Raw genomic sequence first — 71300 nt, forward strand, 5'->3', positions numbered from 1 at the left:
CTCTGCAAAGCTGTGAAACTTCCCACCCTCCATCTTGAAGCCTGGCAGGACTTGACTCGTCTTTTAGGATCTCTGGTTCCTAGGACTGGCTTTGCTGCTGCACTGAAGTTCTTTCTTTGAATTTTTGGCCCCAGTCTCATCTGGAAGGCAGGCATAGACCCTGCCTGCCTTTCATTCAAGGCAGAGTCCATTCCAGGCAGGTAGAATCCATTCTTGTCTGCCAGTGAGAAAAACCTCACAAGAGGCAGAGGTGTGCACTGCCTCCCCAGCCCTCAGTACACCCTCCAGAGGTGAGGATTACAGGGCCCTGAAACTGGTGAATTTGATAAGGGGTCCAGGAACGGAGGATTACAGGGCCCAGACAGCAAGGCTGGGAGCCTTTGGAGTGCCAGAGGCTAGCTATGGGTCCATGATTGCAATGGGCAGAGCAGAGTTCCTTTCACCTCTGAAGGGTCAACGGACAGGGCCTGCAAGAGCGAGCTGCAGGAAGAGAGGCTGCATGTAAGAAGGTCTTTGCTTTCCTCTTTCCTCATTTGCAATGTGCTCTGGGCTAGTTATTCAAAAGATTTTCCCTCCCCCCCCCTTTGTTTGCTTCCCCCATCCTCAGTTGTTTACGCCTCTGGTGAACTGCTTTCTGAGAGACATCAAAAACAAAAGTTTTTGACAGCATAAGTTGATCTCGCAGATAAGCTGAGAGCAAGTTTATAGACAAAATCATGGAGTTTTCTATGACGCTAAATACGTTGGGGGTTAAACGTAGGAGTGTGTCTGACTATATTTTGTTTTTTACCAGACAAAATTCAGATTCTGAAAAATAACCTACTGGTAATTGTTATCTAAGAACTGTACAGTAATTTATTAAAAACATAGTAAAAGGTCATAAGATACATTTTTATTCATTTAATTTGTAAATTTTGTTCTTCACAACCTTTTTGTAAACACTATCAGCATAAGCACACTGTAAACATACCAGGAGAACCATTAATCAAATCCTTTAAGAGGCTCAACATAATGTACAACTTACATCCCATAATTAGGAGTAGGTAATTCAATTCACAGCAGAGAGCCAAGCAATAAGGAATGACTGAGCAAGTGTAGCTACACAGAGTTGCAACTGTATTTACTCTAGTTTTGGAGACATAGCCTCATTAGTGAATGGTTCAAGCAGCTTCTTCATGAGGAAACCATGGTGTAGGCTTCCTCATGAGAAAGCTGCTTGAACCATTCACTAAAGAGGCTATGTGTAATGTTTAAGGAAGCAAAATGTGTGTTGGCCTGTGTGATTAGTGCACTGAATTGTACACTTGGAATTTGTTTCAGATGGAAATGAGGATTATAGCATAGTGTTTAAAAAAACAGATCTCTGCCAAACTTTTGCAAAATGGAATAAGGGTGCAGTCCGGTCTGCTTAAAAAAATGAAGCTTGCTTGATTTAACTGGAAGCCTTGAGCCCTAGATTGCTTTCGTCTCAGGAGCAGTGAAAAGGTTAACTTGGGCTGCTGCTTGCCTTGAAGCCTAGTCACCATGGAGATTGACTGCCCTGTCATTATCTCTGCTGCCACAACAGCCCTGCCATCAGACAAGGTGAGGTGATAATGTACACTTGATTTATTGGCAGAAATTTCTTGCCTTATAGGTGAGTATCTATGGTATTTCTTTGCAGTTAAGTAAGCTGCTTGGGGGTTGGGAACGGGGGTCCATTTAAATGTGTTCTTTATTTGTGTGGTGGGTGTTGGAGCTTGGCAAAATCCTGGAGCTTTGTCCATTCATTCATCCAATTTCCATCTCTAATGTATACACTTGAATTTATTTTTCTGGCCCTCAACCCTGTGCCAGACATATGATGCAACCCTCCAGCCAAAAAGTTTGGAAACCTCAATTTAAGAATAAAATTAACCACTTTGTTTACCTTTTGTAAACATCTTTTACAAGAATAAAACTTTTGGGTGGAGATTTTCTCTTTGGCAACAACAAGGTTTTTGTTTTGAGCAGGTATGGAATAGAGGTTCCAAATCCTTTTACTGTGATATCTGTTCTAGGAGTCAAGTTTTATTATAACTGACAGGATCTGTGCATGAAGTGTGTGGATGTACCTACAACTGTTCCAGAATATGGCTATCAGAATACTGATGGAGGACCGGTATGGTTGTCGGTATACTTCTGGGTCCAATTCAAAGTGCTAGTGGCAGTATAGTAGAATTACTATATCCTACAGCTAAAGCATCCATAACACTACTTGAAACTGTTGATTTATCTTTCATCAACCAAAAATATTTCACCAACCAGATTCAGTTGAGCTCTTGCATTTATAATTTCTAGTTCCAATGTGCAGACCACTCTAGTTGTTATATTGTTCATAGGAAGAGACTAATGATCACTGCCACTTCCCTTTTAACATGGGAAACAAGCTTAAACCAGCTAAGCATGAAAGATCATCCTCCAAAAGGATGACACATTTAAAAAATTTTTTAAAGTAAAAAGACTTTTTTAAAGTAAGAATGGAATTTCAAATTCACAGCCAGTTTTTATAAAACAGAATATAACACTGAAGAGGTCAAACTATGTTTGAAAAGGAGAAAACAAGGAAAAATTAACATTCAAGTTGAAGGTAGCCTAGTAATTTCAAGTCTGGTCATCCTAGTAATCATCTGGTCATTTGTAGTTGGGTAGCAATTACCTATAAATATCAGGTACATTCTTATTTTTTTCCATAATCTCTTGGCTGCAAGCAAACATAAAAATGTATGTGCAGCCATTATATTACTGTTTACACTGAACCATGTTCAAGCTATGGCCTCACACATTCAAATATCAAGACATTGCACTTATCAGGGTGATCAGAACTCCATAGCAGCTAGTGGAGGATGGGAAATTGGCTACAAGGAGGTTGATCTTTGCATCTCCTTTTTTGAGATGCAATAATTGGTGGTATGTCTGTACACTCCAACTGTATCAAACAACCAACTGCCTTCATAATAGGCTGCAGCCTGTACATGATTCCCTAGAAATGAGAATTGACAGCTATGCTTTCTAAATTGTTTTTTTAAGCAACAATTTAGAGACTCATTTGTCTATTTTCTAACCCAGACACAACATTTGTTTAGATGCTCCTTTGACCTGATTGTCCATCATTAGTGGTTAAGACCATGATTCTTAAGTAGTGGGTCATTAACATACTTATGGATGCCAACTGTGCTTTGAAGCTCTCAGGTGGCTTTTTAATCACACCATATGTGAAGCTGATAGCCAGTGACAGATTTTAAATCTTATCAAAAGCCATTGCCTTTCTTCCTCAAAGCAAAGCAACAAAATTAGCATCTTGCTAAAATTCCTTTGTATTTGTAGAACTGCAAGTATTTACAACAGCTCCAAGGCACTAAAAAAGTAAATAGAAAAAACTACAGACCAAGCTTTAGGTTTGAACTGGGCAATGGGATTTCCTCATATGCTATTCTGATGTAAGGATATTTCATGGGCAAAAACCAATATTCCACATTGTAGAAGAGGTAAAACTGCCTGTTCAAAATCACTTTATCAATTATGTGCAGGAAGTTTATAAAGAATTCTTTGATTGAATGAGAAGGTTTGAAGGGAGAGTAGAAGTCTCTAATAGCTGCAGCTAGCGTCTTGTTTCCACGGGCTCCAAATATAGACGTTTCATTCCCACAAAAAATAGGTTCGCCACTGAAGAGAGTAATGGTGGTGTAATTTGTCTGTACCTTCTTGAAGAGGGCCCCCAATTCAGCCAACTTCTGATAGGTTCTCAGTACAAACTTACAGCACTCATAAGACTCAAACCACACCTTGGCAGTCTCATCAGGCCTGTCTTTTACTGACCATGTCTCATAGTAAATGCCAGTATCATTGTCATATGCTACCCATTTTGCCAATTGATTAAATACAGCTCCTGTAAATGAGAAAAGTCATATTTATTATTTTTATTTAAGAGATTTATATCCCACCTTTCCCATGCCAAAGCGATTGCCCAAGGCAGCTAACAAAGCTTTATAATCAAGCACAAAGTATCGCAACAGGTAAAACATCAAAAAAGACATTAAAAACATTAATTTTTAACAGTTTTTGCTCTATTTTGGTTACGTTCCACTAACACTTATCATTGGGTCATGGGTAGTAAGACCAGGGAGGCAGTTATGTCACAGTATTTCAGAGACCTATAGGGTAAATATCCACTCAGCAGCCAAATACCAGACAAAACAGATGTGCTTTGAGCCCTTGCCAAAAAACCATAAAGAGAATTCCACAGTTGTGGCACCACAATGGAAAAGGTTTGTCCCGAAAATGTAACCCCTCTCACTTGGGACAAAGGCGGCACTTTGAAGTAGTGCAGAAAAGTGCCCTCAGATGATCTAAGGTTCTTAGATCATTGGAATATATGGTTGGAATATATGGAAGCAGGCAGGTCTTTCAGGTAGCCTGGACCCAGATCATAGAGGGCCTTAAAGGTTAGAACTAGTATCAGAAGCTGATGGGTAGCTAGTGTAGCTGCTGAAAAAGTGGTCCAACAGAGTCACATCATCTGGCCCCCATAACCACTTGAGCCACTGCATTCTGCAGTAATTGCAGTTTCCTAATTGTTTTAGAGCAGGGGTGTCAAACGTACGGCCTGGGGGCTGGATGCGGCCCACAGAAGCTTTTTATCAGGCCCTTGGACTCTCAGCTGCTGAGCAATGCTGAAGTGGCACTGCTGAAAAAGCAGCCCACATAAAAACTGGGTTCTTCCATGTCTTGAAATATGACAAAGATTTGTGTGTTTTCTCTTCTGTGATTTGCAGCTAATGAGTTCTTAAGTGAGAAAAGGTGCTTACTTTTGGTTATGACCCGTTTAATGACATAACTTCCTGCTTAATGACATCACTTTCAGCCCTCAGCAGGCATCATGAATGCTATTCAGCCCTCTGAATGAAACAAGTTTGACACCCCTGTTTTAGAGGGTAGCCCCACACAGAATGCATTGTAGTAGTCCAGTCTTGAAGTTACTAAAGCATGGGTCACCATACCCAGGTCCAAACAGCTCAAGCATGGTTTCAGTTGGCACACCAGCCTGAGCAGCGTCCTGGAGGTGCGGGGAGCCCTGCGTGAGCCTCTGCGGGGCTCCCCAGGTCAGCAGCAGTGAAAGTGAGCGATCGCGCTCTGCCTCCGCAAAACCGGAACTGGAGCGCAATCGCTCACTTTCACTGCTGCTGACCTAGGGAGCCCTTCAGAGGCTCACGCAGGGCTCCCCACACCCAGGGACGGCTGCTGGAGGGACTGGTGAGTGCACCCCAGTCCCTGTAGCCCCATCAGAAGTGAAAGTGGAGCGATCCCGTTCCGCTTCCAGTTTAGTGGAGACAGGACGCCATTGCCCCACTTTCACTTGGGGAGCCTTGGGGAGCCTTGTGGACAACTGTGCAGGGCTCCCCGCATCACCAGGAGGCTGTGGTAAGTGCAGCCAAGCCCCTGCAGCCCCCTGAGCAGCACAATCCCTGCCCCTTAAGGGCAAAGAGGCCAGGGCTCTCAGGCTGGGGCATTGTGACACCCCAGTCTGAAAACCTCTGGCTTTAGGGGGATGCTCCAGGCTGCAATAGGAAAGTGTATTTCCCTGGATCCAACCCACTGTGTCCCAACCAGAAAAGATGACTGAAGCCACTGCCATTGCTAAATTGGTATTCACATGTACCATGTTCTGTAGTCCAAACTCCCACAGCTCCTATTCCCAACCCTATATAAACACCACATATATTTCACAATCTGACATCTAGGTAAACACTGTTAAGTCATGCTGAATGCCATTGTTTACTAGAACAGATATTCAGGATTGCAACCTTTGATACACACAATGGATACTGTTGCCAAGTCCTGCCAAACAGGAAATGCTGCATGTTGTTTTACAGGGTTGAATAAGGAAAGTAAGGTAAGGAATGCAGACAGCTTCACCCCACCAATTTCTGCACCAGTGCTCTTTCCCATCCTCCACCTGCTTCATCAACAGCACTTCAGTGTTGATCCACAGTAAAGGGGGGGGAAGAGAGAGAGAGAGAGAGAGAGAACAGGGCAAGGGGAACCACAGGTTTAATGCTTCCCATTCTCTTTGCATTTTAAGTACATTAATTTCTCCAATTCTATCCCCTTTCTCATTAATTTCAAGGTATATGCCGCATCTCTGGGTTGAGATTCAGAAACTCTGAAACTCGAACAGTCCCTAATTAAACTTTGACTCATTTACCATGGTTCCTGTTCTTCAGTTAGAGAGAGCTCAAGTTTGTTAGCCAGCTGTGCAAATGCCAAACTTGCTAAAAGCACCAAGTTGCCCACACTCAGTAGATAGCATCACACATCTCAGAAAGATCATCATCATTCCTTCCCACCCCATCCCTTAATATGCACTTTCCACATTCTTTCCTAACCATTGTCTTCCAGTCACTTCACACACTTGTCATGAAAGGCCTTCTATATGTGCTTGCACACAAATGCTAGCATACCCCCCATGCCTACAATTTAACATGCAATGCAGGGTGTATGTGTACCCCTCAATTTCCCTCAAAAATAGGAAAAGATACACAATTCATGCACATGTATGTAAAGACAGCAGGAGCTTCACACCATGGAGTTTTAGATGTGGTGGGTGTGTCCACACTCCTAGGCAAGACATTAAGTGTGGCATTAAGTGTGGCAACTGCCCTAAATCTCTTAATATCCTCCACACCTCAAGTTTTGTATAAGCAAAGCCCTTGATGCTGTCATGGCCTTTCCAGCAAGCCACTTTCTTATTTACATTTGTATCACAACCCCTCCTCCAAAGAGGCCAAGCAGCCTACACACCATGCTCTCCTACGTAACTACCTCCTGACCTGCAGGATGAACCTTTTGACTGCATGGCTCTTCCTCTTGCATTCACTTCTCAAGACAAGCTGGCAGCATGTCTGGCCGAAGCCCACAGGGAGATGGGTTCATGCACATATGTATAGAGGTTGTTCTGGGGATTCATTTCTGAAAGCCCATAAAGTTGCCACATTTAGAAGATTTTACTCTGGGACTACAGGCATGGGGCACAATCTATTCATGCATTTTTTAAATTCCCACTGATTTTAATGAGTTAAGCATGTGTTTAAGTCTCTCACTGAAACCTAAATTCTCAATTTCATTTGCAATTATTACAATGAGCACAATCTGGATGCACAGATAAAGCAAAACAAAAATGTTCTGTGCACACCTGCTGTAAACTCAGGTGCCAGAGTCTGTGCCCATGAAGAACTCAAATCCTAGTATCTTGCAGGGAGAAATTAATGCCAATTCAGTTTTTGTATTTCTCACTATTGTATCTACTTCTTGGTGTGGCTTGTGCAATCAGGCATCACAGGGTTAACACATTACAAACTTAAATCCTCCTCTAAAGGAAAACACTGAAAGGTAACTAGAAGCAGAGACTGTAGGAAGATAATAATTACATTGTGCTCTTCCTGTGCACACCACAGGATTATTTACCCAGAATATACAATATAAATATTGCCCTAGTTTAGCAATTTTGGGCTTTCTGGCAACATTCCAGACAGTTTCCTAAGTGAGGAATCAAGAAACAAAATCTTTTGTTCTTATTGGATGACCTCATGTCCCAGGTCACACAAATTATTCAGTAATAATCTTCTTTAACCTCTGAGACATTCAAGTGGTAAATTAGGCAAGAGGAAAGAGTCAACAGCCCCAGGCAATTTCATAGGCTCAACCAACCTTCCTTTCATCCTGTATAAGTGATCATGTAAACAACAGGTGTATCAGCACCACTAGTTCATAGGATTCATAATTGAGCAGCAGAAGTTCTGTGTTAAATTAGTTTGCTTTTGTTTCTTCAGACATGTTTTGAAAGACAGCTCTAACACTTCAAGAGAGTACACTATAAATATTTCTTCTCCCCTAGGTAGAAATAGTTGGGTGAAGTTCCATTTTAAAATGCAGAATTATTCACTCACCTTCCCTTAGTGCAAGACTATGAGACAGTCACTACTTTCTTAGGGACAAAGTTGTATTTTTACTAAGGGCCCAATCCTATCCAAATTTCCAGCATCGGTGCAACTTCAATGCATCCCTGAGGTGAGGGAACAAATGTTCCCATACCTTGAAGAAGCCTCTGTGACTGCCTCCCCACCACAAGATGCACTTCCATGCCCCATTGGTACAGCTACATTGGCAATGGAAAATTGGATAGGATTGGGCCCTGAGCTGGGAGAGTAACTTTAAAAAAAAATTATATATAATTTATTTTTAGATTTGTGCCCTGCCTTTCAATCAAAGTGATCCACAACAACCAATCAACCAACCAGGAGCCCCATAGTTAGAGGTGGGAGAACACATTTTATTTCAGTGTTTTCCAAAAGTTACAAGTGCAGAAAGCAGTTACCTGTTTTTATTCAAAATTTACATAATTACAAATTATAATTGCTGTAAAAGCGTACTAGATAGTTGATAGAGGTGGTACAGCAAATGCAGCCACAGTCATTACCCATGCAGCCCCCCCATTAAATAATAAAAGTTTTATTTTTTTGTAGATTGAGGGTGTGTTTTTTTTTGTTTTACAAAAATGAGATGTGCAGAAAGTGGTGCTGTGTTTTTATTTTATTATCACCATTTTCTCCCACCTCTACCCATAGTCCATTGGCCAATATGGACTCTGCTTACTTCTCTGATTCCCAGGCAATTAGCAATCAGAGCAGAGTTCTTTATCAGGTAGGAAGGGGCAGGCACATTCCCTGCAGCTGCTCCATTCTCTGGCCAATGGAGAGGGTCAGGTTGAGCAAGCACCAGTTGTCCCCACTGCTCTAAGCACCTAGTCAACATAATTTTCCTCCTTTTCAATATGTCACTTCATTCACTAAGCATTTCAAGTGTCCACTTGGCTCATCTCTCCAACACCTTGTTTGTAGTTATTCTTGGTCCTTAGCTGAGAATTCTAAGGGACTGGACTGGTTGGGTCTTCGAGAAACTGACTCGAGAGAGAGTAATCCAATCACCCTTCTCCCCATCTTTTTAGATTTTTGCATGCACAGTGCAACTCAACAGAACTTTCTTCTTGCTATCCTCTTGACAGGCAGTCACTTGCCTTTGTGTTCTTGATTATTTGCAAGTCCACCTGTAGCTGCATCTCTGTGTCTCAGATAGTATGTATCTCTGTGTCTGTGATAACCTTTCTCCCTCTATAATTAGTTGTGAGGATTCCTCTATTTTCCTCCTACTCCCCCTCCCCTGCAGCCTCTTCCTCTGTCTATAGGAAAAACACTATCTTTGTTTCCAGGTTTAATTACTTTATATTAACATCTTTCCTTCTGTAGAGCTCAGCTTCTTCACTCTCTCAAAACATGTGTTTGCCAGTCATGAGACTAACAATCACATAGATATATATATCTGCCAATTAAATTTCCTCTTGTATTAGGATGACCACATTATACTTGCCTGCAGCTTCTCAGTTCCACTTCCTATTACTGTAATGAATAAACAACTTTTTGGTTATTTCTGACTCCTGATTCCTTAGTTACTAGAATGTCAACCTTCCTTTGTGGTGTGTCACAAGCCAACGTTCAAAGGTCTCAAAAACATGCATTTTCCTATACACACATAAGTGCATCTTCACATGTCACTGAGCAAACATAATGCATCCAAACGACTTCTGGAGGTGAAATGCCCAGTTTCACAAAAAAACATGGTAAGTGTTCCAAAACAGCCTTGAATTTCTAGTTTGTATAAATAGGAAAACAATCTTATGATCATGCACATTTTCTAACTCTGAATGCATAAATGCGACTCATGATAAATCTGAAATATTACCTGAGATTGTGGTCACCAGAACCAATGTCCCATTCTCCTTCCAGTGGGGATCATCTATTCCTTCATAAAAGCAGGCAGCCCCCTGGTTGCACCAGAAAGGTTCAGACATGTTGGGTCGAAGATGTGGAAATGTGCAGTTTCCTAGCTGGAAGAGTTCATACCATTCCATTGTGTAATTATTCCCTGTAAAGGAGCTCTTGAAACCAACAGCATCATGCATGATTTTCTGAAAGAAAGAGACAACTATCATAACTGAGACAACATAAGAATACAGGATTAGTCCAGAGGGCTATCTAGCTCAGTATCTTGTTTCCACACAGTGGCCAGTGGATTCATCTGGGAAGCTCACAACCAGGGACTCAGACATGTTGACTTAAATGAATCCTGGACAAAAACTTCAAAAAATAGACTGCTACAGCAAAAAGGAACAAAATATCCATATAGTTACCTGTTTTTAAAGCTGCCCTGTCTTGATTGCATGCCAAATGTCATTATTACCAGTTTATCACACAATGTGAGCTTGCTTTTGTTTTAAAAGATTGTCTCATTTCCACAGGAAAAAATCTGAAAACAGAGGAGTATCCACCGCAGATACTTGCCTATAAGTCAACCCCACAGATAAGTCGAGGGCATATTTTGAGCCAGCAATCATGGAATTTTCTATGACCCTCGGATAAGTCGGGGGTTAAACTAAGGGGGGCGACTGACTATAGTTTTGTCTGACTTTACCCAAGGCCAGATCCTGAAAAATAACCTACCAGTAATTGTTACCTAAGAACTGTACAGTCTAATTTATTAAAAACATAGTAAAAGATCATAAGATACATTTTTATTCTTTTTTAAATTCTGGTCTTCACCACCTTTTTGTAAACACTATCAGAGCAAGTGCACTGTAAACTACATACTAGTAAAACAGTGGTTCCCAACCTGGTATTCACGTACTCCCAGGGACACTCAACAGGACTTTTAGGGGTACTTGAAAAAGAATGGAATAATGGTAGAAAAAGGCAGGTCATGCTCCAGAATGCCTTGCAAGACAGGAATTCCTTGCAAGGACCAGCAAGGCAGGAAGGGAGGTAGCTAGTTGGCTGTGAAAGCCCCACCAATAGCTAGTTTTTGGTCATCAATTCATGTATGAGCCAGTGATTGAAAACCAGCACAGTAAAAAAGCTGAAACATAACATGGAAAGTGATCAATCACCCAGAATTTCTCAGCACACTTCTGGTCAAAACAGTGCAAAGGCAGAGTCTTCTGTTCCTCACACAGATAAAAAGAGAAAACACTGTGATGAATACATGAAGTCTGGGCTTTCATATAGAGGAGATGAGGGCTTGTATTATCAATTACAAACATTTTGCTAATATGAAGGGTACAATTTATGGAAATGGGCTGCCAAGAGATATGCAAGTGAAAAAGGTTGGGAACCACTGCAGGAGATCCATGAATCAAATCCACCTTTAAGGTGTCCGGCGTGTCAAGCCAGAAGGTCTACATACAACATACAACCCATAACACATAACTGAGAGTGTGCAGTTCAATTCACAGCAGAGAGATGCAGCTGCATATATTTGCAACCCTTTTTACTCAGAAGTAGACCCACTGCTTTCCATGGGAGTTATTCTTAAGTAATGGTGCATTGAATTGTAGCCTTGGGCGTTGCTTCAGATGGAAAGGAGATCCCATCCTGGTGTTGAAAAAAAAGACCTCTGCCAAATGCAAAGCCTTTGCAAAAGGGAACCAGGTTGCAGCAGCGAAAGGGAACCGAGGAGAATAAAAGGTTAAGGTTGGCTGGAATTTTTCATGAAAGTTACTATAGAAATAAATGAGCCTGCTTGAGCAAGCAGTCTTTCTAATGAGCGTGCTTTAGCAAGAACAGAAACTTTTCAGAGTCCTTCAGACACTCTGGTGCCTGCCTGAGCTTAGCGGAGAAATGAAGAAAGGCTCTGCCCTCTGATTAACCCGGAGAAGATCCCAAATCTCCTCTTGAATATTTGTACACTGATATACTTTAACAATGGTGTTAGTCTTCTTGAGTGCCATTTAAAGAAAGACAATATAATTTTTAAAAATAAATGTGGAGGATCCATTTTTTCAAAACCAAGTTTTGCATGAACAGTACTAAAGGACACACCACTGAAGGCAACAGGAGCTGATTGGTCCTACCCTACCAGAATGCACTTTTCCCAAAAGCTATCAATCCAGGATGAAGAGCAAATCAGTGCTAAGGAAGACAGCATTATGGAAGGTATTGCTACTGGTGTTTTCTGTATGGAGAGCAGGAAAGGTGGGATATAAGTGTTTTAAATTAACAAACAAGCCAATCTGGAAAACAGTATAGTTTCAGAAAAATGGCACCATGTGATTGGGTCCAAGTCAAAGTAACTTTGTAATGTTTACTATTTAAAAAGGAGGAATGAATTAATGCTGTCACTATATTATGTGATTGACACTGGTCAGGGTAATTTTTAAATTCATCTTATAGACTGATCCTAACCTGGACTGCACTGCACTGCACTGCAGGACAGGGTTGGGGCTGGCTGTGGTGCAAATAAGGGCAATGGGAAGTAATTCCCCTCAACCCAAGTAACACAGCAGCGGGCCAAATAGGACTACTCAGATCTGTGCCACCTCAATAGGTGGTGTGGATCTGAGCAGCCTGGCTTTAGGCCAGGCTGCCTGGGAGACAAGTCTGGCCTAAGTGCCGGACCCTGGAACCACCCCCTCCCAAGTCCGCCCTGCCCACTGCCCCCCCAAACCCCACACTGGCCTGACTTGGCCAGCGCAGGCTTACCTGCCACTGGTGCAGCAGAGGCACTTTTGAAACAACCTGGGCCAGGCGCAAGAGACTTGCGCTGGCCGAGAGCACCTTTGAATTGCACTCTTAAACATTTAATCTTAAAAATTCTAAATATACGTCCCAAAGGATGAAGACATTTTCCTACGGAAGTGCCAACTGTTTTCTAAATGCATTAACTAGGGTTAAAATTAATTAATTTTTGTTAACCCATTTTGTATTGGTTTTTTTCTTTAAACTTAAGCCTAATTGGGATTAAAAGAAATTGGCTTACCATATGACCAAGGAGACCTCCATATTTGAATTCCCAGACAGGAGCCTGTAATCGATATACCTCAATGACATCATTGTCACTCATCACTGGAATGTGAGTGCCAGTGGGGCAGAAAGTGTAACGAGCTTGACAGTAAGGATCTGTTTTAGGACGGTAACCAAAACGCCTGCATTAAAATGAATTTAATTTGAATTTTTTCCCAAATAACATCTTATACATATAGTATATAATAGGCTAAACCAATGGTTCCCAAACTGCAAGCCGTGGCTTCCCAAGGAGCCATGGAATCCTAGAAAAAGTTCTGCTGCCCTATACAACATATAGGATTGTAGCCCTAATGGGGAGGTGCAGCCAGTGGCCCAATAGGCCAAGGGAGCCACCAGTTGAAAAAGTTTGGGAACCACTGGAGATTGCATCTTGCTTGCATACCTTTGAGTTTTCTTTCTCATGGGAAGTTTTCACATATGCATGTACATAATGTGGGTTCTAATCTGATCCACATCCTTGGGACCAACTCTATGGGGCTTATTTCTGAGTAGACATGAATAAGGATTGCACTGCTCTCTCAATACTTAACAACAGGCAAACACACAAAACCATTTCTGCTGAGGAACTCTGCGTTTGAAACAGTGGGTTTATTCACACATTAAAACACTTGAAACTACAGCCAGTGAGATTTGAACACATTTGTATGATGTGGCCTTAAGGATGCCAGATACTGCCTGTATGCATTTCAAGCCAGTCAGTCTAGCTAGAGCAGTGGTTCCCAACCTTTTAGAGCCTGTGGGCCAGAGCAAAAACTGGAATCATCATGGATCATATGCAACTCCACCCCCACCCCCACCGCCTGCAGCATAAAAATACAACTAAACCTGATAGCTCATGGAAAAGCACACAGAGACAGACTGGAAGTGCCAGCTGTGGTTATGGGTGGTCCATTCTCCACCCCCTCTGGTGGTCCGTGGGGAAGCATCTCCTGAGCAAGCACTCCCCATAGACTACCAGAGAGGGCAGAGGACCCCCCACAGCCACAGCTGACATTTCAATGGTCTAAATGGGGAAGCACTTAGTGCAGTGATTTTCAATCTTTTTCGTCTCATGGTACACTGGCAAGGCACTAAAATGGGCAAAGCACACCATCAGTTTTTTGACAATTGATAAGGCACACTGTGCTGTCAGTGGGAGGCTCACATCCCCCAATGGTCCTATTGATAAATGACCCTCTCCCAAATTCCCACAGCACACCTGGGGACCATTCACGGCACACCAGTGTGCCACGGCACAGTGGTTGAAAACGGTTGACTTAGTAAGACGCTGGAAGTGACATACAGTGAGCATCTCCCCCCCCCCACCCCGAGACCTCACGGACCACTTCTCAGAGTCTCACAGACCACAGTTTGGGAGCCACTGATGGAAAGCAACTGAGGACTAACATGTGGGGCAGACTGTACTGCTACCAAACATGCCTGCAGCCTTTCTGGGGAAGACCAAAGGCCCATCTAGAGCAGCGATTTTCAACTGGCATGCCATGCCACACTGGTGTGCCGTGAACGGTCCACAGGTGTGCCCCAGGAGTTCATACATTAGTAGGGCCACTCACTGGGAGATGCGAGCCCCCTCCAGCAGCGCAACATGTCTGGGTAGGTCTAAGCCTCAGTGTGATGGGATGGGAAGCCCTTTGGGGGCCTGTCACTCGCTGGCTCCCCGGGGAGACCGCTTCACCCAGGGGAGAAAGGAGAGCGCCCTCAGCGCCGCCTCCAGGCGCTCACCTGTAGGGCACAGGCCACTGCCGGGGAAGGCCCCCCGCCGCGCAGGCAGGCCCCACCAGCTGCAACAGCAGCAGCAGCACAAGAGGCAGCAGCGCCCCGCCCGCAGCCATCTCGCGCCCCCGCGCAAGGCAGACCCTACTCCCTTCGCCCAGAGAAACTTGTCCGGCTTGCGTAGTCCTCGCCGCGCCTCCGAAGCGGAAGGAGCGCGGCCGCGCCAAAGTTCCGGGTCCTCCACGTGGGCGGAGAAGAACCCAGCAGGCCGCGCCTCCGCCGCTTTAAAGGGGGGGGAGGAGAGGGCCGGCTGCAGACGCTGAGCAGCAGCCAGCAAGGGCCAGCCCAATTCTAGCCACACCTTCCTGGGAGGAAGCCCCGTTGACTGCACTGGGACTTACCTCTGAGCAGACATGCACAGGATCGGGCTCCGCAGGCAGCCTGGTTTTGGGACACCAGCTCTCAGCGGCTGGGGGCCTCCTCCTTGGATGACTTAGGGCACAAGCCTATGCATGTCTACTCAGAAGTAAGTCCCATTATAGTCAATGGGGCTTACTCCCAGGAAAGTGTGGCGAGGATTGTAGCCTTAATGTGAAAGCCTTTTCTGGCCAACGTTGCAGATACGCAACAGGGATCACGTGTGCACAGCTGTGCAGGGCCTCTGAGAGGAATTCCATCTGGGGGCACAAAGTTTCTTTGGGCAAAGGGGGGGGTGAAACAGAGAGGGGTGGTGTTGGGCGAGCAGAATAGGGGCAGGGAGGGGCAAAGCAGGGTAGAGACAGCTGGAAAAGTCTTTGGAGCCCAGGTCTACCAACCATGTGGCATCAGTAGTGTCCCCAGGATCCCGGTCGTGGCAGTGTCCTCTGCATCCTGTGCGGGCAACAAGTCTGAGTAGATAGGAAAATGTCAGACCCCAGGAAATTTCTGGGCCCCCTCCTTTGGCTCCTGGGCCCCCCTTTTGACCCTGGGCCCAGGTACAAATTACACCCTTTACCCCCCCCCCCTCCTAGGCCCTGTACCTGTGGGCAGAAGTGGGTTCAAAGCATCTAATAAACTGTGCATCTGATAAAGGACTCTGAAATATGGATGTTTGTGCCACCAAAGGAAAAAGAAAAGGTTTTCCAGCTGCAATCCTGGACGTCCTTACCTAGAAACACCTCTTGCACTTAACTTCTGAGTAGACCTGTATACACCAGGTGACCAGATGTCATAACTGCAAAGGGGGACAAGGCACCCCAAAATGTAGGACATCCAAGAAAATTATAGGGCATGACAAAATAAAAAGCAAAAACACTCATATGTTGACTTCATGTGGTTCATTTAAACACTGTGACTTATTATTGAACTATATTACATTTATTACATACATTTTATTAATTGCAAGAAGGCTCTGCGCTGCCTGCTCACAGGGAAAAGGAGGATATTTAAGTTCTTTTTCAGGATATGAGGCTGAAAAAGAGCACAGCTGGTCACCCAGGTTCTGTGACACCAGTTTTCAGCGGCTAGAGGCCACCTCCTCTGATGAGTTAAGCAGGGGTGGGCAAACGTTCAACTTTAGGGATCCTGGACCTTTAACCATTGTGTAGGAGTGGGAATTTCAGCAGGTGCACTTGTCTTCTGTGAGACAAAAAGCTGCAGCTGCTGAAATTCCCTCTTCTATACAGTTAAAGGTCCAGGATCCCTAAAGTTGAACGTTTGCCCACCCCTGAGTTAATGCATTTAATAATTTTGCTTGCTTCAAAACACATAGACGAACAGGCCTTGCTGAGGGAGAGTCAGCATGGCTTCTGTAAGGGTAAGTCTTGCCTCACAAACCTTATAGAATTCTTTGAAAAGGTCAACAGGCATGTGGATGCGGGAGAACCCGTGGACATTATATATCTGGACTTTCAGAAGGCGTTCGACGCGGTCCCTCACCAAAGGCTACTGAAAAAACTCCACAGTCAGGGAATTAGAGGACAGGTCCTCTCATGGATTGAGAACTGGTTGGAGGCCAGGAAGCAGAGAGTGGGTGTCAATGGGCAATTTTCACAATGGAGAGAGGTGAAAAGCGGTGTGCCCCAAGGATCTGTCCTGGGACCGGTGCTTTTCAACCTCTTCATAAATGACCTGGAGACAGGGTTGAGCAGTGAGGTGGCTAAGTTTGCAGACGACACCAAACTTTTCAGAGTGGTGAAGACCAGAAGTGATTGTGAGGAGCTCCAGAAGGATCTCTCCAGACTGGCAGAATGGGCAGCAAAATGGCAGATGTGCTTCAATGTCAGTAAGTGTAAAGTCATGCACATTGGGGCAAAAAATCAAAACTTTAGATATAGGCTGATGGGTTCTGAGCTGTCTGTGACAGATCAGGAGAGAGATCTTGGGGTAGTGGTGGACAGGTCAATGAAAGTGTCGACCCAATGTGCGGTGGCAGTGAAGAAGACCAATTCTATGCTTGGGATCATTAGGAAGGGTATTGAGAACAAAACGGCTAATATTATAATGCCGTTGTACAAATCTATGGTAAGGCCACACCTGGAGTATTGTGTCCAGTTCTGGTCACCACATCTCAAAAAAGACATAGTGGAAATGGAAAAGGTGCAAAAGAGAGCGACTAAGATGATTACGGGGCTGGGGCACCTTCCTTATGAGGAAAGGCTACGGCGTTTGGGCCTCTTCAGCCTAGAAAAGAGACGCCTGAGGGGGACATGATTGAGACATACAAAATTATGCAGGGGATGGACAGAGTGGATAGGGAGATGCTCTTTACACTCTCACATAATACCAGAACCAGGGGACATCCACTAAAATTGAGTGTTGGGCGGGTTAGGACAGACAAAAGAAAATATTTCTTTACTCAGCGTGTGGTCGGTCTATGGAACTCCTTGCCACAGGATGTGGTGCTGGCATCTAGCCTAGACGCCTTTAAAAGGGAATTGGACAAGTTTCTGGAGGAAAAATCCATTACGGGGTACAAGCCACGATGTGTATGCGCAACCTCCTGATTTTAGAAATGGGTTATGTCAGAATGCCAGATGCAAGGGAGGGCACCAGGATGAGGTCTCTTGTTATCTGGTGTGCTCCCTGGGGCATTTGGTGGGCCGCTGTGAGATACAGGAAGCTGGACTAGATGGCCCTATGGCCTGATCCAGTGGGGCTGTTCTTATGTTCTTAATTTTGTGCATGTGATAAACTGGACTCTGGAATATGGAAGTTTGTGCCACCAAAAAAAAGGGTTCTCCGGCTGCAGTCTTGGACACCCTTACCTGGAAGCAGCTCCCGTTGCACTTTCTTCTGAGCAGACATGTATATGATTCTGTGGTAAGCCTGTGCACAATGACCTGGAAGTGAGTCTTCCCACAGTGCCTGGAAAGTGTGCGTGCCTGTACCAGCTATCATCCTTCGGCAGTCTGAGAGCTCAATCATATCCACACTCACCTGGGAATAAACCCCATAGACTATAATGAGATTTACTTCTGAGTAGACGGGCATAGGATTGGGCTCTGAGATGGTTCATGCACTGAACTCACGCATGCAAAGGGAACATACTACCATCGCGCATTGATTTCACTGTGACTCATCCCAATCCTATGCCCGTCTACTCAGAAGTAAGCCCCATTAAAGTCAATGGAGCTTACTCCCAGGAAAGTGTGGATGGGATTGCAGCCTCACTCCCAGGTCGGTGTGTATGAGATTGGCCCCTAAACCCATGACCACTGGCACTCCCCCCCCTTCTCCTTCCACAGACGCGATTCACGGGTGCAGCTCGCAGTAAGTAAGGAGTCTATGCACGTTTACTCGGAAGGAAACCCCACTATGCTTTCTCCCACGTCGGTGCGCATGTACACGCAAACATAGGTGGGTGCAAGCGCACATTTTCTTGGGAAGGAGCCCCTTATGAATAGTGGGAGCTTCAGAGCCCAAGCCTATGCCTGTCTACTCAGAAGTAAGTCCCATTATAGTCAGTGTGGCTTACTCCCAGGTCAGTGTGGCTAGGATGGCGGGCTCAGCCCCGCCTAAACACACCTCGCCTCCTCGGGCTGCCAATCTGGGCTGAGCGACACGCTTCCCGCTTGGTCAAGGCGGAGAAGGCGGCGTCACTTTCCTTCTTCGGAGCAGCTGCAAGGGGCGTGCCAGGCGCGGCCTGGGCCAGCTCGAGAGCAGCCGCGGCGGAAGAGCAGCATGGGGAAGCGGGTGGCCCTGATCCTTGCTGGCTGCGGCGTCTTCGACGGCAGCGAGATCCACGAGGCCTCGGCGGTCTTGGTTCATCTCAGCCGGGCTGGGGCAGAGGTGAGCTGGCCGGGAACTCAGAGCCCTATCCTAGGCCTGCCTACTTAGAAGTAAGTCCCATTATAGTCAGTGGGGCTTACTCCTAGGTAAGTGTGGCAAGCACTGCAGCCTCAGAGCCCTAGCCTATGCATGTCTACTCAGAAGTAAGTCCCATTATAGTCAGTGGTGCTTACTCCCAAGAAAGTGTGGATAGCACTGCAGCCTCTGAGCCCCATCCTCTTCTCCAGGCGATCGCGGGACAAAGCCAGCCCTTTTCTTCCCCTCCCCGTTAAATGATTTGGTGCTCCGAAGCCAAAATCCGCTTGCTCTTCTCCCAGGGCATTTTCAAGGTCAAGCAAAGAGCCTCTCGTTGAGATCCTGAGCTACCACAAGGGGCTTAAGAGGAATCCCCCCCTCCTTCCATTCTGCATTGAGATTGTGGCTTATTGTAGTTTGTGTCATAACTCTGGTGAGGATCACTATAAGCTGGAAATTCTCTGAAGTACTTTTCAGAAAGCTGCTGTAGTGTCACTGCAGTATGTTATTTCCAAACAGGCAGCAGGGTTAATGTAAGGCTGTAGTAGGGAGAAAAAGTAGTAACAAAAGTTAAGAAGGCCTATTATGCTTTATAGAGGAACTGGTGGCCATTGTATGAACATTAGACTTCTTCTTTAGTCTGAGTTAGGTTGCAATTCCACCCTTACCAGGGCCTAAGGGCCATCCCATCCAACTTTCCAGTGCCAAAGCAGCTGCAATGCAACCCTGAGGTAAGGGAACAAATGTTTCTTTATCTTGAGGCGATCTCCATGACTGCCCCCCCTTGCACTACAGGATGCAGTGCATGCCCATGGCTGCATCAATACTGGAAGATTGGATAGGATTGAACCCTCAGTTCCAATGAATTTACTTAGGCTGCAATCCTATGCACCCTTTCCTAGGAGTAAGCCCTACTGAAGACAATGGGACTTCTGAGTAGACACACATAAGGTTGTGATCTTAATTGCTTAAATAACAGTGACCTTATGCCATTCAGTTGAAATATACTTTAGGGTGTGGGAGGTTTAAAACAGACACCACCTGGCTATAGATGAACCTTAATAAAATAATTGCAATATTGTTAACTTATTTGTAAAAGCTTGCAAGTATAACACAAAAGGAAAACATGTTTTTGTTCAGTTCATTCATTTGATTTAGTGTGAAGTATATCAGAATAACAGACTCAGTAGCCTGGCAGCATCTTCTATAAATATTCTCCTGATATGAAAAGCTATGTATGTTCCTAATTCCAGTTATTTGAACTTAGAAATATAAGCTAGGCTTAAATTAAAGAATACAAATATAGAGCCACTGGTTCTTTGAAGTAATATTTAACAAAACATTTGTTTTGTTAAAGAGCCACTGGTTCTTTGAAGTAATATTTAACAAAACAAAACAGTAATATTTAACAAAAAAGTTACAACCTAAAGCGTTGTAAAATAGGTAATCCTATTCATATTTATTCAGAATTAAATCTCACTGATAGTATTGGGACTTGCTTCAAGCAAGTTTCTAGGACTACAACCATATATACACTTTCCTGAGATTAAACCCCATTAAACACAGTGGGACTTACTTCTAAGTAAACTTTCATAGGATTGCTGGTTTGGATTGAAACATTAGAATTAAACACACAATAAAGGTATTTATTCTACAAGGCAATCAAAATATTTTTTGGGGAAATTATTTGTGCCTAGGCTTTAATTCAGTTTAAAAGACTTCTAAAAATGTGTGAGTCTGCTATGTAAAATACTCTAAATCAGAGGTCTCCAAACTTTTTGGCCAGAGAGCCACATCAAATGTCTGGCATGGTTTTGAGGGCCGAAAAAAATGTAAATATAAAATTTATATAAATAAATTAGAGATGGAACTTAGATGTGTGAATAAATGAATGAATGGGCTGATTCATTCAACCTCTCTGGCCCTTAGAACACCCTCCAGATGCAACCAGAGCACAGTTCCAATCATGTTCGGCAAAGTGGGCCAGGGGCTTTCAAGGGACAAGAGGCTGGCTGTGGGCCAGATAGAGGCTCACCACAGGCCACATCTGGCCCCCAGGCTGGGGTTTGGAGACCCCTGCTCTAAACAAATGCTGAAAATTCTCTTGGAATTCTACAAACCTAAACTTGATATTTACAACTGGTAAATGTGCTGCTTTGTATCTGTTCCTTGTGTGCATTTACAGTGATTGTTTATGTGCATTTGTTTTCAGGTAAAGATATTTGCACCAAATATTGAGCAAATGCATGTTATAGATCACTTAAAAGGCAATCCAAGTGATGAAAAGAGAAATGTTTTAGTTGAAAGTGCCAGGCTTGCAAGAGGAAACATCCAGGATTTGGCAGAGTTGAAAGACTGTGAATTTGATGCAGTCATTTTCCCTGGTGAGTGGTGGGGAGTTTTTGTCTGTGGATTTTAATTTAGTGTTTTTAATTGCTATAATTGTCATTGGGTTTTTTCTTTGTTTTTTATTGGTCATGAAACTTTGTCATCACTTGAATCCTTCTCTTTGTCCTTGCGAAAAGGTGTTTTCTCTGAATACATACTTAATGTACTGGATTCCTTTTTCTGTTTATAGCAATGGGGGGCAGTTCTCAGGATATTTGAGCCTTTCCACATTTCATTAAAAAAATTAAAAAGCCACCCTGTAACCCCATTATTTACAGAGAAAGAGGACTGGAAGGTGGGCTATGCAGCCAGCGTTTTACCTAAATCACTTAGAGCCCAATCCTGTGGTCGGCAGCACGGAGCCATGCCGCCGACCACAGTCGCAAACTTGCCATAAGGGCTCACTGCCGGGCTCCCGCTGGTGCTAAGTCAGCACCAGCTGGTGCATGGCTAGCGTGGGGCAGTCAGCCAGCTCCTGTGGCTTGGCGGTTTCCCAGATGGCAGAGCAGCAGAACGGGAGGCGGGGGGCAGGGAGGAGGCAATCCGAGGAGGGGGGAGGCTGGCGGGGGCGGAGAGAGGGCGGGTGGAGGCATGCTGGGGGATGGCCGGGAGGAGGATCTGCGGAGCTGTGCTCCGCAGGATCGGCCCAGGCAGCTCATGGAAGGCTGCGCACCCTTTGCGAGCGCCTTTTCCTTACCACCAACCTTTTGGTGAGTAGCTTCATTGCAGGGCTGCTTACCTTACTCAGGTAAATTTTTTAAAATCCTAGGCTGCAATCCTATCCAAACTTACCCAGTAGTAAGTCCCATTTACTATCATTGTTAAAATAATATTTCCATTGACTCAAGATTCCCCCATTCCAGTGTAACTTTAGACCAGGGGTGTCAAAATTCATTTCGTATTGTGGGCCGAATAGCATTCATGGCACCTGCTGAGTGCTGGAAGTGACCTCATTAAGCAGAAAGTGATGTCCTTAAGCAGATGACAGTCAGAAATAAACACTTGTTTCTCGCATAGATACTGCAGAAGACTGAAGAGAAAATGTGCAAATATTGATCCTTTTCAAGATATGAAAGCCCAATTATCATGTTGGGAGAGCCCAATTATCACATGGGTCACCCTTTCAGCAGCATGGCTTCTGCCACAGTGTCACCTAGCAGTTCAGCAGCTGAGATGTGGTCTGTGAAGTGAGGCGTCAGCAGAAGTGGTGCTGCTGCTGAAAGGGTGGTCTTTGTGATGATTGGGCTCTCCCAGCACCTTGGCAGTGTCTCCCTCTCTCATGGCTCTTGGTCTCTTCCTTCTTCCATAACACTCCTTGCCTTCTGAGGACTTTTTCCATCTCGCCCTACCACTGCCTCAGCCGAAGTGGCACTGCTGAAAGGGATGACTTTGGGAGGGTCCAATTATTATGGGAACCAGATAAAGAGCTTCTGGGGTCTACATCTGGCCTGCAGGCCTTATATTTGACATTCCTAACTTAGATGCAACATTTCTGGTTGTGAGCCTCACTGTGCTTATTTCAAGGAACGTTCGCAATCTCAAATTCCTTGAAGCCAAACAATTACAGCAGCTGGGAGAGTTTCTTTCCCTTGTTCAACACTGTGGATGAGAGAATTATCCAGGCCCTGATCCCTGCCTTTCTTTTGCAGAAACCCCAGAACACCATCTGGCTATTCACATGTTAAACTGTATCGAGATAAGTCTGTTTACCTGAGTGCAATCCATTGTTAGTTTGTGCCTGGACACAGTTATTCTGTATCTGGATACAGTTATTCTGTATATAGTTATTCACATGCATTGCGAGTCCACTCTGCATATAGTGTTCATGGAGTGTTGATCTGTAAAAAATGAACCCAGGTTTCCTGGGCACAGCATAATTTGTGAATAGCCCTATTGTTTCCATAAACTCTGAATCTTTGCTATCATCCTAGAGGAGAGGCAGATTGCGTAGACATGACCCTTCAAGCTTCAGGATCTTCATTTAGATATATTTGAAAATTGCCCTTCTGTGAGTACCTTTTGGGGACAAGGCAATGCCAGAGGAAGCAGAACTCAACACTTTAAAACAGAGGTCTCCGAACTTTTTGGCCAGAGGGCTATATCAAAGATCTGGGATGGTGTTGAGGGCTGGAAAAAATGTTTATATATAACATTTAAAGAAATACAATATAGATACAATTTTGATGAACGAATAAATGAATGGGCTCAAATTTTCAGGATTTCTCCAAGCACCAACACACACCGCAGAAATAAAGCACACACTCAAATGGACCCCCATTCCCCAACCTCCCAAGCAGCTTACTTAAATATATAGGAGTAAATATCTCAGAACCAGCACATCACAAGAAACACCCAGAGCATGTTCTGAGGGCTGGGGAGGCCTTCTTGACCCTCAGAAAGCCTTCTAAGACCTTCAGAGGCACAAAAAGTTACTTCTGTTTTTTGGGGGGAAACCAGGAAGGGATGTTTTAGGCCTTTAAAAGGCATTCTGAGGGCCAGGGAGGCTCGTGCAACATCCCTGGTCCTCAGAACACCCTCCAGGTGCAACCAGAACATAGCTCTGGTCATGTTCAGTTGAGTGGGTCAGAGCTCTCCGGGCCAGAGGCTGGCTACCTGCCAGCTAAAGGCTCACCGTGGACTGTACCTGGCCCCCAGGTTAGGGTTTGGAGACTCCTGCTCTGACAGAGTGACATTGGCAATACAAATTCAAATGCTGTCTTCTCATTTGGACAAAGCAAATATTTATATTGCATCTTAGGGCAATAAACATCTGAATTTAAACTGGTTTCAACAGCCTCTCCTCTTCCTAGGAGACATTGGGAACTGTAGTTTCCTGACAAGAGCAAAGGTTCTCCAACTGAAAATTGTTGGCAATCTCACGAAACTCCAAATCATACAATTCGTGGGAAACTGCAATAATTAACTGGGCATAAAACTACCAGAAGCTTGTAGTGTAGGTAGAATCACTTAGATTGCACTTGGCTGCAATCCAATGCACACTCGCTTGGCTGTTAACTCTAATGAACACAATAGGACTGACTTCTGAGTAAACCTGTATAGGAATGTACTGTTAGACTTAAAAAGGTGTCCATCAGCAAGTCCACTTGATAAGGTGCATTTAATACTCTAGCTTACTAAAGCTTGTGCTGCAGTAGCTCTGCTAGTCTCTAAGGCAGTGGTTCTCAAACTTTTATTACCGGGACCCACTTTTTAGAACAAATATCTGTCAGGACCCACTGGAAGTGATGTCATGGCCAGAAATGACATCAAGCAGGAAATTTTTTTACAATCCTAGGCTGCAATCCTACCCACATTTACCCAGGAGTAAGCCCCATTTACTATCATTGTTAAAAAAGCATATACATAGAGGCCTGTTCAAAGTACAGATCTGTCATATTTCCCCAAATGCAGTCACATACCATAGTAGCATCAAGTCTAATATATTAAAAATAAAATATTGAAATGAATGGGAACCCACCTGAAATTGGCTTGTGATCCACCTAGTGGGTGGGTCTTGACCCACAGTTTGAGAAACACTGTTCTAAGGTGCTATAAGACTCTTATATTATGTGTAAATTAGTTAGCCAGCCTGGATGTGTTGTCTGTCCTGGTCACTGACTTAGAGGGATTTTATTCAAAACCTTTTTGCATGTATGCTGCTTCTCCACCCCCATCCCTTCTGAGATACTGAAGGGGTTGCAAATATACATGAGATGTACACATATTGAGTATCGAACATGTTGATGCAGAGCAGTGGATTGTGGTGGCTTTTAGTCCTTAGGATCCCACTGATGTGGGCAATTTGTGCCATCTGTTCTAGTGGAAGGCAGTCTTACTTAAGGGGAGACTTCTTCAACTTTAAGTAAATCTGTATTTTGTTTTGTTTTTCTCTTCCAAGGTGGCTTTGGTGTAGCTAAGAACCTGTGTTCCTGGGCAGTGGAGGGAAAGGACTGCACTGTCAATGAACTTGTGAAGTCCACCCTTAAGGCTTTCCATACTGCAAAGAAACCCATCGGCTTGTGCTGCATCTCCCCTGTGCTAGCAGCTAAAGTCTTCCCAGGTTGTGAAGTCACAGTTGGCCACAATAAAAATGTAGATGGAAGGTAAGAGAAGCAGTTAATGATTTGGTATGTCCTCCTCATCTTTGTCCCCTGTTTTATTGTGCTTCAAAAGTTATTGTCTAGAACTTTATAAAAACTAACCACAAAATGCATTCCACAATGCAAAGTGTGGTTAACTCTAAGTGTACTATTGACAAGGAGCTGCAGCCAACTCTGGCTGTTTGTTGAAAGTCTGTGTCTTTTTGTCCCTATATGGTATTTGTCACATTCATCTTTAAGGTGTAGGTGTAAACATAATAATGTGTATTGGTAATGGTGCTCCCAATGTTTCCCCAGTACTGTCCGTCCCCCCCCCCCAAGTAAAGGAATTGAAGACATTAGAGTAGAGTCCTTCAAGAGGAAGGAAGACTGAACAGAGGTAGTGTCTTCTGGGGAGAGACTTGGAGAAATTAATGCTGAAAAATCAGCCAGAGAGGCAAAAATGTGCTACAGCCTCACTTCTTGCTTTGGTTTAAAGCTACAAAATGTACTGTTTCATAGGCTCATCAGACATCTCTACATAATCCAGCAGGATCTTTAAAAGCTATCGTGGTCTAATGACTCCCTTGAAGGCTTTCATCTCTTATATTTTCTTGGGGTCCAATCCTCCATGTAGGGTGGTAGAAATAACACTTGAATAGAGATCTATCTCTGTTTGCAATCATATAACACCCTTATCTGGGAGTAAGTCCCAATGAGTTTGCTTCTGGGTAGACTAGGATTGTTCTATAAGTACCCGACTAGAACTGTCTTTTCCCCACATGGAGATGAAATTTCAGTTCTCCTTATGTTTTTTCCAACCCACAGGTTTCCTGATGCTGAAACAGCATCTGCTATAGAAGAACTTGGGTGCAAGCATATATGCAAAGATGTGAATGAAGCCCATGTGGATACTACCAACAGAATAGTCACTACTTGTGCTTTCATGTGCAAGGCTCCTTTGCATGAAATTTTTGATGGAATTGGAACAATGGTCAGTGAAGTCCTCAAACTTGCATAAGGATGGATTATGTTAATTTTGCACTTGGAGGCTGCTAGTAAATGTATAACGAGTGTAGTGGAGTGTGATTGATTAGAATGAATAAAATTGGTCTGCTACTCCAGATTTCCCACTGCTACAATTTTCTTCTGCAAACTGGGCAAGGGTGCTTGCAAAGTTTTTTTGTTTTTTTTACTATTTCAGAAACTTTTCACAGCCCACCAACAATCAGCTTGCAACCCACTGGTGGGTCCTGACCCACAGTCTGGGAAACACTGTTCTAGTACAGTCAGAGGGATGCAATATATAAGCAGTCTCCAAGCTTTTTATTTCTAGCATCTTTGCAAAAAGACAAATGATTTAAAACTACAATGTTGTACAAAAGCTAATTTTCAAAATCACTTAGACATAATAATTATATTGTATTATACATACCTGTTACAGGAAAATATAGTTTGAGAAGAAATACAAAGAGAGAATATATTATTGTGCCTGCTATACAGGCAGGGGGCCATATTTCCCCACCTTTGGTGCACAAGTAGATTTTAATTTGAAATTAGAGATCTACCTGTTTTCTTTTCTCCATTATTGGTATGTAACAGATGTTGGGCCACAATCCAGCAGAAAGGTAGACACTGTTAAGTTCCATTTTTCCTTTTGAAACAGAAGGGATATTCAGAAGTGGCTTACTGTATAGCGGGGTGGGGGGCAACGTGGAAAATACAATCCTAAAGTCCCTTTGAGCACACAGAAGAACATGTTGGTTTTGGGGGATCCTTTGGTTTACTTTGTAGAACTGCAGCTTGTCGATCCTAGGAGAATCTTGAAAAATATTACTACTAACAAAATGCCTCTTGAAAAGTACTTCAAGTTATTGGAACGATGCACATTTAAGGAGTTTTTTTTCTTCTTCAAAATGAGCTACTTCTGCTCTTTAACTGATCTTTTGTTGATTCGCCTCCTTGAAGAAGTGAGGTCAATACGCTGCAGTCTTCTAGTTTTTCTAAATTGTCCACTATTTCCACAATGTTTTCAGTGGCTTTCTTTGAGAGAACAGCATAAGCATTGGACTGGAATTTTTTCACCAAATCCACCTTCTTTAGTGGCTTTCTCCAGTGTCCATAGAATGTGTCACAACGCTCTGACAACACAGCTCCATCTTGGAGGGTGATGATCATCTCACAGTATAGGTCGTTGAAGCTGGGCTTGTTGTCGGGAGAGTGTTCCAGGTGTGTCTTTCTGAGCAGTTCACTTAACTCTGGCCTGGAGATGTTCTGCTGTTTGAATGACTCCATGGAGATGTAGCCGTCAAGCAGGGCAGTGCATGCAACAAACTGAAAAGAGTGCCTGGCTTCGTGTTCTGAGGTAGGGAATGGCCTGTTCACATATCTAACATCTGGAACATTAAGCACAATTGTCTTTAGACTGCCAATGGGCAGGGACTCACCAGCCTGTGCAAGGTGCTTCCTTACGGCCAGGGCTGCCTCTGCCATCCAGTGTGTCCCCAGGTGTGCTGGAAAGCTCTTGATAGCTACATCTTGTTGATGCAGAAGCCATGAGTACGACTGTAAACTTGGCAGAGTCTGAGGTGAGTAGTCCGTGTAAAAGGCCCCAAAGCCCGACTCCAGGTCCAGTATGAGCTTGCTTGCTTGAAGGCCCAAGGATGCCAAGATGGCCGCCTCCAAGCCATGTCTGCTTGCATTGCCCATGTGAAGAGGTTTCGTTTGTGTGGCTGCATTGGCCAGTGGAGCACCAGCATAAGATGCAGCAATAGCCAGCGCTTCCTTACACTTGAACTGATTGAGACCCATGAGTTTGGCAGCGGCTGCAGCACTTCCCATGGTGCCAAGTATGGATGGTGGGTGAAACCTGAGGAAAGTCCACAACAACATCAGTCTTTTAGCAGAGTTAAAGAAGCAACCACAAGAGTTGGTTGCCACTGCTGAGATCAGCAGGAGCTTGGTTTACCCATAAGGCAGTTGCCATTTCATCCTTGTAAGGCAAACTGTTGCAGCTCTTTGCTCTTGAAAGTTTAGGTACAGTGCTAAAAAGTTTAGGTACAGTGCTTTTTGTTGTAAAAAACACAAAAAGTAATTGATTTTGGACATGTACAGGAAAGAATATTTTAATTATGGAGTTACAGTATGTTGCACTTTGTCTCTTCCAGGGAGATCTTTTTTGAGCAGCTAGAATATTTTAACTGTGGGACATTTGTTCTGTTTTCTGCAATATTTTGGATTTCTTGCAATAGAAATTTCTATAAAATTTCAGTTGCAAATATTTAAAAAGTAGCAGAAGGCAACCATAGAGAAGATGGTGTGCTACAGTAAAACAATAACATTGAAAAGGTGCTAAACATACATTTAGTTCTGTCTCATGGAAATACCCAAGAGTTGGGAGTATTTTGATTTTGGCTGGAATCATGCCCTTTCCTTCATTCATATTGGTTTTTGTGCAAAATGCTTATCCTAATATGTTTGGGCACACACTTACATGGAGGAAGTCCCACTAAACTTAACCCATTTTTGGCCAGCCCACAGATGTATACATTTAGACGCTGTAGTGTATATGCAACGTTGGGCAGAAATGGCTTATTCAGACTTGCTGCTGAGCAGGCATGCATGGGATTGTGCTGTCAGTTACTTTTGTTTCTATGCTGCAGATAGGTTGGTATGTCTGAGAGTGACTTGCTAAAGACGATATGTTTGCGTTCAGATCCCTCCTTCATCTGACAACAAAGTTAGCTGTGTGCTGTTTTTTAAAACGTACCTTTTAGGAACATTGCTGGCTTCCTTGGAAAAATGCATCAGTCGACCTTGTACTTCAATTCCTACATTGAAAGCCAAAAGCAGATCAAGGCCAGACACCTTTTGCTTCTTAGGGAGAGTTTCTGAGATAGCCAGAAGAGCAGGCAACACTGCCCCAGATGGGTGTGTTGTTGGATGCCATGTATCATCAAAGTCCATGGAGTGAATCTTTTCAAGGGAGAAAAAAAATACCCTGGTTTTAAATCAAAACCCAATGTGATATTTAACTCTTCCTCTGTTCCCTCCTCAGGCTTTATTTTCTCCATTATTGAAATCCAGGTTATAAATGTTTCAGGACAGAGACCTCCCTATTTCCGCCCCTCCCATTTTATTTTATGTTATATCCACTGGATAACTGTTACATTGATTAATAACATTGAGAAAGTCTGATTTCAAGAGTTTCCTTTTAACAACATGAACATATCCCAAGACAGTTGAATAGCATATAAGTAATAATTTGTGTGCATGTTTACTTAAAATATAATTCACATATAACCCTGTCAAGGCCAATGCTAATAATAAAGAGGCAACCTGGACAGTTTCCTAGGGGACCTCTAGATTCTGAAGACCAAACTAGACTGATAGGGAGAACTGTGGGTGGCAGATGTCTGTATGCTTTTCCACAGACTGCAGCTGGGGGAGGGATTTAATTGCAAAAACAACATGGGAAAAAAAGAAAACGCCAGATGGCGTTTGGGCCTCTTCAGCCTAGAAAAGAGACGCCTGGGGGGGGACGACATGATTGAGACATACAAAATTATGCAGGGGATGGACAGAGTGGATCGGGAGATGCTCTTTACACTCTCACATAACACCAGAACCAGGGGACATCCAGTAAAATTGGGTGTTGGGAGAGTTAGAACAGACAAAAGAAAATATTTCTTTACTCAGAGTGTGGTTGGTCTGTGGAACTCCTTGCCACAGGATGTGGTGATGCTGACTGGCCTGGACGTCTTTAAAACGGGATTGGACACGTTTCTGGAGGAAAAATCCATTATGGGGTAGAAGCCATGATGTGTACGCGCTTGTTTTAGAAATTTTAGATTTCTAAATTTTAGAAATCTCCTGATTTTAGAAATGGGCTATGTCAGAATGCCAGATGCAGGGGAGGGCACCAGGATGAGGTCTCTTGTTATCTGGTGTGCTCTCTGGGGCATTTGGTGGGCCGCTGTGAGATACAGGAAGCTGGACTAGATGGGCCTATGGCCTGATCCAGTGGGGCTGTTCTTATAAGATTAAGCTGCCCTGCCTCCCCACCTCTCCTAGTGCTGAGGTCCTGATCCGTTTCCTGTCTTTCCCTCTGTCTGTAACTTTTTGTTTGTTTTCAATGTGAAATATCATAATCATGGATCTTTCAAGTCTCATTACAGGGCATCTCATTGTTTCTGGTATTGAGGGTAAAAAGACACATAATGTTAAATTTGTCATTTTTGCTTCTGGTCTTGACCAAATTAAAGAGTCATGGGGGAATGTCAGGATTGGGGCCCTGGCATGCAGGGAGATGGTAGTTAGAACCCGTTCTATCTCTGCACTTCATTTCTGCTGAAAATTTATCCTTTTTCCTGTTTCGATCAGCTTCTCCCTCCGATGGCACCACTTAACAGCTTCATTCCCAGGGTAGTGTGCGTGGGGGAACTTTTGTTGGGACTGCAGTGTGTATAGAGGGGGGAGGTTAAAATACCTCTCACCCCTACTACAACCCCAATCCTCATCAATCCTTCAAGTATTTTAATTTAAAAATGCAGAGAAGCACAAAGGCACTTCAGTACTGTGTGTAGTATGACTCTGAGAATACTGGTAACAGATCTCAGTTTGATTGCCAGTTCTGGCCACCATCAAAGGAAGCCTCATGTTGAATAGCAAATTTACCACTACCACTCCCTTCCAATGCTTTTTGATGTTTTGCCAATTACATACATGTTTAAAATGGAAGATATGCAACTAGTATTTCATATTGTCATGATAATACAACAAACATGGAACTATTACTGTGTTTCCCTGAAAATAAGACCTACCCCGAAAATAAGACCTAGTGTGTTTTTTGAGAATTGCTGAAATATAAGACCTACCGTGAAATAAGACCTAGTTGTGATCAGGGCAGGGGGGTGGGTGGGAGGGGTCCTCAGGTGCAGCGGGTGGACAACATGACTGGGAATGCTGCACTCCCGTGTGCCACCTAGAAAGCTTCTGCTGTGCTGCCTTGGGCAGAGGGCGCTGAGGAGGAAAGCAGCAAGCGAAGCAACTCTGCCTACCAGGCTCTGAGGCTCTCCACACCTTCCAGGGAGTAAGTACCATTAACTATAAAGGGACTGACTTCTGAGTAGATAGGCAGGCAGGCAGGCAGGCATCCTCCTGGGTGCTGAGGGGATATTTTTGTACATGAATGACTATGGATTGTTGTACATTAAAAAAAAAAAAAAGACCTAGTGTGTTTTTTTGAGCCAAAAGAAATATAAGACAGTGTCTTATTTTCAGGGAAACATGGTACATATTATTTCTACATATGAGAGCCATGTGCATCCTCCATGGCCAGGCTCCAAAGAAGCACTTAGCTCTATCTACCCAGAAGGGCTTGGGCTTGGCTCTCCATGCCACATGGTGAGTCACTTCTGAAAGTGAGGGGGCTTTCAAGAGCAGTTTGGGGTATGGCACAGGGATGTACTATCCAAAGGTAAAAATGCAAAAATAACCCCCATGTTCATGCCCAAACCCTTGGGCATGCCTAGAGTACCTCTTTAGATCCTGCCTTTGTTTTTCATTCATACTCTTTTTGCTTTCATTTGCTGTGTACACTGCAACAGAAATCTAGTCCTTAACGTGTCCACAATGCATTTCATTTCAATAAATGGATCTAGTATTCAGTAGAGCTCCTTACCGCTACACCATTCACAAAAGCTGCATAGAGGGCAGGCAGCCTGAGGTCTGGATGAGCCCAAACAGAACTGGATGTATCAGAGCTGTAGATCTGGAATAATTTGACATTGTTTTAATATTGATTTTGAGACATAAAAAACTGCAATCTAACTAAATGCTTTTCAGGGTCCATGAGTTTTATAAGACACACAGAGATTCATATCATTGACATAACATTAGTTTTTGCAAAGATGAATTGCAGGGGAGCAAAGGATAACATTGTGAAAATTTACAGTGAAATAATCGCAGGCAAGAATTGCTGTAAAATGTCACAGCTGAATTGACAGTTTGGCAAAGAACATCTGGACTCTTGCTGCTGAGGTTAGCAGAGTGTACTCCTGAGTATGTGTGTAATAAGATTGTTGAAAAAAGTTCTCTAGCACCTTTAAGACACCTTGGCATCATAATCCAAGGTGATTTTTTTTTATGCCCCATGGAGTTCAGTGATGGAGTTAAGTATATGGCATATTTTTATTTATTCAAAATATTTATACACTATCTTTTAGGACACATTCACATGCTTAAAGCTACAGTCATAAGCATGAATATTAGGAAGTAAGGCCCATTGAACTTAGCAGCATGTTAAAAGTACTCAGTCTGGCTAGATTGTTTTCCTAACACAGTGTGTCAACTATTGTGGGATTGAGTTCAGTGTGATGCCCCCACTGTGTTAAATCCAAATGTATCTCTTTTTCTTTAGGCCTGAACTTTGAAAAAAAGAAAAGAAAAAAAAAAAAAACAGATTCTGCAAGTTTGAAACAGAAATGAGCTGTGCATAGCTTGTGATATTAGCACAATTTTGCACTCTGTTTAAAAAAAAAACCCACATTTTCCTTTCTATTAATAAGCTGCTAAATGAACAGATAGATGCATGAACATTAATGTGGTTCTTTAAAAAGTAATGACAGCTGCTTGCCTGAATCCTGACAGAGGAGCTTGACTGACAGATGAGTCAGCATCTGATTTGCTGATCTGCACAGCAGTTGTCTCATTTATGAAGCTAAAAGAAGACTGGACTGGACTGCAGCTCAAGAATTGGTGGTGAGGTTTGCTTTTCAAACAAACCTCATCCATCCCTCCAAGCCTTTGAAATTGTGTGTGGATAATATGTAGTGAAATCTATACATCCCGGGAGGAGGGTGGATGGGAGAGAAAGTGGTTTGGGAAGATTTGCAGTGGTTAGGAGCAAGAACGTTGATGCTCTGCATAGTTTCCTTCTTGTGGTAAGCATAAATAAGAATCAGTTGTGCAAGGTAAGCAGTTATAAGCAATTCTGCAAAATGTTTAGGTACATTTACTGATGTGCAGAATTTATGCAGGTTGTAAAATTTATTTTTACTTGACATAGCATTTGGGTTAATTCTGGTGCACAACTCTCTCTCTCTGTATATAAACTAGCATGATACCTGCGCTTCGCTACAGTCTTGAACTACTTTAAATTTATTTTTACTCCAATAAGCTTTTGATTGCAATGAACAATTAAAATGTACTCTGGAGCAGGCTATGTAGAACTGCTCCTGTGAGAAGCAATCCTCCTTCAAGTCAATTCCTGCCACCTTTGGCAACTGCCCCTAGGCCTTACTGATGGTCATAGCAAAGTAGATCTTGAGGGGGAACTGCATCCTCTTGAATTCAAAGGGGTCTTCTGATGGTGTGCATGGTATGAACACCAACTGCCCCCGAGGATAGCCAGTAAACACTATGCTATGTTTTATGTCAATTATGTTCCTGTGGAGGGCCTTTACTCACAGCCTGGTGCCGTTGCGCCACAAAACTCTCAAGCCAGTGCCCCTCACTAACTCTCCTCTCACTGGAACACAGGGATAGAGCAAGGGCTGGCAATAGCACAAGTTTTCAGGAAAAAGGCTTGGCAAAATCTTGGGGTAGCAGAACTTTGCATTGAGCCAGAAATACACTTCATTTTACTGTTCAGAGTAAACACTAAAATGACTGTTATTTTTCTATTATTTTACTGTTACTACCAACTTAAAAAGGGTGGAGTTAAAAGGGCCAGCCTGGCCTCAGTTGCCATGTAGATTGCAAGCCTCTCTCAGGCAGTAACCCTGGAGAAAAGCCAGCTAGCCAGACCTAAGTAACAGAAAGGGTTCTATAATCCACCCCCAAATTTAGATTTGCCCCTTTAGGGGTTGATTAGGGTGTGAAAACCAATTTGATATTGGGCCTAAGAGACATGGATGAATCAGTGAAAACACATTTGACCCCTTTTCACCCCGGCCCCTTAGGGATTGAATTTCTAAAAATCCCTTCTTAGTGGGTCCTTACATCATGGAAGGAATATACTTCCTAAAATTCTTGTTTCTAGGTTCAGGGATTTGGGCTGGGTGTTGACATTCATTTTTATATATACATAGATGTAGCCTAGATTACATGCAGCCCTGTCCTCAGCCAAGTTAAATCTGATCTAAAGGAGATTCCCACCCACCTTCCTGCATTTGTCTGAATTCATTTTTCAAAATAATCACATCCGCTACGTAATGCACATTTTGAACAACATACCTTACTGTAGTGTGTTGCTTTTTGAAAGACATCTGTCTTGGTGCCCAGCAGCCCAACTCCTAAGGTATCTAGAATCATCCGTTTGCTCCTTTGGATAACCACATTGTTCAGGTGGTTTGCATTCAGACCATGAATCACATTAGCAAAATTTCCAGTAATATTCTGGAAGGCCAAAAAAAAAAAAAAGATTTAAAGTTCTCATATGGCTTCCATATTCTAACCTCCTTCTGCACAAGTAAATTTGGCGCCCACCTGGCGTTGTGTATAGCCTGGTCACCTGCTTCATCTCCTGTTCAGCAACCCAACTTGGTTGGCAACCTTCAGTCTCGAAAGATTATGGTATAAGCCTACTGCACCCGGTATTCCCAGGCGGTCTCCAATTCAAGTACTAACCAGGCCTGACCCTGCTTAGAAACAATTGTTTCTTCAAGACTGAAGTGGTACAAGATAGCCATCGTTGCTCATGGTACATATTACATACTCGTCCCACCATAATCTCTGTTTACAAGTTTTTGTTCTTCAAAAAATGTGCAAAACCTGAAGGACCAGAGGCAACATGGTAATATGAGGCTTACACAACTTGTGACCTACAAAGCTGAACTGCACCTACCCAGTTGTGTGGCTTGCCAGGTGCTTGACAATCACCCTGCTTTTTGTATTCTGCTAACAGGATGATTACTAGCCCCCTGGTGGACCACAATCTGGTGGTTTTCGCTCAGCTTGGTAGGTGTGTACAGTCCTACTGCATGCTGTTAAAGAAAAAACAATAGGGGAAAACAATGATGCAGTGGAAAGTTAAATGACTCAGTGCTGTTTGAGTAGAGACTTCTCAGAACGCTGGCAAGGCAAAGCAAAACAGCTTTCCCTACCATCTCTGAGATAACTGGGAACACACTGCTTCACTTAGCTGGCCCTTGAGGGAAGCATGTCTACCTGAAACACAGTGGACCAAATAGCCTTTCCTTTTCCCTCTTGAGATTTCTTCTGCTGTTGCTTTGATACTGGCATTTTCCTCCTCAGGTTCCATGCCATGGAAAAGGATTCTTTTATCAAGCAACCTTCATTTCACTTTGGAATTACCATTTCCTTTAACCTTTTGGTTCATGCTGCTCAAATGTCAAATTTCCTGATTCACTCAGCAATCATCCATTGTTGTGCTGAACCTATCCCTGCCTTTTCTTCCTTTCCCCACAAAGGATTAGTTTTGTGAAGGAAATTGGAGCACTGATGCCTCACTGCTCAGCAAAACAAATCAACACAGTACCTTTGCCCACATGCTGAGATGAATGGCTATGTATCTTGCAGCTCAAATTCTGGAGTGAAGTGGACAGTGGTCAGCCCTCTCGACAAGGCTTGGGGATGGCAAAACCCCTTTTTATATTGGCACAGTGTAAATTCCCATACTAGTTCTCCCTTTCTTTTACTCAAAAGTTTCCCCTTTTCAACATTTCCAAATTTCCTCTGACTAATTTTATACGTACCTCATATTGCAGCAATGTGTAACTCAGTGTAATGACATGTACAAAATAGTGGAGGTTACAGATTCTTAAACAAGAACAAAGGCATATGCTGTAAAATGCCAGCAGCCACCAAATATTTAAGGTGGGAACTCCTGGAAACAAGGAGACATGAAAGAGCAGTAATTAATAAATCAAATAACTCGGGCTGCAGTCTTATAACCTGGGAGTAAGCCTCGTTCAACGGCATGGGACTTACTCCTGGGAGTAAACATGTATAAAAGTTCCTGGAAACCCACAGCACCAAGGGAGCTTCCTGCTGCATCTTTGCATATTCACTGCTCTAGTTTTGCCTCCTTCCAATCAGCAACCTTACAGCAATTCCAGAATCAGCCACAGTTAGATGAAGCTACTTATCATGTCTGCATGAATTGCTGCTCTGGCCTTATTCCCTTCAAAACAGCCTCCACTGAAATGGATGATTATGCTGCATCTCTGCATTGGGTGTGACTGATCGCTCATCACTGCTAACATCTGAGCAGGGCTAAAAATGCAGCAGAATAAACCATGAAGATGCCCTCTGCATGACATCCAGGGCATTCTTCCTTTTACACAAGAGATCAGTGGTCCAATTGGCCCTGGAAGCCAGGCAACAGCAGGTTGCAGACCACATCTCAGCCTGCAACCCCTACCCACCATCATTCATAGGACAATGCATCTGCTCTAGTCAGCCAGACCATCCCTGCTCCAGCTGTTTGAAAAGAGTGGTGGGGGAAGGGAGAGTGGTGGCCACCATGAAGGTAATAGGAAAGGGGGGGAAGGGGGTATGAATGCCTCCCAAATGGTGGGAAGACAGTGCTAGACCTTCTTGGCCCCAGGCACCGGGGAGGCTTGGGTTGGGCCTGAAAAATTGTTACCCATGTGAAAACATAGAAGATAAAGCTTTTTGAAGGTGGGAAATTCTTAAAGCAAGAATCATTGTCATGAGCTCATCATCTATACACCAACAGCGAACCCATATGGTTGAGTGCCTGGAAGCAAAACAAAGCTAAACAAAAACAGTGGTTTCTACATACTCATGGCACTTTGTCAGTAAGCAGAAGTAGCTAAATTTGTCAATTAAAAGTAAAATTTTTTTTAAAACTACCCTGTGAGCATCCAAAACACCATGATTCAATGACTGCAGAATGCTGAGGACCTAGAACAGTGGAGAGACGTAGAATGTCAATTGAAAAAGGAGGACAATGGGAGAGAGGGAATTGGCCTGCTGAATCCCTGAATAGCTTAGAGCAGTGATTTTCAACCTTTTCCATCTCACAGCACACTGCTAAAATCGTCAAGGCACACCATCAGCTTTTTCACAATTGACAAGGCACCCTGCACTGCTGGTGTGGGCCCATATACACCAGTGGCCCTATTAATAAATGACCCTCCCCCAAACTCTCCTGGCACACTTGCGGACCTTTTGTGGCACACCAGTGTGCCATGGCACAGTGATTGAAAATTGCTGCCTTGGAGTGAGCATCCTGGATGGGGGTTGAAACTCCCTGCAGTATACAAGGCTGTTTCACAAGGAAGAAAAGAGGAAAAGGAACAATTTTCCTCTCCCACTCTTCACTTTCCCTCCTTGTTTTACAACTGTCAAGTTTTCTGGTTGAGGGCTGATAGCCACCCCCAAACCTGACCCTTGTGCTGTGTAGCCCAGCAGAGGGAAGTCCCAGGGAGAAAGAAACAGTGCCCTTTCACACTCCTGAAACTCTACCCCTCACATACACAAGCACTACAAAGCTGATGTAGGCGGGCTGGAGCCCTGAAAAATGCCCTCGTTTTACAGACACGTTGTTGCACGTCCCTCTCATTCTGATCTATAAGTAAACTTTTTGGGATGTAAGGACCAAATGAGGCATGCATGTCATGCAACATGGCCAAATAAGAGGTTATTTACAATCAGCAAGTGATAGGGGGCTGTGTGAAAATGGTGAAACCATGTTGGAGGTAGGGAGTGTTAGCATGTTGCCTCATCACAGTTTTGATCCTGATTTTGAGGCCCCATGCGAATTTTAGATTAAATAATAATCAATTGACTTTCAACTGAGGTTTTTTTTTAAATGAAAAAGAGTGCGCAGGGGGATAGTGCAATCAGGACCAAAACTATGATGAAGACAATGATTTCTTAGCCTCTCCTCTTGCTATTTGTAAAAAGCAACTCCCATCTGTTTACGTTTCATGATTATGTGCATGCCTAGCTTGTCCCTAAGAGTGCAACTTGCTTACAATTTTCAATAAAGAAAAAAAAAAGTGAGCCAAATCAGATATCACTATTTTTGGAAAGACCAAGAAATTTGCACTGGATTCTGAACATTCTGTATTTCAGCTTTAGTAGCTCCCCCTCCCCACATGAAGAAGTTCTTCATGTGCTCAGATGTTTTCACTAGAGCATAATCTCCAAGCCTGTCTAAAACATTGTGTGTGATCAGAGCATCATATATCCCTGTGTGTGTACACTTGGGTTTTTAATCATTTTAGCATATGCATCTGACGTACACCAGTGAAGTGTGAGTCCAGATCTTACTCCTGCAGCCCCTGACACATAGGTGGACTTTAGTCCATTTGCTCTGGAACTCAATGTTTCACTTATCTAGTGTGCCAAACTGATATGAGGGAAGATGTTGACGCACTTGTTCAGCAGAATTGCTTTTGCTACAGTTCCTGTTGACCTCACATATAGGTTTCTCAAAGTAATTCCTGTTTTGTGTAACCAGATGGAACCAAGACCATGGGAAATGGACAGTGCAAATAAACAAGTTTTGCATTGGAGCTTCTGGGAACGAGCACCATTAATAAAACCTTTATCAGAATATTTTCGTTTTGCCTGTTTCATTACAACATGGTGATTAGAATTTGCCTCTGATTCTGGGGAAAGATTCTGTGAATGAAAGGGATAATAATAATAATAATAATAATAATAATAATAATAATAATAATAAGAAGAAGAAGAACATAAGAACATAAGAACATAAGAACATAAGAACAGCCCCACTGGATCAGGCCATAGGCCCATCTAGTCCAGCTTCCTGTATCTCACAGCGGCCCACCAAATGCCCCAGGGAGCACACCAGATAACAAGAGACCTCGTCCTGGTGCTCTCCCCTACATTTGGCATTCTGACTTAACCCATTCCTAAAATCAGGAGGTTGCGCATACACATCATGGCTTGTACCCCATAATGGATTTTTCCTGCAGAAACTCGTCCAATCCACTTTTAAAGGCGTCTAGGCTAGACGCCAGCACCACATCCTGTGGCAAGGAGTTCCACAGACTGACCACGCGCTGAGTAAAGAAATATTTTCTTTTGTCTGTCCTAACCCGCCCAACACTCAATTTTAGTGGATGTCCCCTGGTTCTGGTATTATGTGAGAGTGTAAAGAGCATCTCCCTATCCACTCTGTCCATCCCCTGCATAATTTTGTATGTCTCAATCATGTCCCCCCTCAAGCGTCTCTTTTCTAGGCTGAAGAGGCCCAAACGCCGTAGCCTTTCCTCATAAGGAAGGTGCCCCAGCCCCGTAATCAGCTTAGTCGCTCTCTTTTGCACCTTCTCCATTTCCACTATGTCTTTTTTGAGATGCGGCGACCAGAACTGGACACAATACTCCAGGTGTGGCCTTACCATCGATTTGTACAACGGCATTATAATATTAGCCGTTTTGTTCTCAATACCCTTCCTAATGATCCCAAGCATAGAATTGGCCTTCTTCACTGCCGCCGCACATTGGGTCGACACTTTCATCGACCTGTCCACCACCACCCCAAGATCTCTCTCCTGATCTGTCACAGACAGCTCAGAACCCATCAGCCTATATCTAAAGTTTTGATTTTTTGCCCCAATGTGCATGACTTTACACTTACTGACATTGAAGCGCATCTGCCATTTTGCTGCCCATTCTGCCAGTCTCGAGAGATCCTTCTGGAGCTCCTCACAATCACTTCTGGTCTTTACCACTCGGAAAAGTTTGGTGTCATCTGCAAACTTAGCCACTTCACTGCTCAACCCTGTCTCCAGGTCATTTATGAAGAGGTTGAAAAGCACCGGTCCCAGGACAGATCCTTGGGGCACACCGCTTTTCACCTCTCTCCATTGTGAAAATTGCCCATTGACACCCACTCTCTGCTTCCTGGCCTCCAACCAGTTCTCAATCCACGAGAGGACGTGTCCTCTAATTCCCTGACTGTGGAGTTTTTTCAGTAGCCTTTGGTGAGGGACCGTGTCAAATGCCTTCTGAAAGTCCAGATATATAATGTCCACGGGTTCTCCCGCATCCACATGCCTGTTGACCTTTTCAAAGAATTCTATAAGGTTTGTGAGGCAAGACTTACCCTTACAGAAGCCATGCTGACTCTCCCTCAGCAAGGCCTGTTCGTCTATGTGTTTTGAGATCCTATCTTTGATGAGGCATTCCACCATCTTACCCGGTACGGATGTTAGGCTGACCGGCCTATAGTTTCCCGGGTCCCCCCTCTTTCCCTTTTTAAAAATAGGCGTGACATTTGCTATCCTCCAATCTTCTGGTACCGTGGCTGTTTTGAGGGACAAGTTGCATACCTTAGTCAAGAGATCTGCAACTTCATTCTTCAATTCCTTAATAACCCTTGGGTGTATGCCATCAGGGCCCGGTGACTTATTGATCTTTAATTTATCAATGAGGTCTGAAACATCTTCTCTTTTAACCTCTATCTGACTTAACTCCTCGGTCAGGAGGGGCCGTTCGGGCAGTGGTATCTGCCCGAGGTCTTCTGCCGTGAAGACAGATGCAAAGAACTCATTTAATTTCTCTGCCATCTCTAAGTCTCCTTTTATCTCCCCTTTCCCTCCCTCACCATCCAGAGGGCCAACCACTTCTCTGGCGGGTTTCCTGCTTCTAACATATTTGAAGAAGCTTTTATTATTCCCCTTAATGTTGCTGGCCATGCGTTCCTCATAGTCTCGCTTGGCCTCCCCTATCACCTTCTTACATTTCTTTTGCCACAGTTTATGTTCCTTTTTATTCTCTTCATTAGGGCAAGACTTCCATTTACGGAAGGAAGCTTCCTTGCCCTTCACAGCCTCTCTAACTTGGCTGGTTAGCCATGCGGGCACTCTCCTGGATTTAGTGGAACCCTTCTTTCTTTGCGGTATACACCTCTGCTGGGCCTCTATTACTGTTGTTTTAAGCAGCCTCCATGCACTCTGGAGAGACTGGACTCTTTTTACCCTCCCTTTCAACCTCCTTCTAACCAGCCTCCTCATTTGAGGGAAGTCCGCCCGTCGGAAGTCAAGGGTTTTTGTTAGAGATTTGCCTGGTATTCTTCCCCCAACGTGCACGTCAAAACGGATCGCAGCATGATCACTGTTCCCCAATGGCTCAGTAACGTTTACATCTCTAACCAGGTCCTGCGTACCGCACAAAATTAAATCCAGAGTCACCTGTCCTCTGGTGGGTTCCTTGACTAGCTGATCTAAGCCACAGTCATTTAGCACGTCAAGAAATCCGGTTTCCTTATCGTGACCAGAACACAAATTGACCCAGTCAATATGAGGATAATTGAAGTCCCCCATGATTACAACCCTGTCCTTCCTTGTCACCTCCCTGATCTGTTTCCTCATTTCAAGGTCCCCATCAGATTTCTGGTCTGGAGGACGATAGCACGCCCCCAGTATTACATCGCTGCACAAGCCTGGTAATTTAACCCACAGAGATTCTACGGTGGAGTCTACGGTGGAGTCGGACCCACCTTCAATCTCTACTTTGCTGGATTCTATCCCTTCCTTAACATAAAGGGCCACCCCACCTCCAACACGCCCCTGCCTGTCCCTCCTGTAGAGTTTATAGCCCGGGATTGCGGTATCCCACTGATTCTCCGCATTCCACCAGGTTTCCGTTATGCCCACTATGTCAATAATAATAATAACAACAACAACAACAACAACAACAACTTTATTTTTAACCCGCCTTTCTCCCCGAAGGGACTCAAGGTGGCTTACAACAGGTTAAAACAGATTAAAAACATAATTTAAAACAAATAAAAACATATTAACACATATCATAAAAACAGCAGTCAGATAAAAAATAGTTTGGTAAAAAGAGCATAGAGCAGCAGCAAATCATAAAAGAATCAGGCCTGTAAAAAAATATAAAAAATGTAGAAAAGATGTTAAAAAGGCAGAGAACTCAGAAGGCTTGTTTAAACAGAAGGGTTTTCAGGCCTCGCTGAAAAGTCTCAAGAGAGGGAGCCATTCTTAAGTCAAGGGGAAGGGAGTTCCATAGCGTTGGTGCCACTACTAAGAAGGCCCTATTTCTTGCCGCCGCCCCACGTACCTCCCTAGGCGGCAGCACTTGTAAAAAGGCCTTCTCTGATGACCTAAGAGGACGAGCCGGATTGTACGGGAATAGGTGATCTCTAAGATACCCTGGACCAGAGCAGTATAGGGCTTTAAAGGTCAAAACCAGCACCTTGAATTGAGCCCGGAAACGAATGGGCAGCCAATGCAGCCGCTGGAGAAGCGGACTGACAGGGTTGAACCGCCTACCTCCAGTAACCACACAGGCCGCCGCATTCTGCACTAGTTGCAGTTTCCGAACCATCTTCAAGGGCAGCCCCACATAGAGCGCTACAGTAATCTAACCTCGATGTCACCGAGGCATGGATCACCGTGGCCAGGTCTGCACAATCCAAGTATGGCCGCAGCTGGCGCACCAGCCGAAGCTGAGCAAAGGCCCTCCTAGCCACAGCCGCCACCTGGGAATCCAGGAGCAGCTGCGAGTCCAGGTTGACTCCCAAGCTGCATACCTGCTCCTTCAGAGGGAGTTCAACCCCATTCAGCGCAAGCCGATAGTCCAGCACCTGGATGGTTAGTTCAGTTCTAAAGTTCACTGACTGAGTAGTACAATCCTCTCATGGCATCTCAGTCTTCACATGGACAACCCCAGAATGGCAACAACCGAGTGTGGGAAGCAATGGAAAGAGAGGAATCAAAGATAAAGTCAAGACTATGTGATTGTTCTATGGGGAAGATGACAACATTGTCAGTGGATGAAGAGAGGGTGCAAGGGGAGGAGGGCTTGAGGGGAAAGATAAGAAGTTCAGTCTTGGACCTATTGAGTGTGAGACAGTGATGAAGCATGCCCGATCTTATCTGATTTCGGAAGCTAAGCAGGGTCAGGCCTGGTGAGTAGTTGGATGGGAGACCGCCTGGGAATGCCGGGTGCTGTAGGCTTATATCATAGTCTTTTGAGTCTGAAGGTTGCCAACCAGTGATGAAGCAAGCATCCAAGCTGAAATGTCAGACAGGTAATTTTAGATACAGTATTGGATGGAGGATGGAGATTCAGGAATAGAGAGATATAGCTGGGCAATGCATGCATATAGATGCTACTGGAAGTCATGGGATTTTATGTGGTCACCCAGGGACAAAGCGTAAGGGAAGAACGCCAAGGGGCCAAGAACAGAGCTTTGGGGGAACTCAATGTTGAGAGGGAAAGAGGAGGAGGAGAACCTTACCACTGTGGAAACACTGAATGTGCAATTTGACAGGTAGGAAGAGAGCCATTTGAGGACAGAATCTCAAAGCCTATTTCATAAAGAAAGTAGAGCAGCAGAGAGTGATCAACTGTATCCAATACAGCTGTATTAACCCAGAAGGTTAATACATTCTTGTTGCTTGTACCAGTCACTTAGCCAGTGTTTCTGTCAAGGTGAAGACATAACTCTCCTCCATCCTCTGCTACCCAAGACAAGTGTGTGTCCAGAAGAAATGGGATTGGCCTGATCAGCTGCTTCTCAGGTTGCTCATGTAGCATCTGACTTCCATGCTGAAGAAACTCTACACTTTGGGTCTTAACCTAGACAAGAGGTAGAATAAGGACGGAGTACCAGCTTTACCCTAGATTTGGGGTGTAAATTTTCCCTCCTGGTGGCAGCATTTGACTGAGGTTACGGCGTTGAAAGTTACTTTTTACCTCCAATGGTACATGAAGTTGCACATACACTGGGGGGGGGGGGAACGGAACAGGAAAATGGCAACAGACATATAAAACATTAAAAGTGGGGGCAGCATGATAAGAAAGGAAAACAATGAAAAGAAGGGAGAAGTTTAAAAAAACAGTGAGTAAGCAGCAGAAAAAGTTGGAGAAAGAGGAAAAAAGGAAAATTGGAGCACAAACTGGGAAAAAAGTGGAAACAAAGTAGAGAACATTGGCTTTGTCCTGCATGAACTATGAAAAGAAGCAACACTCAAAACCATTCATTCCAGATACATGTAGGCAGGGCTTGCCCAAGAACCCCTGACACCTGTGGTGGCATGCCAAATACTGTCCCCCCAATCCGGTCAGGTACCATTCTCTTCTCCTTCCACTCTCCAGTGTTTTAGCTCAGTGCTGTCCTCCTTTCTATATTTCCTCTTCCTCTCCATCCCTCTCTTCCTTTCCCAATCCAGGAAGTGGAAGGAGAAGAAGGAGCAGCAAAAGCAAGTAGGTGGTCAGAGATGAGAGTCCCCACCAAACTGCTGCCTAAGGGTCCAATCCTATCCAATTTTCCAGTGCCAGTGCAGCTGTGCCAATGGGTCATGCACTGCATCTTATGGTAGGGCAGCAGTCACAGAGGCCCCCTTAAAGTATGGGAACATTTGTTCCCTTACCTTGGGACTGTATTGCGGCTACACCAGTGCTGGAAAATTGGATAGGATTGGGTCCTAAGCTGACAGCTTCAGTTTGCCTGTTGGATGAGCAGTCTCTGATTACAAGCTGGTGACACGATAAGAGCCAATTCACACTTTAATACACGCTTTTCAGGGAGCACTTCCACCTCAGTTTACATCAGAAGCTGCCAGATATTAGGTCAGGGCGTTGGTTCATCTAGCTCAGTTCCAACAACCTAAAAGCAACTCTCTCAGATTATTTACAGGATTTATTAAAATCCTTGAAGTCGGATTTTTCTGTCTTCTACCTGGAGATACCAGGGAAGCATAGATGGCCACCAGACAAGGAGATGAGGGTTACATGGGAAGCAGATTTGAGGTTGTCTTGACCCCAAGTCTGCCACCACCACTGCCTCCCTCCAGACTACCATGAGCATGAGCAACATTGATATACTTTTCACCTGTTAAAATCAACCAAAAAGGGGATTATTCACTTTCTTACTGTGCTCCTTGCATAATTTTTTCAAATGTGGAAGTGCAGGACTTATTTACAGGGACCATGCAAGGAAAGGAATCTTATTAAGCCATCCTGAAGGAAGTGGATATGTTTAATTTAAAGATAAAGAAAAAGAAGGGTTCATACATTTCATGTTGGTAACCTTCAGTCTCGAGAGACTATGGTATTGTGCTCTGAATGGTGGTTCTGGCACAGCGTCTAGTGTAGCTGAAAAGGCCGATTTGGGAGTGACAATCCCTTCCACACTGGGAGCAAGTGCAGTCTGTCCCTGGTCTGTCTCCCTGGCTATGGGCCTTCCTTCTTTGCCTCTTTGCCTCAGACTGTTGGCCAAGTGTCTCTTCAAACTGGGAAAGGCCATGCTGCACAGCCTGCCTCCAAGCGGGCCACTCAGAGGTCAGGGTTTCCCACTTGTTGAGGTCCACTCCTAAGGCCTTCAGATCCCTCTTGCAGATGTCCTTGTATCGGCAGCTGTGGTCTACCTGTAGAGCGCTTTCCTTGCCCGAGTTCTCCATAGAGGAGATCCTTTGGGATCCGGCCATCATCCATTCTCACGACATGACCAAGCCAACGCAGGCGTCTCTGTTTCAGCAGTGCATACATGCTAGGGATTCCAGCTCGTTCCAGGTCTGTGTTGTTTTTCTTGAATACAGGTTGAGACTACTTATTCCCAAGGGTTCCCTTCCAAGCACTCACATGGATGGCAAAAAAAAAAAAAAAAAAAAACCCATAGCAAATCAATTTAAAAAACAAAGTTTCTTTATTCCAGTGATTTAAAAACAGCCTTGCTGACCTTTTGATTCTAAGATAAGAGTCATTAAGAAGACAATCCATCAATCAGTCCTCTTCCAAGAGCTTAGAAAGGCACTTCACTCAGCCCCTCCCTTCACCAATGCAAAGGTGCTCAGGGGGAAGGGAGGGGTCCACTGGCCAGAGAAGGATTGATGCATTGTCAGCCAGCTGCCAGCCCTCCCTCCCTCCCTCCCTCCCTCCCTCTCTCATTAAGGAGGTTATTGTTAAAGGACTGTTCAGTTTTTTAAACTGATTTTAAAAGGATGCATTTTTCTCCTTCTCCAGGTATCAGCATATTCCTTCTCATTAGCACTGACCATTTGTGTTGAGTCAAATCCGTGAGTACAAAAAGTCCGCGTATAAATAGGCTGGACCTGTATCTAAAAATATGTCTGAAAGAATGGAGGATATAGACTTGTTACATTGGCCATCTCGGATGGATGGAAAATGAGTAGAAACAACATGCTGACCTAGCCCAAGGCACTGTGGAGGGAAAAGTGGAATATCCAAAGATCCCCTCCCTTCTGGAAATACAACGAGCACAATGCACTCTTTAGTTGTTTAGCCACACAAGCTGTTTTGAAATAAGCAAAAGGTGAGGAAAGCCCCAATCCTATACATTTCTACTCAGAAGTCCCATTGTAGTCAGTGAGGCTTAGTCAGTGAGGCTTACTCCCAGGTAAGTGTGCATAAGATTGCAGCCTAAGAACAAAACATATCTCCTCATCCATCCCCCTCCTTAAAATGCAGCTTTCACTCTAGTAATATCCTGATTTAGAATGATCTGGATTTGAGCTGGGTGATTCCACATTGTGGAAAGCTACACATTTCCCATCACAAGTCTATTTCTTCCTCCTGCCATTACCATATCTTTCATTTTTTTTCCAGCCTGACTAGACAAAAAGCAGAAGATGAAAAGAAACCTTTGTGTGCAAATTCAGTCCTGAACCGTGTCTGTGAATGTCTAAACTTAGGAAATCCCATTGCATTCTGAAAGCAAAACATCCATCATGTGAACAACTGTACATGAACACAAACCAGGTTGCACAAGCTGAGAGAGATAGCCAGGCTTACACCATCTGTGCTTCTCCTTTCACTTGAACTCTGCCAGAGGGGGAGCCATGTTAGTCTGTTGCAGCAAACGATCAAGAATCTTGGTGTGTCATGATAAAGATTGACAGTGCAATCCTATGCATAGTTAAGAAGTAAGTCCCATTATATTTCTTGAAACTTACACCCAGGAAAGCAAGTATAGGATTTTAGCCTGAGAGCCAACTCCTATGCATGTCTCCTCAGAAGTAAGCCTCATTATAGTCAACGGGGCTTACTCCCAGGAAAGTATGGTTAGGATTGCAGCCTGAGAGCCCGATCCTATGCATGCCTACTCAGAAGTAAGTCAACAGGCAGTGGCATCACTAGGATTCACGTCACCCCGTGCAGGAGGCCTGCACCATCACCCCGCCTCACTGGTTTTTTGGCTGTACCTTTTGTTAGAACACAGATATTTCAATGTGGTTTGTTTCATTGCATTCTGCATGAAATTGCACATTGATTGATATATAACATGATGGTATTATTCCTCCAAATTCTGATTTTAGTGATTTTCAAAACTTGTAGAGTCACATACACACACCCCGTGTCAACTTACTAACACCTCATTGCAGCAGTTCTCAAACTTTTAGCACTGGGATCCACTTTTTAGAATGACATTCTGTCCAGGACCCATTGGAAGTGATGTCACAGCCAGAAGTGACATCATCAAGCAAATTAAAATAAGTAATTATAAATAATTAAATTAAAATAAAAGAAATAATTAAATAAGGTGGGGCCAGTCCTGTTCCACCATGTGAATCTACTCTGAAGTAAGTCCTATTGTGGTCAATGGGGCTTACTCTCAGGAAAGTGTGGGTAGGATTGCAGCCTGTGAGCCCAAACCTATGCATGTCTACTCTGAAGTAAGTCCCATAGTGGTCAATGGGGCTTACTCTGTAGTCTGCCTGCAATAACCCCCAAAAAGAATCAGTGAGATTCAGGGAAGCAGAGCTAACACTCAGTGAAGTAGCAGGGAACCTTGGAGGGCGGGAAGGAGGGGACTGCTAAATAGATGTGTTTTCCAAGGACCTCAACAATGAGGTACTCTTCGTTGCCAAAAAGAAGGAACAAAGGCTGAGAGGTTGAACGGGGCAGTCTCTTGAGATGGTTTCAGAGATATTTCCTCCTCCCCCCAATGCTCTGTGCTGAATCACATTGTATCCCTGATGACATCGGACAGCTGAGGACTCCCCCCCCCCCACGGCCTAGATAAAACATGAAAGCGAACAAAGCCTTTAACTGTGAGTAACCAGTTCATTAAAAGGCTATAAAAAGAATTGCAATCAAGAGGTTGGAAGGAGAGAAAGACAACTTTAAGATTATTTACGTTGGTTTGCAGCCCCCCCAGAGGGGAAAAAGAGCCAATGTGGATTTAAAGAAGCCCCTGCTGGAGCAGTTTTTTTTTCTTTTTTGTAACAAGGATGATTGGAAGAAAAGTAAATAAGGGAAGATAAAGGATCACCCTGTTGGAATGGTATGCATGGAAAAGAAATTAACAACTAATATGTAAAGGATGGAATAACTTTCACTTTTGCTGCAAAAGGCTTGACTCAGGCCTGAACATTTAAAGGTATATTAACTTAATTTGACAGTGTTATTAACTTGAATTGGATTACTGACCCACCCCTTTTGGATATAAAAAAGATTATCTTTGACAAGAAGGGATGCAAGATAATAAGAATTGGATGACTCTTTAACTGTGGGAATGTTTGGACACTGATATTGATTTGAAGTGGATTATTGACTTACTCCTTTTAGATATAAAATTTGGGAATTAGCCTTACAAGAAGGTGAAGCAAGATAATGACACTTGGTTGATTATTTAATTGTTGGACCATTTTGTTTTTCTTTTTTTATAACCAGAGTTATATTGGCTTGATTTGATACTGATAAGAATGACATCAAAAACTTTAAAGGATGTTAGCAAAAGCCAGACCTCATTAATGTATATGTTGTGAGAATTCAGAAGTTAAATGAAGCAGGAGGTTGGAAAATTATCTGGAAAAATGAGGTAAATAAACTCCTCCCTGACAAACAGACAAACAAAGAAAAATATGGAGGGGATGGAAAAAAGAATGGACCAAATGTCAGATGAAACTAAAGAATTGCTGATGGAGACAGGGGATGGAAAAAGCAGCATTTATTATTAGAATTTTCAGGAAGAAAAAAGAGGGAACTCTCAGAGAAAGAGAGCGCGTCCTTTCAAGAAGAAGAAGAAGAATCTTTGGATTAAATTCAAAAAGAATGAAAAGGAGAAAATGGAAGAAGAAAAGAGAGGGATCAAGAAATATAAGAGAGTTAAGAGGAAGAAGAAGGAGTGGAATGAGCACAGTGGGAGGAGCAAGAAGGAAAATATCAAGACAGAGAGCAAAGAAAATACTAAGACAGGAAGTGAAAATGGCTGAATAACCAGTGGAAACTTTTTTGTAGATATTAATGGATTGAATTCTCCTCAGAAGTGAGGAGCATTCCATTAATTATGTCAAATCAAAGCAGATGTAAATGAAAACAAAGTTGGAACACAAATATTAAGATAATTAAAGTGGTATTAAGATAATTAAGATAATTAAAGTGGTATCTTCTAAAGAGAATTTATATAAATTGTTTTATAGATGATATTTAATTTCTTAGGAAGTACCAAAAATGTACCCTGGGTCACCAAATAACTGTTAGATATGGAAAGAGATTGAGGGAATTCTTTATTATATGTGGTGGATATATGGAAAGTAAAGAAATATTGGAAAATGATTTATATTGTTACAAGAGATATTGAATTGTGTAGTACCAACCAGAAATATTCCTCTTAAATATGATATCAGAAATTGAAGACCAATGTAAAAACATTTTATTGTACATATCAGTATAGCAGCAAGAATATTGCACGTGCAAAATTTGAAGCCTTTTTATGACTGGATAAATAATTTTAGTTAAACAATATTGATTGTTCAGTTAAATCATTAATTAGTATAATGACAAATATGATAATTTTTGTATCAATGACTATCTTTCATTTCAGTTGTTGTTGATTTCTTTTCTGGATTAAGACATGTTGTAATCTATGGCCAATATCCTCATGTGTAACCTATGTAGTCCCAGCCCCAAGTTTAACCCATTTTCCTTACCTGTATCTGTAATAAATAAATAAACTTTGCACACACACACAAAAATAAAAAGAATCAGTGATATTTCCAGCCCTCCCCAGTGCCCAGTTAAAGTTCTTCTATTTCAGGCATATCAAGATAAAGACCCACCTGGCTTTACAAGTGCAAAATAGAAAACTTTCCCCTTACCAGTTCAAGCCTCTTTTTGGTCCTTTTTAGTGGGGGAGAGAGACTGCCTTCTGGAGCATTTGTTGCACTCCAGCTCCATCGGATTGGGACCATTCTGGTGTCATCACTTTCCCCGTTGCTTGGCTTGACCACCAGCCAAGGCTCGTCTCCCTACTCGCGAGTAAACGCGACTGTGAGGCTGCTTTGCTTTCCATAGGGCAGCTGGGAGGCAGGGACCTACTTCTTGGGTGTTTTTATGGGCTGCATTCATTGGATCAGGATCATTCTGACGTTGTTGGAGTCCTCTCATCCTGCCCTTTCCGACGGACTATGGCAAGTACGCCTATACGCGAGTAAACGAGAGATGTGGCTCACTTTCCATAGGGATCCTTGCATTTTTTTCCTTCCGTTTTTTGGCCATAACTTTTGAAGGAAAGGAGCAATTTCAATTCTGTTTCTTGCATTGCACCCCGCTGGACATTCTGCATCCAACGGTGTATGGCACGATGGGGTAGCTCCAAAAGCCATGAAGTTAGTGCATCCTCCCTCAGGGCATGTCCCCCCCCGGCGCGTCACCCTGTGTGGCCCACACCCCCCTAGTGACGCCAGTGTCAATAGGGCTTACTCCCAGGTCAGTGTGGATAGCCTTGTAGCCTGATAGCCCAATCCTGAGCTCGGCGGCACAACTCCTTGCCGCCAAGCACAGTTGCAAACGTGCCATTAGGCGGTCGCCCAGCTTCTGCGGTTCAGCGGCTTCCTGGGCCGTCGAGCTGCAGAACGGTAGGTGGGGTGGGGTGGGGCCGGGGGCTGGAGGAGGCGTTCCAGGGAGGGAAGAGGCCGGCAGGGGGCAGAGAGAGGGTGGGTGGGAGGCATGCCAGGTGGCGGGCAGGAGGAGGATCTGCGGAGCTCTACTTCGCAGGATCCAGTGTGCTCATGCAGGGCTGCGCGCCCTACACGAGCGCCTTTTCTTTAAATAAAGTGAGTAACCCAATTGCGGGGCTGCTTACCTTACTCGGGGGAAGGGGACAAACATTCCCTTCTCCTGAGGCGCCTCCTGTGGTAACATGGGAGGCGCTGGATTTGGCAGCAGCCCTCCTCGGTGCCACTGAGCCTGGGTGCCCCGGGCATCTCAGGATTGGGCTGTGAGTCATTTATTACAGCAAAAGATAGAATGGCTCTCTACAGATGCATAAGGTGTGATCTTTAGTTGACAGGTGGATGTAATGGTTATTGACGGATATTGAGGGAAAGCAGTTCACAATTTTCTCCATATGTCTGTCTGTGTGTGTGTGTGTGTGTGTGTGTGTGTGTGTGAGAGAGAGAGAGAGAGGGTCTTTGTCTATGTGGTTATACACACACACACACACCTGTCAGCTGAAGACAACTTAAGACAGGGGTGTCAAACATAAGGCCCACGAGCCGAATGCAGCCCCTGGAAGCAATTTATTTGGCCCCCATATAATTGGGCTCTCCCAACATGATAACTGGGCTCCCTCATATCTTGAAAATATGAGCAAGATTTGCACATTTTGTCTTCTGTCATTGCAGCTAATGAGCTTCTCTATGACAACAAAATGCTTATTTCTGGCCATCATCTACTTAATGATGTCACTTTCTGCTTAGTGATGTCACTTCTGGCCCTCAGCAGGCAGCACAAATGCTAACTTCAAGCCTCTGTATGAGATGTGTTTGACACCCCTGTCTTAAAGTATCTGACTCCTTTCATTTTGGCAGGTGCAGCTGTACTCTTGGATAGCCTGCTGTGCTTGCTAAAATACCCTTTTCCACATAATAGTGAGTGGTTCACAGCACTTGTCTTCTGGATCTGGTCACCTCAGGAAAATTTCACAATCTGTTGGTCTGCCTGGCCCCATGGAATGTGGAAGGCATGAGAGATGCCCAAACCAGGACTCCAGGTTTCCAGGTGCTTCATGTGAATTCATATGCACTACAGAACCTGCCCCAAGGTTTTCTGCAACATGCAGGACTTCTGTAGTAGATATTCAGTGGTTCTTTGTCAAACCTTGACAAAGGATGACCATGGATGATGAAGATGATGATGTGCTTCATCTTCATCAGTGGATGAAGGGAGTGGAACTTAGGGAGTTGAACTTAGACTGGAAGATCCAGGTTCAAATCCCCACTCAGCCATGAAGCTTCCTGGGTGATCTTGGACCGCTCACTATCTCTCACCTATCTCACAAGGTTGTTGTGAGGACAAAAAGGAGGGGAAGAACTATGTATACCACCTTGAGCTCCTTGTAGGAAGGGCAGTTTAAAACAATGGAAAACAAACAGTGTGGACAAGTGGTCAGTTATGGACTAAATTCAAACAGAAAAAGTTATTTGATGCTAAATTAGCAGTCATCTGGAAGCATCACTGTGGTTAAAAGGGACAACACATGTGAGTATATCAGCTTTCCCTCCAACTGGGAATGTTCCCAAGTATTTAAAAAAAAAAGCAAAAGCCTTTAGGAAAAATGTGCTAAGAGCACGACATTATGGTGTTGAAGAGAGCATGAAGCCCTTGTGTTCCTTAGCCCAGCATCCAATCACCAGAGTGCCTCCTCCAAAACCATTTTTAATTCTGCCATCTCATCATCTCTTACTGTCTGAAATACTTCTGCTTTTGTTGCCCTGTCTTCATCTCATTTCCTTTTCCCCTGCTGTTACTGTAAAGATCAAGCTGGATGTTGCACGGCAGACACATATATCTGTCTCCTAATGGTCTTTATTGATTTGCTTGCTTAAAAAGCAGCTGCAGGAGACTGCTCATCTTTTCAGAGGAGTGGCAGAGTGGTGTAGGCTTGCTTAACCTTTCCCCTTTTAGCCATTTTCCAAATCTGGTTGCTTCTCTGCAAGCTAAAACAAGGGTACCTGTATCTTTTTCCCCTAGGGGTGGAAAAGCACCTGGGGAGGGTAACTTTGATTGTAAAAACAGCTGACAAGGTTAGGGATCCCAATCCTCCTCTTCCGATCCTTTTTATACAATTTGTTGTTTCCTGTACCTGCTGGTATTATTCTTTTTTTTAAACAGGGCAATGGACAATGGATGGTGGTGCTCAAGTCATCCTGGAGGGGGTTGCATTCTCCCTGAAGGATCATATCCACAGCTTGAGCATGCTGACAAGTTTTCACTGGAGGTTCAAGTTGTTCTGGTTTATGACATGTAGCATCTTTCAGCAGCTCCAGCTTGATGATCCAGCTGCTCCCTTTCCTGTAATAGTGACAGCTTGGCCATAGTTATCCACAAGGTCAGCCCAGCCATGAGGCCAGTTGAACCAATCACCTCAGATGGCAGACAGGGGGAGGTGGAAAGCTGGCTGGGTATACCTGAATCCCATTCCCATCCACTCTCTTCCAGCTTACCCCAGCCTGCTGCCTGATGGTTCCAACCAGTTGGTCCAACTTCCCAAGGAACCTCCCAAGTCATTTTGACTCAAGTGAAGAGTCTCTTATGAAGCAAGCCATGGTATGGGTCAGGTGTGACTCCATGGACCATTTCATCTATGTAAACAAAAGCTGGCTGTTGATGTTTTTCAAGCAAGTGTAGCAGTGCAGTGAGTGCAGAAAAATAATCCATTCCATGTGAACCCCTGCAACAAAACACCTCCTCCTGTTCACATCATGACCCCAGATTCTGCCTTTAGAATCAATGCTAAGTTTCCTGCACATGCCTGATCTTGTCTGATCTTGGAAGCTAAGCAGGGTCAGGCCTGGTTAGTACTTGGATGGGAGACCGCTTGGGAATATCAGGTGCTGTAGGCTTATACCATAGACCAGGGGTGCTCACACTTTTTTGGCTTGAGAGCTACTTTGAAACCCACAGTAGCTGCTGACAGCCAGCCTCAAGCACACTTCCAAATGTTCGTCAGTCATGGTGGAACGGTACTTGGACTTAATGATCTTCATGTAGGAAAAGGCTGACTCACATAAATAAGGGGAGCCCTTCCTGCCTCAGGTGCTCTTATATCCCTGAGGGCTCTATTGCCTTCAAGTGGCTGCAGCTGTGCAGCACACTCTGCTGGATGCCCAGGCCTTACCCTTAAAGGGGCCACTGCTGACACCACATCTACCTCCTCACCAGATCTTCCAATACAAGTGGGGGGGGGGAGCAGATCTCTATACAGACCAGTGCAAAAACAGGGGAAAGGTGTGGGGAAGATCTCTATATAGACATCACAGCAAGACCAGTGCAAAACCCCTTGCACACAGAACCAACAGATGGAAGTTGGGGGGGGGCAGATCTCCATACATACCAGTGCAAAAACAGGGAAAAGGTGTGGGGGAGGGAAGATCTCTATATAGACATCACAGCAAGACCAGTGCAAAACCCCTTGCACACAGAACCAACAGATGGAAGTGGGGGGGGGGTGCAGATCTCCATACATACCAGTGCAAAAACAGGGGAAAGGTAAGTCAGCCCCAGTAGAGTCAACGGGGCTCACTTCCAGGGGTGCATCACTCCCAGGGAGCTCACTCCCAGGGATGCTACATTCCCAGGGAACTCACTTCCAGGACGGGGCTCATTCCCAGGGATGCCTGGACAGGAGCTCACTCCCAGGGATGCTACACTCCCAGGGAGCATCACTCCCAGGATGGGGCTCACTCCCAGGGATCTGTGGATGGGAGAGAAGCCTGCGATCGACTCATTTTGCCTCGTGATCGACCGGTGGATCGCGATCAATGTACTGAGCACCCCTGCCATAGACTGAAGGTTGCCAACCATTTTAAGGCATGGAGCAACAGGGACTGAGAGGCACCTGAACTCAGCAAGGACGGAAGGGTGGGATGGACTGTGTGAGAGCAGGGATAGAAGTAGCAAGTGGGAGGAGGGTTGTGCACAGCAGCTGGGAGGCTTATCAGTAAGACCCAATCCTTTGGAGCTGTACTCAGAAATAGTCCCACTGTGGCTGGTCATTCAATGAGCCCACTGCAGCCATGAGTTTCTCTTCAATTGCCAGGAATTGCCTCTCCCCCCCCCATTTCCTCACCTCCTCCTTTTCCCCCTCCATGGGTTTCTCAGCCACTCTTAACTCAAGAACCCCAGCCCCATCCTTTCGACTCCTTCTTGCACCCATCCTTCATCCAATCATCCTCCAGAGATGGACAAAGAAAGCCTTCTCCCACCCCACCTCCTGCTCAATACAAAACCACGATATTAACCCTTTCCTGCCTTCTGACTGGAACTTGCATGCTGCTCGCCCAGACGGAATGATGGCCCCACAATGTCTTTCATGTGCTGAAAAAAGTAAGCCAGTGCAAATGTCCAAATGTCATTTGGTCTTAGCAGTTAACCTGGCAGTCTGGCAAATATAGATTCAGAAGCAGAAGCTTAAGGAAGACTGATCAAATGCCTTGCCTGAAGAAGAGCTCTATAAAGCACAAAAACTTGCACAGGACTGCATGCGGGGTTGGTACAGTTACTTTGTTTACCTCATCATTTTCAGGTAATGTCATGCCAAAAAACTAGGGAGAACATGGGGTAAATTCAAAGCAATATGAGTGTAGAACCTGCCTTGTAATTCCTATCCATGATGCTAGTATTGTTCCGCTTCAATTGCAAGGGACACGGAGGTCTGCTGCTAACAAGATCACAACTGAGCGTAGGTCACTTTCAGTATCAAATTGCTCAGTTTGCAGCCGAATGAAATTTTCTAATCAAAAAGATTAAAAGGGAGATGGAGGATTTCAGAAAGAGGTTGTCTCTCTGAACTACTCAAAAGGTCAGAGCTATGATTTGGGAGATTGCTTCTGTGATCTCATTTCTTCTTCCTTTTATTCCCTGTTCCAATTCCATTTTCTTTGCATGACATCGTATATGTCATGCACCCAACTATAAATATAAATATAAATAATCAAAGAAGCAGATCTAGAAATTTATACTTAAAAAAATTAGACTATTGATAATTAAAGCCCATTCATAATATTATTTATCATATTATATAATTATAATTATAAACTATATAATATTTTGTATAATATATACTTATAATTGTAATTATAAATAAAATATTTTATTAAATGTTTTTAATAATAATAGTAATTAAAATGACCTTGGGTTGGATCCTGAGTAGCATGTATGGAAGGAAGCTCCTTTCAGTAAACTCCCCACAGGATTCCCCTGCATCCCCACAAGACGTAGTTCTGTGAGATGTAGTTCTGCCTCTGGCTATAGTGCTTATGAAACCAAATATTTAAAGTGAAGAAAAATTATGACAAATGCCATGAAGGTGCCAGTTTTTTCTTTTCATTATTTATGGACCATACTTCCTGAACTCTTAAGCCATCCTTGAATTGCTCCATTAGCATGAAGGAGTCAGAGAATTTTCATATCTGGTTGGCATTCTGTAAGGAAGATGTGAGGGCAAAATGGGCACAGCAGCTTGTGGTTAGTGATGGCATCTTGTGGTTAGTGATGGTTAGTGAGGGCAGGAGGTCTGGTCTAGAGGGTAGAGCCTCTGTTTGCCTGAAGATAACATCCGCAGGTCACCAGTTCGAGGCCACCGGCACCGTGCGACCTTGAAGCAGCTGACAAGCTGGGCCGAGTTATTCCATCTGCTCTGAGTGTGGGAGGATGGAGGCCAGAATGTTGCAACCAGATCAGAAAGAAACATCTGAATGTTGTGGTTTCTTTAAAGATAGAACCTTCTTTCAAATTGTAAAAATCCCTACGGGGATTTAATTAGCCTGCCTATGTAAACCGCCTTGAATAAAGTCCAAGGAGAAATCTGAAGACCAAGAAAGGCGGTATAGAAATACCAGTATTATTATTATTATTATTATCCACTTCTGTGCACCAAAGTTCATTCTTTTTACTGGTTTTACTTAAGTAGCCTTCAGTGCAACCACCCAAAGCTTGAAAGACCAGAAGAATGAAGCTACCTTGGGAAAATCTTCCTCCCAGAATAAATAGAAAGCCCCAATATCTGGATGGGAGGGTCACCTTAAACCACATACTAGTGGAACATGGGTGGTCTGGTAGATATAGAAACCCACTCCCTCCTGTGAGGCAGGTGAGGCTGGGAGAGAGTGACAGGCCCAAGTTCACCCAGGATTTTACTGCAGACTCAAAACAACATCCAACGTATGGCATGTAGGTGTTTTGGAATGTAGTTAATGTAAGACATAGGACTAAGTTCAAACCATTAGTTACAAGAAGCTGTTTATAAGGAAATAGTGTCCACTCCCCTCCACACTGAAGGAAATAGGCAACTGTACTAGTGTACTGTATAATTGTCACCTGGGTTTCTATTATGCCCTCTGGTGGCAGAAATGAGAAATTACATTGCAGAAATTATAGTTGGAAGCTTCAGTAGGAGTTTCTTTTCTCTCCCCACTTGGCCACACATGTGACATCCCTTCAGAGGGACCATACAACTGGGTTAATAATATGGATAAAGGAACAAGAAGGGGAGAAACATGCTATGCCATGGAAGGCTTTTCATGGGCAGGGGTGTGCATGGCCTCTAGGGCTTTGCGCCTGGGAAATGACCACTTGCTCCATCTCTCCTTCTCCAGGGAGAAGTCTGCCCCCTGCCAAGAACTACCCCCCCCACCAGCTGGCTCCTTCCCCTCTCCAATTTGCTCGTCTTCAACCAGGCAGGTTCCTTTGCTAAGGGGATGGGTGGCAACCAGGAAGAAACCAGGCTTTTCCCTCCCCTTCGTCTGTGACTGGTGCCTCTCTGGGGGCAACTTTCCCAGCTGTGCTTCTTCGCACTCAGAGAGCCTCTGCACTAGGCTTCTGGGTGTTCACTGCCCTGTGTGGGTCCACACAAGTGCACACATCATTCCCCAGAATGATGGGCACAGGTGTTTTGGAGTGCACACCACCACCCATTTTCTTTCCGGGTCCTAAACTTTAAACACACTTTAAACACACACAGAACACACTTCTGTCTTGGAAAGAGTGATGGGCCTGCACTCAGAGTGATGTACTTTGAACACACACCCCCAGGGTAAAGTTGACCAATATGCACAAAGTTGCTGTGCACTGAAGTAATGATGGCCCTGCAGTCCACCCATCCTTGTGCCTACTCCCCAATCACTCAATCATTACCTTGTGCTGATGAGGAGAGGCCCTGCAAAGTAGGCAAGATCACGTGTCACATTGGGACAGTTGCTGTGAGAATTTTCCACCCATGAGCCACTATCCTGGCATTCACTGGCTCTTCATGTGTTCCTGCTCATTTCAGCAAAAGCACTTCCTGTAAGGTAACTGCTCTTGATCCACATGGGGGTTGTTGGATGAAACCGGTATGGATGTCTGAAGTAAGAACAGTGCCTTTCCCATCATGCTGGGGCTTGTTAATGAGGCATGCTGATGGTCTCCTTGCTTGGCTGGGGCCATTTCCTCCCACAACCATGGACTGCACTCCAATGGCCGCATCACTTGATCTGTCTCTACAGCCTGTCAAAGCTGTTCCACTTGTGCTGGCTTTCCCATCCCTTGGCAATGTGCTCCATCAATTCCTTTGCTGCCTGGGTGGCTTGGGGGGTGTTTGTCAACAGGGGCCTCTGGATTTCCTCCAGCAGAATTTGTATGAACTACTTGAATTTTATTAGAGACAGAACCTCCTTTCTTGTTATGACCCCTACCTTCATCACCCATATTTCACAGGTGAAGACCAAATGGTAGGAACTTGTGGATAGGGCTTGTGTGGTTTTCACCTGGTGCTGACAGGAATGGTCTGGAGTGAGTCCCAGTCTGGCACTGCCCACTGCTTGAAGAGCACATAATTATTTCTGTCCCTCAGTGGCAATGTCTGCCATGGCTCCCCCAAGCCATGGGAAATCAGGTGTTTCATGTTGTCAGCTGCAAGGATGCCATAGTCAGTGCTGGGATAGGGGCAAGTAGAGGGGGAACAAGTTCTTGCTGGATGTATTCCATCACTGTGGCATGCCATGTGGACTTTCTCTTCCTCTGAGTAGCCTACCCTGCATCTCTTCGCCTTTAGTTACTAACCATTTTCCCTCCCACTGCTTTCCAAGCACTAGCCTTTGCTTCTGCTCCTTCCTCTTGGCTGTAAACAAAAGCCCTGATGCAACTAACTGGGTACGACCCTTACCCTGCTTACATTGTTCCAAGTTCCTGGTCCCCACACCCACCTCTGCAGCAAGGTGAGTGGGCAAACCCTGTGAAGCACGAGGTGCATCTGACTTTGGGTCTGGGCAATTGTGCACAGGGGTATGTGTGATATAGTTTATATAGCCTGTGGGCAATAACCCTGTGAAATCAACCCATTTCCCTGTGGAACTGGTAACTGGTTGTGTGTCTCCTGGGTGCCTGAATGTCCTGCTCTTGCAAATCAAGGGGACTTCACAGTCTAATGAATGGTATCAAAGCCAAGTTCTTTGTTTACTGGTCAGTTGAGAAAGAAGGAGAAGGTCAACATCAACAATGGCACATTGGATACTGGTGACTGTATCTGGATAACACAGCAGCCTCTTGATGATACTGAGGCATCACATCGGCCTCTGGGATATTAGAAAGGCCCAAATTGGTAAAAATGGGGGAGGATGATAGGAGATTTTCAGGCATATATTCTTTGTGACTCACTTGCATACCTTTTTCATTAATAAAGGTGCTGGATGCTCTACCACAGCATTTATTCTGTCATGAGCTGTTTTTGGTTGCTGTATTTTTGAAAACCTCTGATTTACCTTTTCAAAAGCTTGGCAGAGACTTACATACATTCTCTCCGATTTAACCAGCAATTGCTCTCATCATTTCAAACTTATTTCTTCAATCATAAGGGCTATGAACTTGTTTTTAAAGTTCAGAAAGAGTAATCCTATTGAAAAACTAATGGCTAGCCTTCACATGAAACAGTGTCGGAACCAGGTTGTTGGAGGCTCAGAGGCAGAGCACTGTATTGGGCCCCCCATGGTATTCCCACCTATCTACTGATAGTGAATTTGGTGCTACCACTTGATGCTACCACAGTAATTAGGGTTCAGGCATTAACTTGACCAAGTAGGCCTTCTAATCATTGTGGGACCTTGGCCAGTGCCCAATCTGGCAAATCCCATGCCACTTCTGAATATAAAAATAATTTATGTTTTCTAAACAACAGAATTTTTGCCCAGTGCCCAGCATGTAGTATCTAACAAGAGACGGTCTACGTTTCCAGTACTACCCACAAGCCATCTCTTTGGTCTGAAAAGCCTTCTCCCTAAACTTAGATGTGTAAAGAACCAGTCAGAATTTGAAGGCACAAATGTTTGTACAAGCTCATATCATGCAGGCATGAATGCAATCATACCTCTTACAGCGCAAACATCTTTGCCGTATGGGAGTAATCAGCACTTCACAGAAGTGACAAATGTCAAGGAAAAAAATTTGATTTATTTTCTCTCCATTGCTGCATTCACGGTGGGTTCCCCCTCCCCACCTTTTAGTTGAAAAAGAGGATGCTTCTTGGCTCCATAAATAGGAAGTCATTTATGATTAGAGCTCTACAGACATTTTTCACTGTAAGTGCATGATAAATATTTTGCTTTCAAATCATTTCAAGTGCACTTACAGGTGTTTGGTATTGATTAGAATAATTTGAAGCAACTCAATCACACTCAACACATTCCTGCCTCTGAGAGGCAAACTTCCACTCTGGGGAAAAGGGAGCCAAATCAGGTCGGCTACAAGTTACACTTCACTTCTCTGCTGGGAATGAAAATTGCTCGGCCACCTGAACTCCTACATACTTCCAAAAGATGTATCTTCCGAAAAGATACCTTGGCTGTCTGAAACAGATCAGGAGAGAGATCTTGGGGTCCTTATGGGCAGCTCAATGAAAGTGTCGACCCAATGTGTGGCGGCAGTAAGGAGGGCAAATTCCATGCTTGGGATCATTAGGAAAGACATTGAGAATAAGATAGCTAATTGCAATGCCGTTGTACAAATCGATGGTAAGGCCACACCTGGAGTATTGTGTCCAGTTCTGGTCGCCACATCTCAAAAAGGATAGAGTGGAGATGGAAAAGATGCAAAACAGAGCAACCAAAATGATTACTGGGCTGGGGCACTGTCGTAAACAAGGGGGGTTTGGAGACTTAGGTTCTTAGTTTTTTGAACCTTAAAACCCTCAAGGCCCCTTGCTCGGTAGTACTGCCATCACCCTGTACGTGCCAGTGCCTCAGTCCAGGGACACTGAGACCATCTAGGCCTAATACTATCCCTTGCAGGCACTGAGCTCTTTCTCAATAAAGGCTCAGCCCTCAAGGTACTAGACCTCAACGAGTACTTGGTAGCTTGCTGAACGGCTAGGCAGGATTCTGAAACTTTGTTCCCAACAGACAATGAAACAACTTAGTAAAAGATATTTTAGTTTATTAAGTACATAAGGTTACACGCTCTACAATAAGGCAGCAAATGCTAGAGGCATAAACATCTAGGAAACATATCAGCAATAAAATAATAAAGCTAGCTGGCTATCTCTATTAACACTTATCTCTCACCTGAGTCAGTTACCCTTTGTAGATCTCTTAGCTCCAGGGCTACCTATGGGGCCAGTTGCTCATGATGGACAAAGGAGCTTACTCGCTGTCCAAGAGAGGACTAAAACATACCTCCTGGGCACTCATTATTATACCTCTTATGCCAATAGTACTGAGGTGACTTCATAATTATTAGACCCCTTGATGAACAGAACCTTCTTGAAGTTGGCCTGGTTGCTAACCCTTCATAGTTCTTACCCCTCCCAACTGAAGAGCCACAGCTGCACTCAATCACCCTTGCTAAGGAGACTCTGTCTGCTAAGGTGTCAAACACTCCAATTGGTCATAATTCCTGTTATCTGTCCTTCCTGGCCATCAAAGGAGAGACAACACATTCCTTCCTCTTTGTTTATTAACCCACATTGCTGCAGCTGGGAACTGCTAGCAACTTCTCAGCTACACTTTCTTAGTTTGGTTCAGGCTTCTCATGCCAACTTAGGCCTAACATGGACTTATTCATGACAGGCACCTTCCCTATGAGGCTACAATGTTTGGGCCTCTTCAGTTGAGAAAAGAGGCGCCTGAGGGGTAACATGATTGAGACATACAAAATCATGCAGGGGATGGACAGAGTGGATAGAGAGACGCTCTTTTCCCTCTTGCATAACACCAGAAACAGGGAACATCCACGAAAGTTGAGTGTTGGAAGTTAGGACAGAAGAAAATATTTCTTTACCCAGCGTGTAATTAGTTTGTTGAACTCTTTGCCACAAGAAGTAGATTTGGCACCTTACCTGGATGCCTTTAAGAGGGGATTGCACAAATTTCTGGAGGAGAAGTTCATTATGGGTTACAAGTCATAGTAGGTATGTGCAAGCTCTTGGTTTTAGAGGCAAGCTGCCTCTGATTGCCAGATGCAGGGGAGAGCACCAGGATGCAGGTTGTGTCTGTTGTCTTGTGTGCTCCTTGGGGCATTTGGTGGGCCACTGTGAGATACAGGAAGTTGGACTAGATGAGCCCTTGGCCTGATCCAGCGGGGCTCTTCTTATGGACTTACAGCCTCCCCTTGTGCATTGGTCTTCAGCTTTGCATGTGGAGGAAGTTGAAAGGTTCCGTTTGCTGACTGTAACAAACTAGTTTCCTTTTACAGCTGATCATGGTAAATTGCAGTTTGTTACAAACCACAAACACAAGTTTGCAGTCTGCTTTCCTTGCACGCAAAGGAAGAGGAAAGAGAACTGGGAGAACCCAAACTTTGCTATGATGTGGTCTTATCACAGCAAACTGACACAGGCCTGCCTTTCCTTCCTGTATACAAACCTATCAACTTTGCAAGCCACTTTCTGTGTCTGCTGAAGTCCAGGTTGGCTGCAGGTTTGAAGGAGCTTTCAGCAAAGTGCCATCTGTGGGCATCTTCTGCCTCGATGGGACTCCCTGAGTGTTCTTGCAGGGCTTACATTAACATCAGGGAAGTGGATGTGTTGTTATCTGTGCCATAGACAGCAGCAGTAAAGGCCTTTCTCCGTGCTCCCCCTCTCCCCTCTGTTTCCCATTCCCTCTATGAGTGCTGACAGGCTTGAAAGGCATGAAAGAGTTGATCTCCATCGCTGCCTTCTTTCTCCTGCCTATTCCATATGCCAATGGGAGAGAAGAGGCAATGATGGAGCAACGCTTTTGGCTGATCAAGTCATTCTGTCACAGTTGCTGTATGTGGATGCAGATGACCAGGAACCAGCAGTGGGCTGTCTTTTGGGCCCAGGACCCTTGGCAGCTGTCCAAGGACACCATCATCTGACACTGGCCCTTGCAGACATACCAAATTTCTGTCAAGCTGCTGTCATTTTTCGTTTATAAGGAGAATAAATTGGATTATTTTTGGCTTTTCAAATGTTGTATGTGTGAGTGATTTTAACACTGCATCTCTGTTTGGGGCTTTGTCTATATTACCCTGGCTGCATCAGAGTGCATGTGCTCCGTAATCATGAACTCCTTATTGCTTGGAAGTGTTTTCTTTCTGATGGAAGGAAGTTTCCTCATCATCAGTCATGGAAGGCTTGGTGAATGACTTCTGGACCACTATATAGTGCAGGGGTGTCCAAAGTTTTTGGCAGGAGGGCCACATCATCTCTCTGACACTGTGTTGGGGGCCGGGGAAAAATAATTAATTTACATTTAAAATTTGAATAAATTTACATAAGTTTACATAAATGAATATATTAAAGATGATCTTATATGAATGAATGAAGGTCTTGCAATAGCTCAAGGCCTATAAAAGGCCTTGCATAAAGCAAGGCTGGCCTTTCCTTTGCTGCTGCTATTGCATCACAGATGTGAAACAGCAAGCAGAGGAGGGAGCCCTCATCCCACAGCTCATGCGAGAACTGTGAGAGGTCAAACAGTTGCCCTCACACTGAGAGCAGTTGCGTTGGGCCAGTGCAGGCTCCAACAAATCTCCGGAGGGCCAGAGGCTCATTGGAGACTGGGGGCTCCCTGAGGGTCACATTGAGAGACTTCAAGGGCCACAAGTGGCCCCAGGGCCGGGGTTTGGGCACCCCTGATATAGTGGATTGCCCATCATGGAGACTCATGGCACCGCTGCTAAAGTAGTTTTTAAAGGGGCCACAGAATTCCTTGTGCATATTTTCTCAATTTCACTCAAGGAGGGAAGAAGACTTCCCTTGTACCTGTTCTTTTAATGGTTTTGGGCACTTCTAGGTGGCTCTTTGCAACAAGCCAGTCTCTGCTTTTCAGCTTGCAATCACATGTTAAATTGCAATGATCCTTCCACACGGCAGACACAGTAGACTGACCCTTCCCCCTTTATTCCTCCTGCATCTGGTCATGCACCTCTGAAAAAAAAAAGACAGAAGTTATGATGGTGCGCTTCCACTGTTCTCACTATTAGCAGACTGTTCCCCAATAATGAACAATGAATTAATGTGTCGGGGTAACTATGGAGAAAATTTGGATGGACCATCAATGGATGACAGATAGGTAACAACATCATGTGAGCCCTCCCCGTAAAGAGTGAGTGAGCAAAGTGTGACAATCCTAGACTGCACAGCCTTTCTGGATGTGCTCTTAGAAGAGGAAATGGTAGTTTGCCTTTGGTTCAGCATCCCTTTCAATCCACTAGGTGCTCCCCTTTCCTTGTAAATTCCCATCTCCTTTCAGAACAAAGAAGGATTTGGAATGGGGAGGATTTAAAAAAAAAAATCCGTTTGCATTCTTCATTTGTGATATTCTGGACACAGACAAGTCTTCTCTTTATGACTAGGCTTTGGGGAGCATAACAGAAACAGATCATATAACAACTACACTTAATACAGACACATGCACTTGCCATAGTGCTGCACTCTGATGGTTGCCTCTGAAACCTATTGTGAAGAGACCGAGAGCAAGTTCCATTGTAGTTAATGAGGCTTACTCCCAGGAAGGTGTGTATAGGATTGCAGTCCTAGATCCTGGTTGCTAACGTGAATGCTTTTCACAGAGGGCATTCTTGTTGGATTATTTGGGTATGACTGTATGTGGTGTGTCTGTGCAGTGGGAGGTGTGTGTGGGCAGGGCCATATTGAGCTGGATATAGGCCCAGGCCAGATGTACGTGTGGTGTATGATATACTTACAAGTAATAGAACAGAATAAAAGATATAGAACTGCAACAGCTAAGGAGCTGCTTGTTTGATGCAAAATCATGACCATATACAAGAAATTAAATTCATTCTTTGTTTAATAACTGTGTGTGTGTGGGGGGGGGGGCTGGTCTCCCTAACCCATCAGTTCCATTAGTAGAAATAGCACACAATACTTGGCTGTTTGCTTTCAGGTGTTGTGATTCATTTCGAAATGGCAGGCTGGAAGTTCACAGCAGTTGTTTGCATGAAGCCCCAAGCTGTCCATTGATACCGTAAATAGGTTCTCTCCTCAGGGGGGCTGGGGAGGCATCTATTTCTGATGCAAGTATTTAATTCCAGAGGCAGCATCTTGGAGTACTGACTCGTCCTCTGCTTAATAGTCTCCTACGTCAATCGAGATGACAGCAAAAGATGCCGCGGAGATTATTACGACTGTCTTATGTAAGTGAATGACTGAATAGGCAACTTATTCCTACATATAATAATCACCGCTTTCTTCTTTGAAACTGAACCCTTGTATATCTCTATCAATACTTGTGTGAATTTTCTTTTTTAAAGCATTTATAAAACTTTCATTCAACAGGTTATAAGAATAAATTATATAGATTTCAAAAAGTAGAAAAAATACTCTAGAAACTCATCCTGTTATTCTGATACAGTGCTTTTTAATCAAAGGTAGCATTACTTCACAGTATGACTGATGGGACTGGTATAGCCAGGGACAGTGCCGCATGGAGTGGTGATGTTGTGACATCACATGACGCCATGACGTCACTTCCAAGTTGGGAGGAGGGTTATGGTGGCTTTGTGATTTGACTGCTGCCCCCCCATTCCTTCTCCAGAAGCTTTCTGGCTACTTTCAGCTTTTGCAAAGCAGCTGCAAACCTTTTGAGTACAGCGCTGTGCTGCACACCCTCTTCCAGCACCCCCAGTTGGTCGAACCACTCCAAGAACATAAAGAAACCACTCGGCTGAGCTTGGAGAGGCTTGGCCAGAATGGGGAGGCAGAACAGGGTGTGCAAAGAAGCAGCTACTCTGAGCTGGGCCAAGTGACTTCCGTAAACACTAAGAGGCAGCTGCCACCATCTTGGTTGGCCTCACATAGTGTCACATGAGGCTATAGTGCCCTCCTATGTGGCACTATGGAGTCATACCCAGGGCAGCCTGCCCTCCTGCCTCCCACTAGTTACACCACGGGGCTTGCCTGATACACATCCATTGTAAGTGGTTGTGGCTGGGACAGTGGTACATCACAGGGAAAGTCGGGGCTGTTTTTATTGATAAAATATACTGTTATACTTCCATGTTTTGTTTTTTGTAACGAAACTATCAGTAAAGTTGATAATAAGATCTCTTCTATCTCATCTCCAATAAAAATACTGTATATTCAAATTAGTAACCCACTGCAGCCTCATAGGTATCTAGTACTATCTAAGCCAAACTTTATAAAAATTCTCTTTCATTATCAACAGCAATAGAAGCTGGGGAAGAGCTGGGAATTCATTTCCCAAATGTGCAAAACTGCTGAGGATGTGTTCTGAGAGCGCATAGTAAAGCAACTGGGGTGATGCTAAGCAGGTATGGGTCTGGTGGAGCTTGGATGAGAAATTGTGCAGACACCCTATGCATGATGTCTTAAGCTCCCCAGAAGCAAAGGAAAATGGAATGTGCCAAGGTTTTTGTTTCCTGGAGAAGATGGTTTCTCATTGGTATTACCGGTACTCACTGGTACTGGTGGTAAGAGAGATCACTTTCAAAAAGATGAGACATTCTGCACCAATTGACAAAGATGATTTCTTAGAACTACCATAAGATTGGCTCGAGCATTTGGAAACTTCTCGTGGGACAGCTAATATGCAAGCAGGACTCTTTAAAAACCACATTACACTGAACTTATGTCAGTTGCTTTGGCTGCCCATGCGGTTGTAGTCAAAATGTGGTTGCGGGAGCTGATTATAACCTCCACAGCCTGACCCAGCTTCAATCCAGAATATTAAAGGACGAATTCTGGGTGTGTGAGATTGCCCATGTTCTGAAGTCAACAGTGTTGGAAAGTAGGTAAGCACTGCCTTCAGACCATTAGTTTGGTGTGTTGTCCAGAGCGCAGATGAGTCAGAGGCTACCTGTCTCAGACCTTCACTTTGTCCTCTTTGACCTGTGGGGGTGTGTCCCTACCTGACCTCAGCAGAGCCACGCACACCAGATCTTATTTCCCCTTCCCAGCCTGGACTGCCTCCCAGAAGCTCTTCAGACCTTGCAATGCTCATAGTAGTGGTTCAAATGCTAAATGTGTTTCAAGTTCAATGAAAACTGCTTACAAGAAGCCACGGCACAACCAACAACATTTATTGTTTTAATGTGCATTTGCACAGCCTACAAAACTGGATACAGAGCGCTGGGACCAATCAAACCCTCTGCTCTGAAGCCACTCTGAGCCAAGAAAATCTAAATATGATGCAGAGTGGAAGGTGTGTGTGTATTTACCTTTTTCCTGTTTCAGAAACAGGACTAAGGGCCTAATCCTATCCAGTTTTCCAGTGCTGGTGCAGCAGTGCCAATGGGGCATACACTGCTTCCTGTGTGGGGAGTCAGTCACGGAGGCCTCCTCAAGATAAGGGAATGCTTGTTCCATTATCTCAGGGCTGCATTGAGGTTGCACCAGAGCTGGAAAGTTGGATAGGATTGGGCCCTCAGAGGTGCCTGGTCTGCACCTCTCCGAGGTGGTGGCAGGTTTGAGGAACAGAGGGAGACACCTTGATCACCAGGCACTATTGCAGTGTCAGGGGCGGTTGGGCAGGACTCTCCATCAGCGTGCCCAGAGCCTGGTGGAAAACCAGAAGTACAGTTTCCACCCCTGTTGGGAACCTAAGAGAGGCTTCCACCGGGTCTTAGTGGCTAGCACCTGGGGCTTTTGCCAATTGTCAAAAAAAAACTGGTAGGTCCACTGCTGCAAGGAGACAGACCAGTGACATAATCTACCCTAGGCTTCTTAAGGGTGCTAGGCTGTGATCCAGCTTGGCTTCCTCAGAGATGGCATCTGCATGGGGTCAAGCTCTCATCCACCTTCTAGGAATCAGAAAGGTGTGACAGACAATTCAGGCTCACCTTGGAATAAACACCAGACAGTAAAGCATGGTGAATTGGCTACCAAGTGGTAACTTGCCTTAATTGCTGGAGAATCATTTGGAGTTGCTGGAAGTCATCTCCTATGCATGTCCTATGTGTTGGAGGAAATTAAAAATAGTTTCCTCTTTGGGAGGGAAGCAGAGTAGCTTAAGCAGCAGACCCCCCCCCCCTTGGGTATCACCCCAGGGAACCTCCCTCAGCCAGCTGACTGCTAATCAGTGAAAAAAAGACAAAGAGGCAATGGCTTGTTGAAGTTGCAAAAAGAAGTTATTTACTTTCAGTTCCATTGAGTGTATATTTACAGCATCTGATTAGGATCAGAGGTTCAGCTAACACTTAGAGATCTGGTCTGGTCTGGTCTAGAGGGTAGAGGTCTGGTCTGATCTGGCAGGAGGTCTGGTCTGGAGGGTAGAGCCTCCGTCTGCCTGAAGATAACATCCACAAGGTTGCCAGTTCGAGGCCACCGGCACCGTGCGACCTTGAAGCAGCTGACAAGCTGAAGCCAAGCTATTCCATCTGCTCTGAGCGTGGGAGGATGGAGGCCAGAATGTGAAGCCAGATCGGAATGAAACACCTGAATGTAGTGGTTCTTGAAAGAAAGAACCTTCTTTCAAATTGTAAAAATCCCTATTTAATAAGGGATTTAAATAAAGCCTGCCTATGCAAACCGCCTTGAATAAAGTCTTGAATAAAGACCAAGAAAGGCGGTATATAAATACCTGTTATTATTATTATTATTATTAGAGATAGCAAGGCCCTAGAGCTGCCTCGCCCTGCTTGCCTTGTGCTCAAGATGCCCTGGGCATCAGAGCCCTGTTGTGCGCCATCTTAACATGATGGTGGACAGAGGACAAGAGGAAGTGCTCAGAAGAGAAGGGAAGGATAAAGGGTTAGGGCCACACCCCACAAGGAACACAGAGAGAACAGGTAGAAAGGTCAGAGTCACTGGGCCATAGTTTGACCCCTTCTGGACAGCATTCTGCCCCCTCTGGACAGCAGACGGAGTTGCACCAACTCTAACACTGCACATCTACTCAGAAGTAGATCCTATTGTGTTTAATGGGACTTACTCCCAGGAAAATGTGTAGGATTGCAGCCTCAGCCACAAAAAGAACACATGTTCTTTCTTGATATCTGTTAGTTTGTAGAGAATATGGAAACCATATGGAAATATTGGTGACTCACAAGAAGAGGATACATGTAGAAGATACATGTCAAGTTCATTTGCAGTATTTATCACTTTTGTTGATTATCATTTAATCTTGAGGATCATGCTGTAGGTTATGCATCCTTTTAAGTGTCCTGGGCAGCAGGTGGTTCAATCCAAGTAAATGTGAACATCTGTCACATTGTTTTGTCATCTGTTTTGCTCTGTAGTCAGCAGACCACAGGAAAGAGAGAACACAGGACAACATACAGGAAAGAGATTTGTGAATTCTCCACAGTGGTGTTACATGTCAATTGGGTAGCTGAATGGAAAGTGTTGATATAAATTGTTCCAGAATTTCTTTGCTACTGATCCAAATTACAAAAATGTCATCAGTGCAATGCCACTGCACAAGCAGTCTGTATTTGTTTTCTTTACCCATTTCTGCCCAACGCTGTATATATTCAACAGGGGCCAAATGTGTACACCTGTGGGCCAGGCAAAAATGGGCTCAGAATGAGTTGTTCAATTTCCCCGTATCAACTGACACAAGATGGAACCATGTGTATGCTCATAGTTGTGCCCTATAGTTGTAGGCAGGGTTAAAAGTGTTGTAAATAATTACTATGGCTAAGGTGGTGATAGCTTCTGTAGATGGTTCATTCAAAAATCTACTGTTTAAGAACTCATTTACAGCTTGGATTCCATCATGATGTGGTATATTTGGGTAAAGTGAAGTGACATTAACTGTTACAAGTATAGCATTATTATCATATTGGTAATGCACTTGAATGCATTCATTTCTGTCATTAGAAAAAAAAAAAACGTGCCTTTGATGAAAGATGGAAGATTTTTGATCAGATTTTGTAAACCTGAATCCCTGTAGAGCAGCCATTTTCAACCACTATGCTGTGGCACACTGGTGTGCCACAAATTGCCTGCAGGTGTGCCGCAGGAGTTTGGGAGAGGGTCATTTATTAGTAGAGCTATTGGGGAATGTGAGCCCCCCACCAACAGCATGGTGTGCCTTGTCAATTGTCAAAAAACTGATGGTGTGCCTTGGCAGTTTTAGTACCTTGTCAGTGTGCCGTGAGACGAAAAAGATTGAAAATCACTGCTGTAGAGACTCTTTTGTAACTGTTTTGTTGCCAGAGACATGCAGGGCAACTTGGGTTCCATAGGTTACAGACTGGGAGTAATATATCTTATGAGAGTTGGATTTGAGTTTGATAAGATCAGCTATTTCATAACTGAGTAATTTTTGGTTTGGTTGTAAATCCTTGTTTATACAGGTGGAGTCTGTTTATCCACAAATTTTACATTTGCAGATCTGGCTCAATGCGAGTCCCCTGGACCAGCACTGAGCCTGACTGGGCTCCACCTGAACCCTCTCCCCAGCCCTCCAAATGCCTTTTAAGGGCATAAAAACATCACTTCTGATTTTTGCCCAAAACTGGAAGTAGTTTTTGTTTTTTTTGCACTATGGAGCCATTCTGAAGCCTGCAGAGGCCACAGTGGACAAGCATG

General features: G+C 44.2%; 3 protein-coding genes across 5 annotated transcripts; 1 reads left to right on the forward strand and 2 right to left on the reverse strand.

Moving 5' to 3' along the window:
• Positions 1–921: 921 nt before the first annotated feature.
• On the reverse strand, positions 922–14861 carry CLN5 (CLN5 intracellular trafficking protein). 3 transcript variants are annotated; one of them, XR_010794101.1, is made up of 5 exons: positions 14652–14861; positions 12883–13048; positions 9814–10039; positions 1516–3907; positions 922–1452 (listed from the first exon to the last, which is right to left on the reverse strand). XR_010794101.1 is itself a non-coding variant. In XM_066620519.1 (4 exons), exons 1-4 carry the CDS (start codon positions 14759–14761, stop codon positions 3399–3401), a joined length of 1011 nt encoding a protein of 336 aa, XP_066476616.1. In that variant the 5' UTR covers positions 14762–14861; the 3' UTR covers positions 922–3398. The 3 variants fall into 3 exon arrangements, 2 of the variants coding, with proteins under 2 accessions (XP_066476616.1, XP_066476617.1); XM_066620519.1 differs by having other exon boundaries at positions 922–3907; XM_066620520.1 differs by having other exon boundaries at positions 922–3907; positions 12883–13022; positions 14652–14732.
• A 3866-nt stretch (positions 14862–18727) lies between these two features.
• Positions 18728–26519, forward strand: LOC136644847 (glutamine amidotransferase-like class 1 domain-containing protein 3, mitochondrial). The gene is made up of 4 exons (XM_066621024.1): positions 18728–18911; positions 21139–21310; positions 25213–25417; positions 26222–26519. The coding sequence occupies exons 1-4, from the start codon at positions 18804–18806 to the stop codon at positions 26412–26414; spliced, it is 678 nt and encodes a 225-aa protein (XP_066477121.1). The 5' UTR covers positions 18728–18803; the 3' UTR covers positions 26415–26519.
• A 785-nt stretch (positions 26520–27304) lies between these two features.
• ACOD1 (aconitate decarboxylase 1) lies at positions 27305–35906 on the reverse strand. Its single transcript, XM_066621356.1, has 5 exons — positions 35895–35906; positions 34631–34792; positions 32076–32165; positions 29163–29368; positions 27305–28262 (listed from the first exon to the last, which is right to left on the reverse strand). The coding sequence occupies exons 1-5, from the start codon at positions 35904–35906 to the stop codon at positions 27305–27307; spliced, it is 1428 nt and encodes a 475-aa protein (XP_066477453.1).
• Between the last annotated feature and the right edge of the window lie 35394 nt (positions 35907–71300).

This window comes from Tiliqua scincoides, chromosome 3 (genome assembly GCF_035046505.1).
Source record: "Tiliqua scincoides isolate rTilSci1 chromosome 3, rTilSci1.hap2, whole genome shotgun sequence".
Taxonomy (NCBI): domain Eukaryota; kingdom Metazoa; phylum Chordata; class Lepidosauria; order Squamata; family Scincidae; genus Tiliqua; species Tiliqua scincoides.

Bases quoted from the DNA above. Each gene is read 5' to 3' on its own strand.
- CLN5 (XM_066620519.1), bottom strand. From the start codon at position 14,761: ATGGCTGCGGGCGGGGCGCTGCTGCCTCTTGTGCTGCTGCTGCTGTTG. The intron at 13,049-14,651 runs GTGAGCGCCTGG...ATTTTAATGCAG, and splicing joins CAGTGGCCTGTGCCCTACAG to GCGTTTTGGTTACCGTCCTA. The intron at 3,908-9,813 runs GTAATATTTCAG...TCTCATTTACAG, and splicing joins TCTGGTGACCACAATCTCAG to GAGCTGTATTTAATCAATTG.
- LOC136644847 (XM_066621024.1), top strand. From the start codon at position 18,804: ATGGGGAAGCGGGTGGCCCTGATCCTTGCTGGCTGCGGCGTCTTCGAC. The intron at 21,311-25,212 runs GTGAGTGGTGGG...TTCTCTTCCAAG, and splicing joins TGATGCAGTCATTTTCCCTG to GTGGCTTTGGTGTAGCTAAG. The intron at 25,418-26,221 runs GTAAGAGAAGCA...TCCAACCCACAG, and splicing joins AATAAAAATGTAGATGGAAG to GTTTCCTGATGCTGAAACAG.
- ACOD1 (XM_066621356.1), bottom strand. The intron at 32,166-34,630 runs GTATGTTGTTCA...AAATTATTCCAG, and splicing joins AAGCAACACACTACAGTAAG to ATCTACAGCTCTGATACATC. The intron at 28,263-29,162 runs GTACGTTTTAAA...GACTTTCCTCAG, and splicing joins GCCAGCAATGTTCCTAAAAG to GTTTCACCCACCATCCATAC.